General features: G+C 33.1%; 2 protein-coding genes across 3 annotated transcripts; both read left to right on the top strand.

Moving 5' to 3' along the window:
* The first annotated feature begins 5,427 nt into the window (after positions 1-5,427).
* On the top strand, positions 5,428-24,857 carry LOC139513122 (rho-related protein racA-like). Of its 2 annotated transcripts, none has more exons than XM_071301345.1 (11): positions 5,428-5,446; positions 10,929-11,117; positions 12,631-12,799; positions 14,167-14,300; positions 14,736-14,847; positions 18,838-19,031; positions 19,851-20,034; positions 21,277-21,510; positions 22,235-22,341; positions 23,288-23,527; positions 24,394-24,857. In XM_071301345.1, the coding sequence occupies exons 2-11, from the start codon at positions 10,935-10,937 to the stop codon at positions 24,604-24,606; spliced, it is 1,770 nt and encodes a 589-aa protein (XP_071157446.1). In that variant the 5' UTR covers positions 5,428-5,446; positions 10,929-10,934; the 3' UTR covers positions 24,607-24,857. The 2 variants fall into 2 exon arrangements, with proteins under 2 accessions (XP_071157446.1, XP_071157445.1); XM_071301344.1 differs by lacking the exon at positions 5,428-5,446 and adding an exon at positions 8,997-9,112.
* Positions 24,858-30,060: 5,203 nt separating this feature from the next.
* On the top strand, positions 30,061-50,730 carry LOC139513123 (rho-related protein racA-like). The gene is made up of 9 exons (XM_071301346.1): positions 30,061-30,242; positions 32,599-32,732; positions 32,935-33,046; positions 36,151-36,344; positions 37,164-37,347; positions 47,108-47,341; positions 48,066-48,172; positions 49,129-49,368; positions 50,269-50,730. Exons 3-9 carry the CDS (start codon positions 33,034-33,036, stop codon positions 50,479-50,481), a joined length of 1,185 nt encoding a protein of 394 aa, XP_071157447.1. The 5' UTR covers positions 30,061-30,242; positions 32,599-32,732; positions 32,935-33,033; the 3' UTR covers positions 50,482-50,730.
* Positions 50,731-72,089: the final 21,359 nt, after the last annotated feature.

Raw genomic sequence — 72,089 nt, forward strand, 5'->3', positions numbered from 1 at the left:
CCCTATTCCCCCCCCCCCCCCCCCCCAAAAAAAAAAGAAAACCAAACAATCAAACAAACAAATCCGCAATACTATTGTCATTCTTATAGTCATCACTTAATTGTTCAAAAACAAATGTGTTTTAAGCTGCCAAAGACATTTTTATTTTATGGGTTATTGTTGAAGGTCGTACGATGACGTATGGTTGTTAACACATACTTCCTTTGGTTTCTTATGGAAATTTGTCCATTGACAACAAACATACCACATCATATACTTTATATAAGTATTGTATAAATTACAACGTATTTTCATGATCTTGCAAAATGATCGTAATCCCGAAAAACGTTAACATATTTTCTTATCTTAAAATGGGACAAGAAGGGTTCCATTAACAGGCCAATAAATAAGATTACAGTTAATTTAAAAAAAAAATAGGGGTATGTTTTCTCTCATAATAACAGTAAACAGATTCACAAAAATGTCAATTTCAAGAAAGTAGACAACAGTTAATTAGTCAATAACAGTACAGCATCAATGATATAAAATATATGACACTTTTAACTAAAATATAAAGGCACAGAACCAGGACATAGGAGCACAGAACCAGGACCGTTTTTCTTATCACCAGCACAGCGACAGGACAATTCCGTTTAACGAACTTGCACGACTTTTTCAATATAATATTGTTGTAATATACTTTGCATGGTACTTATGACGCATCAGAGAAAAATTAAGCAACAAAACAGTCGTTTTATTGCCGTTCTGATACAATGTAAACAAACCCACCAGCACAGAATCAGGACCCACCAGCACCCGTCAGGACCGAATCACCAGCACAGTACGTTCTCTCGCAGGACAACCATACCCACCGTGCAACTGGAGAGTGGAGTCGCGTCAAGTTATCAGAAAATCGCTTCTTTATGCTGTATCTGCTTCATCGTGTTGTAGGAAATATCACAAACGATGAAATCTCAATATTGTCTGAAACATACGAAACTGACCTAGCATGTAATTTTGACGAATTCAATTGGGAGGTCGCTCGATGCCGAACACGAACGCTGGTTTATAACATCTCGCGAGTGCTATCATGCCATGATGGCCCTGAGATCTATCAGTCACGGTACTACGTATGTAATTGAAAACAAATGTACGATCAACAATGAACAACGAAAGATACATAGCATTACTGCATATTCATCGGGATTTCAGTGTGAATGTTGACAAAGTAATAGAGAAGTTTGTTTTTGCCCAGACCCGAAGAGCAGATTTTGGACAATTTTGAGTAAATTCTGTATTACAAATATGTGTTGTTTATGTATTACTATATTCAGAAGATTTATTAATAGTTTTACATTCATAAATTTTTATCTACATTTAGCTCCTCTTTTAACCGTCCTATGACCGAAAACCGAAAAAAAATCAAAAAAATCTGCATAATAGGGTCCCAAATTTTTTCGCCTCGATTCGCTCGGCAGTAGTTGCTTCCACATCGTTTTTTTCTAGCTACGCCCCTGCAGTTGTCGAGACATTTACATGTTTTATCTGAAAGAAAGCTAATACAGGGCAAAAGTAATACATGTAGTTACAAATCGTAAACCGACCTGTGATTCCTCATTCCTTGAAACTTTTGGGTAATAAACGGTGTACATCAACTTAACTATGCACCGTACAGAAGGATTTATGTGGTCAGCTAAATACCGTACACAACTCTCTTTCGGAATAAATTATCGAAAAATAACACATGTATGAAAGATTTCAATCCTAATTATTGAAACAGCTATACTTATTACACACACACAGTGGCCTTCTAATAGAAAAAGAGTTGCAATGAATATAGAATTATATCCGGATGAGACAGGCGCCAACGTCATTGACAAGTATTTGCACATGTTTTAAGTAATTGTCCTTGTTTTAGGAAAATAATGAGACATCTCTTATCATCAACCTACGACCAAATCATTTCTTAAAACAACAGGTATGTTTAGACTGAAGTACACATTGATATTATGTGAACAAAACACAGATTTTCGATACCGTGTAAGGTCAAAAATCGCTCACGCCCGCTTGGTTAGTACCTTTATCAGGGTCGTAGCGTAATGGAGGCAAATGAGGCAAATGCCTCACTTTTGAATCGACGACCAAACTTTCGAAGTGTCTTTTTTTTTTACTTATGTATTTTACATCAATTTATCAATATGCGAGTTTCGAGTTTCAAATTATCTACCGGCACACTACATACAGTGTGTCCACTCTGCAGCAGCAATTGCAGCTTTTATCATAGTGGTGACGGTAAAATAGTAAGTGTTCCGAATACAAATCAAAATAAAAAAAAATTGAAACAAATCTTAATGTCGTTGCAAAACTGGTTCAAGACATGAGTATTTACACCCCTATACTTGCTACATGTCCCTTCCTAATTATGTTTTTTCTGTGTTTTTTTTTCAATTTTGCCCCTTTAATAATTTTACTGCTTTAACTAATGGAGATTACAATTATACTGACATCTGCAGGAGGAAGGTTCTCCAAGGGCAATCCGTAGGCTGGCACTTATCAGTAAACATATAAATTAGTCAGAGAAAAATAATAAAAAGAGAATTGTAGCAAGTCTAGCTATAACACCCCTATTCTGGCTTATTACTTTCCTTGGTTTATTTGAATCGATAACGCTATAGCTTCCAATGTTTACACTATCAACTCACTGAACAACAAATTATAATTGATAAAATAATTCATTGACCAAAACTAATAATTATTCATAATTAATTTAGACAAAATCATGAAGCGTCTTTTCTATGGAAGTCTTTGATGTATAAGGCAATTCATGATTTTTATTTCAATCTTTAATAAAAGTATGAAATATATTTTTGGTATCGTTTGAAAATATTTCTTTCGTGTTTCTTTTTCTGATTATGGTCAGCGTTGTCTGGTTGTATGCTAGCGTGTGCCGTTGATTCTAGTGCGGTAGGTCGTGGGTTTGAACCCTGGTAGGTCAAACCAAGGACTTGAAAATTGGTAGAATAATGTGTCCAGGTAGGTTGACATGTCTTCCAGCGGATTGTTTACAGAGAATGCTTATAACATGTTCTCGACTTCTAGAAGCTTATAACTTGCTACTGGACATAAATATTTACATGCATGTACATAAGAACGTAGTGTTGAAGCTTTTCGATAGTATAGGTCACAGGAGAATCGGAAAGTTTTGGTTGAGAAACAGAGATTATTTTTTTTTTATATTTACTTATAGGCTAGCTAATAAAAATAACGTATTTCAGTTATATATATTTTTTGTTTTTTATTATAAATAGTAATGCTGAAATGAGCTAACTTCTCCCGTTTCAGGCACCCGAAAACCCCCTAAAAAAAGGCTTAAAAATTTTTCGCCTCGCTCCGCGAAAAGTTACTGGTTTTGACATTTTATCTAAAATCCAATTACCATTATATTTCAAATTAACAAAATGAATAATTTAACACAACTAATAAACAATTTAGAATTTTAGTATGTTGCTACTGGTGAGTTTTTAATAACAGGAATGGTATCCATTCTCGATAACTCGTTGGCCTCCGTCGATTTAGCTACCTAACTCTAACCCACTACCAGCAATTGTTTGACATGGACCCGTTTGGGTCATCGGATCACTTGCCAAGGTTCGGGCGTACACGTAAAAATGACCTAGCTACGCCACTGGAGATGCGTGGACTCTCCGTGTATTTTATGTTAACTATGATACATTGAAGGACAATACATTGCTCTTTTCATTTTAGTTACATTATAATCACCTAAATGGTGTTGTGCATTTTTTGTTTGTAAGTACCAGGGGGAAAACCGAGACTTATGTCTGACTTAAAAATAGTAAACTGAAACAATGCAGATCATTGCACGAGATAATCATATATATAGAAAAGAACCAAATATGTTCCACATTTCTGAATATTTGGTCGGATTGCAAGTTATCGTCATTAGTGTGGACAGTGTGTTGCTTGCCAATTATTTTTTTATACTCTTTCCAAATTTATTTTATGTTTTATGCCTCAAATAGCAAGAAAGGGGTAAAATGACACTTAAAAAAAATTTATTCATGAATTTTAAAGTAAAGTAGTGATTTGGTCCAACTGAAAAAGGTTAAGAATTATCATATCGGAAGCTGTCGAGAGATTTCAAGACCCCCTTAACAAAAAACTGTCCATATTTTGAGTTAGATCCGATGAAGTTTTCTATAATTTTGATATAATTTGTCCCAAAAGTTGTACAACACTATAAAATATTGAGAAAGCGCCGGTTGGATTTTTTAAATTTTCATTTATTGACTTAAAGGAATGCACTACGAAATAAGTTTCCTCGGACCATTTGCTTTTATTAGGGAATCATTGATTATGTTTGTTTAGTCGAAATTAAAGACTCTCAAAGCCTTTCGCATTCAAGATTATATACATCAAGGTCAGGGTCTGACAGGAGATTCTTAGAAGGTTCCACGCAGTCCGCTTCACCTTTTATTTTGAATTTATAATAAGCAGTTTTTTACACCAGGGTTTTCAATACCACAAAACACTTACTTTATATTATCATCGGTACAAGCAAGGACATCGTTCGTAAATATAAATCAACGTGCAGACGTTTTATACGTTCAGGTATTTCACATCCCATCTTTTATGGTAATATTCTCTACAAAGCATGACAATGTCGTAATTCACCCCGAAACCTAACCTAAATTTTAAACGGACTCATTCAGAAGGTATTTAGTTACGATACTGTCAGATAATTATGGTGACTTGAGTAACACCGGTATCACTCGGATTACAATTCTACTTTGACAGGTATAAAGTTTGTATTTAGCCTATACAATACTTATTTAGCCTTGAGAATTGAAAGGTCAATTTATCCCATTCATACAATAGAAGTTTACCTATAAGGGTCAGAATGGGGTTTACAGAATAGAGAATACACATGTAATAGCAACAAATAAATAGAGAATAGAGAATAATTTAATGGGGTGTAAAAGCATAAAGAATATCTGTGCAAAATAAAAAGGTTACTTAGCTAACTGTAATGCAATACTGATAATATAATGATCAAAGTACAGAATTGATAAATAATCATGTAACACAAAGACTAAATAGTAAAATCCTTTTCATGAGAATTTTACAGAATGAGTTATTTTTAAGGCTATTAAAAGAAAAATGTCCGAAAAATTTAAAGAATACAGATATTAAAAAAACCCATGCAGGTCCTCATGTCATTTACATTGTCAAAATATAGAACACATCTAGTCAAACTGGTTTTAAACTAGACCTCTAGTCAAACTGGTTTGGTATAACTGACTGTTTATTGCCTTAGATGTCTATTTCACAGTGACCTTATGTGTTTGTGCTAAGAGTACATTGTACTGTCATATTTATGGATTTCTGTTGGGACATGACCTACATTGTTAACATGCAAAACAGTGGCTTGAGATTTCAACTGATATAAGTATAATAAATTAATATTTGGAATTTTATATCCTGGTTGATGATGTTTTTTGGGGAGCAAGATGTTTTCTTAATTCTTGTTCACATTATGATTATCTTAACATTTAAAGATAGAAAAAATGTCAGCTCTCATTTAAAATATTTTGCAACTAAATAACAGAATAATAATCTCAGATATGGTGTAAACAAAAAACAAGACAGTGTAATGCAAGGATAGTCTATTTCTATAAAGTCAAGCAGATATTTTTTTTTTATATCTAGAAAAAAACTACCATGTAAAGAAATATGCTAGTAAAAGGCCAAAAAATATCCCAAAAAATTCAACATTAACAGATTTTTAGCAATTAAATCAAGATGCACAAAGTTTTAAGCATTGGTCAGAATATAGGGTTCTTTTGTACTTTAACAACATCACAATAACAATAAAGTGACCTTAATTTTGGACAAGGTAAATGGCATGAAGCCAAATTTATCAACTTCTATTGTATGAATGGGATAAACTGACCTTTCAATTCTCAAGGCTAAATAAGTATTTTATAGGCTAAATACAAACTTACCTGTCAAGGTAGAATTGTAATCTGAGTGATACCGGTGTTACTCAAGTCACCATAATGATGTCATATTTTGGAAGTAGACTAAAGTATTGGTTCACTCGTGGGGTCTTTGTATCGGAAATGAAAAGTTATTTAGTCTCAAACTAGTTTGAATGATACGGCTTATGTTCTTGTTGTATATTTTATGGTGGGTATGATAATAAAGCCCTAGCGGAAAGGATTGTGCTTGATTTTAATATCAAGATGAATCTTTCAAGCAGTTTAAAAAGTCTCACTGGGGTAAAGCTGATGACCGTAACTGCATTCACGGTCATCCCAAGATGTCGGATGAAAAATTAGGTCAGTATCTGTATTGTCTGTTAAAGTGTTTTTATATCATTTTCTTTACTAAGCATACATTTGTACGATGTAAATTTATAAAATATTCACACGGAAATCACAAATTACTACACAGAAATGTGTATGAAAGAGAAAATTGGATTTGAAAAAATCACTGAGATGACCATAAATCATAATCGAGATGTCCGTAACAGGATCAGCGATTCATAACAAGGGTGACCGTAATTGGTTAAAGATGACCGTAATTTATAAAGGATGACCGTAACTTTTAAAGGATGACCGTCAATTCTAAGAAAAATCCGTATTGGTATTCATAGCTTTTTGTTGAGTTTGTCTCAATAGGGGCTTGGGGAGCGGATATAAATATGTTTAATCAATTTCTTTTTTTAACTATTTGCCGTATTTTGAGTTAATGACAATGATAGTAACATGAGGACATTAAAATTTTAATACAAATTGACAGCATTACGATGAAAAATTTAAGAAAGAAAAAAAAACCATCGAGCCCATGTGTATGGTTCCAGAGGAAGCAGATTAAAGCCTTAATTTGTCTTGATATGTTATTACATTTCTGTTTATGCAATTTGACAAGGTTCCCCTTGTTATACGCTATTCGTACCATCTGAAATAAAGAACATTTGCAATGGTAGTTGAAACGATATAATATCAATGGATGTACATACATTGGCATTTTAAAAAGGTGAATCTATTATTTAAGAATTGAATGCTTCTTTTTGTAACTTCATTGGGGTGTGAAAGCGTTGACCGAAGTACATTTTGTATGAAGCGCGGAAGCTTCATTGATGAAGGCCGTACGGTGACCTATAGTTGTTAATGTCTGTGTCATTTTGGTCTATTGTGGACAGTTGTCTCATTGGCAATCATACAACATCTTCTTTTTTTTTTATATATATCTAATGTAATTATATTAAAAGGAATCCAAGAAATAAAAAAAAATCTACTGGCTTGTATTTGGAAGCTTCATATGGTGAAGTAATGTATGTATTTGAAGCACATCTTATTTTCTTCTACCTATAGCATAGGATATTACTCTGTAATAAATTCGTTTTATACCAATTGCAACACGATTAATTATTTGATACAAAAAAGGTAATACAAATACGGATATTTTTTTTAAATTGACAGTCATCTTTTATTAATTACGGTCATCCTTTAAAAATGACGGTCATCTTTTTACCAATCACGGTCGTCCTTGTTTATATGTTACGGTCATCTTGAAAATATTTTGATGATGATTTACGGTCATCTTAGCGATTTTTTCAAATCCAATTTCCTCTTTCATACACATTTCTCAGTAGTAATTTGTGATTTCCATGTGAACTTTTTATACATTTACATCGTACCAATGTATGTTTTGTAAAGAAAATGATATAGAAACACTTTAACAGACAATACAGCTACTGACCTAATTTTTTATCCGACATCTTGGGATGACCGTGAATGCAGTTACGGTCATCAGCTTAACCCCAGTGGGTCTGGAGCTGACAGGTCAGTTACTGCTAGTAGACTTGTTGAAGTAGTTTGATTATTGTCAGTGTGCTTATTTTCATCTGTTACCTATTCTAACATCAGCCTCGGGACTTCTTTTGCACTGTATTTTACTGTGCGTATTACTGTGTTTTTTTTATTCCAAATTGGCTAGTGGTAGTGGGGAGGGTTGAGATCTCAAAAATATGTTAACCCACCCAGCATTTTGGGCCTGTTATTAATCGGGAACCGCTAGTCTTTGTAACTCCTGTATGTTTTTTGGTTCATTTAAATTTTTCGGACTTAGTATGTTGTTCATTAGCTCTGAGACTACTATAACACATTATAGTAGTCTCAGATTAGCTGAACCAGTATACATAATTGTTCAGGGGGCAGTTGAAGACCCATAGGTGTGGCATTGGACTGTTTGCTGCTCTTTGGTTACAACATTTCACAAAAATATATGTGTAACAGTTACAGATTTTCAAGATAAGCGCTTCAGACGTTAAAACATAAAAAGAAATCTATATGTTCTTAACAGACTCTAAAATGTTTCTCACATACAAAAATGTGAATTATTCATGCAAAGGGTGTTTCCCTTGACCAGTCAGATGAATACACATGCACATACATGCTTATCAGTGTTTTAATGCTTAGTTTTAAATTTAAACCAAACTCCTGCTTTAAACCCCCTTTTTAAAACTACGATACATGTATAGAGGACTGATTTTAATTACTGATTTATTTATGTGTAACTCTTAATTTTATGAAATTAATAATTATCTGTGAAATTTAAGTTGTTTTTGCATTTTTCATTTTGATATCGTTTTTGAAAAACATGTCTTTTGATGTCTTACATTTTATAAATCTTCAGCATAAATGTCTGTCTTTCGAAATAGTAGTTAACAGTGGTTATAAAGGTTAATATATATTAAGTGATATATAAGACAATCATAGGACTGAACTTCAATGTTGTTTTTTTTTCGTTTAAGAAACAAAACACTATATGTGGCATTGTCCTATAATATGTTCCTGAATTAATGATTTCATTTATTTGACTTTGGGGAATGTTTCTTATTTTATTTCAACTGGTATAGATCTTTTCGCTGACCTTAATACCGTTTATTTTATTGTTTATTTATAGAGAACTTTTCATTGGTTGTCATAAATAGATCTTGTTAGTGACTAACTATTATTAGAATCCTATGGTATATATAATTTGTAAAATCAGTTTTATGCAGAAAATTTGATTCATTCTTTTTAACGACGGATATCAAATACGTCAGGTAAGAATTAATACTGATTTTTAAATTGTATCTATTATTATTTTCAAAAAATCGATTTCGAATGATCGTAAATATATTGATGCGTTGTGTAACCATAATAAATGTTCTTAATCTATGACGTGAACATTGACTTCCCCGATAGAGTGGAGCAAGGAATTACAATTCCATTAGTGGAGTAGGGGGAGGAAAATAGCAGCTCAGTACAATTCGTAATTTGTTACCGCATAGTGGCGGATCCAGAATTTTTCATAAGTGGTGGTCCACTAACGGCCCCGCTCCAGTCATGCTTCAGTGATTCCCTCTGAAAATTATATGTTACACCGGAATTGTAGTTGTTTGCAAATGTATGAGGCTAGGCTCCTATAATATATCAATTGAGCACTTTTTTCTTTGTACACACTAATTGTTTAAAGGTTATGAAGGATCGACACCTCTACTTCATGATTTTGTGCGAAATACCTTATGTAGATCACCTTTACTTCTAAATGAGGAACAACAAGATAATGTGAAAAATTAGTAAGATATAGCAGCTCAATACAATACTACAAAGGAAAATGTTTATGTGAGAAATTCGCAAGAATAGCCCATTTCAGTCATATACAGGCTACTAATAAAGAATATGATTATAATAATGTAAGTAAATAACATCCTGTAAATTGCTTTTTATTACACACAACACCCTGTGCGTGTAATGGTCAGTGGACTTATATATATATTTACATGTATATATAAATATAGTTTGATTTTAAATTATCATTGTATCACTATTTAAATTTTAAATAGTTATTGCAGAACCCTATACACTGATATAGGTCAGATGCATGCTAGAGTGCCACGATGTTTGCATGCCACAACTCGTTATTGGAACAGGACTAGGGAGCCTTTTACATAACAAACATATAAACTTGTTGTAATGTATGTAAAATATTTCTTTCCACAGGAAATTAGACAAACAACAATCAATCCTTTTCAACATGTACAAAACAATCTTTTTAAATTTTGTTTTTCCTCCCTATAAATTTCATGAATAATTCACATTCGACAAAATTGTTAGGCAAATAATCAACAAATCAGTAACAAAATCCCAAAAAGTTGGATTGCATAGCAGGCCATTGCTTGTTACAAGGAAGTGTTTGAACCGTTAAATTGATGTAATATCTGTAAATCTTGGATAGCATTATGACTTGTCATCGATGACAATGTATATAGCAGTCGATTTGTACGGGCAAAAGTAGCATAATTTAAATTGCAGTGTTCAGTATACTATCGTTTGTTTTCCTTATTTTTTGTTAAATCGTGATTTTGTCTAAATTTTGGTTTATATGTTTTGATGTCACCCTTTTGGTATCTTCATACAAAAATCGAAGGGAAGAAAGCATGTCAGCATGGCACATTAATCTTTATATTAGATTATCCTGCTTTATGAAAGCTACATGACTTTGTTCTGAAATTGATCTTACGCCTGACTGCATTTTTTTTATTCCCCTGCAAGTTTCAAAAGGATTGCTCCGACAACGGATGGCCTTTTTGTAGTTTTATTGTGGTCCCGAAGTCTAAGCGAGTCACAAAAAGCAAGCACGACTGGAGGATCAATCCTGATGAAGAAACACTCAAACCGAATATAAACTGGTTGAAGCCTCTGGGTAGTGTTATATAGAACCGTTAGCGACTAGGTGTATAATTAATTCAAAACAAGTTTTAAAATAGCATTGCTCATGCAGCTGCATCAATTACTGTTTCATAACAGAGCGTTGGATATTTTTTACCATATCCGTTTGATGTTGCTATTTTTAAGTCTTATTACATTCTTTTACAGATTGCAATGCAGAATATAAAACTTCTAGTTCTAGGAGATGGTGCTGTTGGTAAAAGTTGTCTTTTGATATCTTATACAACTAATGCTTTCCCGGGTGATTATGTTCCAACGATTTTTGACAACTACAGTACAAATATTATGATCGATGAAAAACCTGTCTGCATCGGATTATGGGATACTGCTGGTCAGGTCTGTATTTTTTCACATTTAATTGTCTTATTTGTACCTGTAATTAACAGTTTTATCTTAATCTAGTTTTAACAAGTTAAAGTCATGTACGGCTCATTACTTCATTATGAATTGCAGGAATATAAAAATAGATGATGCATATATACGTCTATGAGATAGTTCCTTAAGACTAACAAAAATAAGTCACCAAGAAGTTAAACAAAAGTCTCCACTTAAAAAGTAGTGTCTATACGATTTATCAAGCTCTATACCACCAAAGTATAAAATAAGACAGTAAGAACCGACGTATCAAACCAAAAGGCAACAACTGACGAAAATCCGGTATCCGCACAATTTCAGTACTAGATTATTGCAATATCAAGCCACCCTGTTTTAACTTCTATCCGTGGAATAACAATTCGTGCAACAAAACTTCGTTCGGGAATAGCAATTAGCTCGATCATAGCGTTCAATATAAGACCAGGAACAGCAATTAGCTAGAGCGTTCAATACAAGACCAGGAAACAGTAATTAGCTAGAGCGTTCAATACAAGACCAGGAAACAGCAATTAGCTCTATCATAACGCTATGATACATATCAGCTCTATCATAACGATTAAAAATATCTGGAAAAGCAATTTATCTCTATCATAACGTTCAATACAAGACCAGGAACAGCAATTAGCTCTATCATTACGTTCAATACAAGACCAGGAACAGCAATTAGCTCTATCATAACGTTCAATATAAGACCAGGAAACAGCAATTAGCTCTATCACAACGTCCAATACAAGACCAGAAACAGCAATTAGCTCTATCATAACGTCCAATACAAGACCAGAAACAGCAATTAGTTCTATCATGTCGCTATTAAAGAATCAGAAAATAGCAGGGATCAGGAAGGGCACTTACCTGTATCCTATTGGCATAAACGATCAGGAAAGTCATTAGATCTAGGTATATTCTTCATTCAGAAGCGGAATTCTTTTTCACAAAAAAACTCACAGGCGCAATGATGGAACAACAACAGTCTAACAATAAACTACATCAATGACTCCTTTTTAGAGTCAAACTTTCAAATTAAAAACTCATTTTCTGATCTTTTAACTATATATAAAATACTACCATAAGAAGATGAAATGTGAAAAAACCGTCATCTACTTTTTGCCTTTAATTTCTGCAGATGAAATAATGCCCTCGCTTTATTATTGTCTTTAACGTCGTAAAATGTATTAAACGTTTTATTTTGTTTTAAATTTAAGATCTATTCAGTGTCTTTTCGTTTTGAATAATACTCAAAAGTATTACGATGTGACCCTAGGCTCAGTGTTGAAGACCGTACATTGACCTATAATGATTAAACTTTTATATATTGTAGCTTGCCAGTTGGATGGAGAGTTGTCTCATAGGCACTCATTCCACATCTTCCTATATTTATTTACATTTTTAACCGGATGCTCTGTATTTTTAACCGGAAGCTCTGTATTTTGCGTATTCTGTTTCATTTCTAATTGGTTTGTCTTGATTTTTCCAGGAAGATTATGACCGACTTCGTCCTCTTTCATATCCACAAACAGATATAGTTTTGCTTTGTTTCTCCATTTCTGGAACAGATTCACTAGAAAATATAACATCAAGGTGGATTCCCGAAATAGATCATTACATCCCAGACTGTCCTAGAGTTCTGGTTGGTTGCAAGTCAGGTAAGCAAATACTTTTTATTTTTCGTTGTCTTTCTGTTTACATTCTTCGAAATGTATTTTTTTTCTCTCATTTGGTCATATATAAAGAACTGCTACGACCTTGTGTTTAAAATCTCCCATAAATTGAAGATTGTTAACAACACATTAAAACAATTCTAAACAATCGGCAACTTTAATACAAACAAGCTGAAGGTTATATTATAATTGTAGCATTATATTGATTTCCTACATAAGGAAATGCCTCTATCAGGTCAGGAATATGACAGTTGTTTTCCATCGATTGATGTGTTTGAGATTTTAATTTAGCCATTTGAAAAAGGATTTCGTTGGAGTTCGATATTTTTGCTCTTTTACTTTTTAAAACTAGCCAAATCAAACCTGTTTGTTTGACTTTGTACTCAGATATAACGTGATGCACACAATTCAAGAAAATCAAAACAAGAGGAAAGCAAAAATTGATCTTGGTAAAACATGCTGCATATTATAAAAGTAACTGGGATAAGGAAATGAGGTTAGGTGGACAACTTAAGTCTTTTTTGTTAAAACATTAGTTGTGAGCACGGTTTTAAAATTGTTTTCCCAAAGTGGTATTATCTATTATCCTCATGATGCACGACTTATTTCAGCTAGGGGCATTAGCTGTCGAATTCATCTTCACCGATTTGATCCAAATTTTCAAATCAGATTTATAACATAGTAACGTATATTTTTATTACAATTTTTTTTAAAATAAACCATTACTAATACATAAACTCGATACCAATTATCAGCATTTTTTGTGTAATTTGTCTAGACGTAATTTAAGTATCCATCGAAATGACCTCCAAAGACTGTCTACGGTCATTTTCCATGAATATATATATAAAAAGCGGCCGCGTCTATTTGGTTTCATCTTGTAAGCTCAAATGTATATTTATCATCATTCTTACTGTATAAGAATGGTTTTGTTGTGGATAAATTCAGTAAACTAAGTCTTTCATTCTTCTTTCACTTTCAATGTACACATGCATTTACTTTCAATAGCTGAATCAATGGATAACCCATCTCCAGCTGAGGGGTTAAATTGAAGGTCACATGAATACGGATTAAATAAGTTCGAATAAATCACTTGCAAGTGAATAATACATCAGCGATGTTTCTTAGTTTATTTTGAGAAAATTGACCCAAAATGTCTGCTTAAAGCGAATGATTATTAATTTCACTTTCATTTATGATTGAACCCAAAAATACATGAATTTTTCATTTTTTATCATCAAAGATGAATTTGATAGTTTAAGGCCCTGAATATTTGATGCATAATATTATCTTGTAACGGAAATTTTTAAAATTTTTAATTGTATAAGTTTATTTAACATTTTTTTTTACAGATTTGCGTGCTTCAAATCCAGATGAATGTGTTCCTCGTACAGAAATAGAAAAAGTTGCAAAAGAAGCTGGGTTAGAATATTATGAGACCAGTGCACTAACACAAGATGGTTTGAAACATTGTTTTGATAGCGCAGTAAGTTAACATATGTTACAAAATTATGTAATTATTTGAAATCTGCCTGGCAGATTAGATCACATCTAATAAGTTGATAATTTTTCTATTGTAATATCTTATTATATTGTTCTCTGTTGTTTATTGTGTGTCACAATGTAAATATGTTTGTGTTGCTATAGCATGTAACTACTGCTTTGCAAATAAAGAATTCATTCATTCATATGCAATAAGTTTTATATCTTTGTTATTCTTTTCTTATATAGGTGACCTTAAATTGATATGATGATTTTAAATAGATGATTATCATATTAAAAAATCAAATTAAAAAAAGTAGAAAAACAGTTTTTGAAGCATTAACTTAAACTACCGCTTGTTGCGACCGAACAAAATATTGTAACAAAATTTGACAAAAAAACTAATACAACTTAAGTATATTTTTTTTCTCTCGACCAGATTCGATGTGGAATAGCGGGAAGCCGAAAAAAGACAAAATCTAAATCGCCATTTGGAATTTTCAAGAAGAAGAAACCAGATGATCCCATCCCTCCAGTGATGCCTCCAGCTGGTAAGTCAGATAAACTTATATCCCCGTTAATGCTTTCGATAGACAAGCTAAATGATTGTTAACCCCATTTATGCTATCGATAGGCAAGCTAAATGATCGTATATCCCCATTAATGGTATCGATAGGCAAGCTAAATTATCGTATATCCCGATTAATGCTTTCGATAGACAAGCTAAATAATCGTATATTCCCATTCATGCTTTCGATAGACAATCTAAGTTATCGTATATCTCCATTAATGCTATCGGTAGGAAAGCAAAATTATCGTATATCCCCATTGATGATATCGATAGGCAAGCTAATAGATCGTATCTGCCCATTAATGCTATTGATAGGCAATCTAAATGATCGTATATCCCCAATGATGCTATAAATAGGCAAGCCAAATTATCGTATATCCCCATTGATGTTATCGATAGGCAATCTAAATGATCGTATATCCCCATTAATGCTACAAATAGGCAAGCTAAATAATCGTATATCCCCATTAATGCTATCGATAGGCAATCTAAGTTATCGTATATCCCCATTAATGCTATCGGTAGGCAAGCAAAATTATCGTATATACCCATTGATGCTATCAATAGGCAAGCTAAATGATCGTATATCCCCATTAATGCTATCGATAGGCAATCTAAATGATCGTATATCCCCATTGTTTAATGCTATCTATACAAGCTAAATTATCATATTTCTCCATTAATGCTATCGATAGGCAGTCTTAATATCGTATATCTCAATTAATGCTATGTATAGGTAGTCTTAAGGATCGCATATCCCATAGATTCTATAGATAGGCAGGCTAAATGACCGTATATCCCCATTAATACTATGGCCAGGTTAAATGATCTTATATCCCGATAGATGCTATGGATAGACAAGCTTAATGATTGTATATCCCCATTAATCCTATCGATAGGCAAGCTAAATGATAGTATATCCCCAATGATGCTATCGATGGGCAAGCTTAATGATAGTTTATTTCCATTGATGTTATCGATCGGCAAGCTAAATGATTGTATATCCCTATTAATGCTATCGATAACTAATGGCAAGCTGAATGATCGTATATCCCCATTAATGTAATCGATAGGCAAGCTAGATTAAAGCATATCCCCATTGATGCTATCGATAGACAAACTAAATGATTGTATATCCCATAGTTTAATGCTATCTTAACAAGCTAAATGATAGTATATCCCCATTAATGATATCGATAGGCAAGTCAGATGATCCTATATCCACAGGGATGCTATCGGTAGCTATAGTTCAGACGTTAAGGGCATATGATACAGTTTTGATCCCGTATTTACATTTTGATAAAAAAAAATCCATGTAGACTATTTTTTACCTGATTAAATCAAATATGTAATAAAAAAATATACCTTCATGTGCTACTTTTTGAGTAAAATGAGGTCGAAATTTTGTTTATTTGCTCAAAATTCGGATTTGTGGCCGGATTTTCCTTTTCGAAAGAAAGACATAACTTTTTTGTTCAAAATGATAAACACAAATTGTTTTTTTTTTAATAATTTTTAATTTCTGTATTTTATAAGTATCAAATACATTTATACATTTTTTATTCAGAAATAACTCATTTTTATCAAATGTTCATGAATGTAGGAAAAAAACATATTTTTTTGCTGTATATTTATCAGATTTGAAAAAATTGCACTATTGACGTTTTCATGAAAATTGGCACACATAATCTTCTCACGTCATCAAACCAAATGGCATTTTAAAAAAGAGTCCATGAACTCGTTTTCAAGTTAAATGACTTGGAGTGATAAAAATCAGTCGAAAACTGCATCTTTTCCCGATAAGTCATAGTTTGACGTTGCGAAAATAACAATTTACGTTGGCAACGTCATAACCTCCCCTGTAACTGTATCGTATGCCCTTAATTGCATCAATACCGTATAAGCAATCAGTCCACACTAATAAATAGCTTTTCTATAACATAATAACAGTTTAGTTATATAAAATTTATATTCTTTGACTAGACAGGTAAATACTATTCCGATAAAAACTACAAATTGTCTTATCATATTTTACAATAGTCTAAAATAAGGACAGCATATTGACAAAACGTCAAAAATATGCGTGTCAGACGTAACAGACTATACGCATAATAACTTTAGCAGGGGTGTTTGTGATCTTCAAAACAGTGTTTTATCCGCGAAAATTTGAATGAATGATATGCTTTATATATAAAGTATTAAAATATTACTGAATATGCGTTCCTGTATATACCAACGCTATTTTTTTGGCAAAAACAAATAGTGTACATTATTGTCAGATTTAGGAAAATGTTAAGTTATCAAAATTTATAGGTTTTAAAATATAAGATTACATGAAATTTCGTTTCTGTAAATTATGCTCACAAAAGTACATAGATAGACCATATCAAAATCGAATTTTTGCAGCACTCACACCACATATCAAAATGTATGGCTTCTTGCAAGATGTCCAATGTCGGAATTCGCCGCTTTTTATAAATAAACTGTCATTTTGCGACGTTATTTATTGAAATTTTAGAATTGTTGCATCCTAAATCTAGTGCTCTTCCATAATTGTACTTTAACTCTACAAAACAGCTTCATACTTTCTGATACTTTGCGTAGTCAAAACGACTTCGTTTTCAAAGAAATTAAATGTCTTGCAAGTTTGTCCACTATACGTTTTTCATACGTTTCATCAACGTTGTCGATTCGGGACGCTATTTATGGTTGGAAATCCTCTGTTTATATTTCATCAGATAGAATTTTATTGATAGTTAGATACTATATCAACAATACCACAAAGTATAAAAAAAAATCGATGACTGGGGTTGTTCGATTAAATGAAGTTGTAAAAAGGTTGTGTATTACGAGAGGATAAACAATCATCTTTTTCAAATTTTCAAACTTGAGAAGCGTAAAACTGTATTTTTTTTTATCTCTCTGCAATAAGATTCATATGTCTAGAACTTGAAACCGAAAATGAAATTGGGCCTGAAGCGTGAATGTATACCTTTCCATATCAAACAAAGCTTGTAAATATATGAGATGAATAAAAAAAAAACATTTTTTTTATGACTATCGTTTCATTTCTTAATTATAATTGTTACGTTATTAAAGAAAATAACGTGAATATTATGAGCAAGACCCGTTTAACTTGTTATTCACGACAAACTTTTTTTAATTAAAGCAAAATATATATCTTCTTCCTTTTTCGGATCTAAATGGGAAAACATTGCATTTTATTACGTTTTATGTAAATGAGTCTTTGGTAGAGGGTTGTCTCATTGGCACTCATCATACCGTTTACATCTTCTCATTTCATATAGACTTATGCATTACCCAAATACGATATATTTTGTTGTTTGTTGCTTACATTACTTTCAGTGGGAAATATTTCATGCATATTCAATACAACCAAACATTAAGAAGTATCTATTTCGATGTGCAACACAAAAATTTGAAGCGAAATAAAAAAATATCCCCACTAATCATTTATTGCCGTAAAACGTAAAAAAAATGACCTTACCGTTTGAGACGCAATATCGTGCGTATCGTCTGCCAGAGTGTTCCACATTCCCTCACCAGAAATGCCAGATGACCCACTCTTTCCTCCTATGTGATGTCATCTCGGTAGGTGAGACTGATTATCCATCATATCCTTCCCAGTCAGATGAAATCACATCCGAATGGAGCCTCCATCATACTATTATTACGCTTTTGAAAAGGATAAACTTAGATCAAATTCATTCAAAATATATTTTATTAAGGCACAGATAGATCAATTTTTTATCAAAATAACAGCAAAAATAAGAAAATTTAGTAATTAAACAGAATAAATATAGTTGAACATAATTTTGTGCAATTTCCATTTTGTTAATTGACTGTGTAATGTGCTTTTTATTACATACTTTTCTCCTTTGCTGAAATTTGTATTTTATTTCAAATCATTTATAATAAGTTTGGTCTATATTTAATCTCTTCATTGAAGGAAAGGCTCCTTGGATAGAAATAGAAACTTCGACATTTGCAGAAGATTGGCAGAAGATGTTAGAGGATCCTAAATTTTCCGATGTTACTTTTTTATTTGAAGACGGGCAACAAAAACTTCAGGCACATAAATTAGTTTTATGCTCTGCATCCAAATACTTTTGTCAAATCTTGGGATTGCCAAATAGCAAAACAGTAAGTGTATATAAAGATATTGCTAATAAAATAGAGGATGTCCATTGGGAAAGTGTCGAAGAGGCAACAACCCGACCAAAGAGTAAAAAAATAGTCGAAGGCCACCAATGGGTCTTCAACCCAACGAGAAGATCAGTTTCACTCATTTTTTAATGAAATAAATACAGCAATACAGCAATATGTAAAAAGTGATTCCAGCTGAGAAATTATCAGATATATAACGATTCTTGGTTCAGATTCAACTAATAATTTTGGGATCTCTTATGTATACTTTATTCTCTGATATATACATTATATCAACTTTTCTGCATACCTGCAATTTTGATAGAGTGGGGTGCTCATTTTCACCGGGGACACAATTTCGCCGTTTAAGGATTTTGATGTGTAAAAACTTCAAAGGATGGCTGAAATGGAAGAAATGTACCCGTAAATTATATTTTTATAACAAATATAATATTTTTTTAAACTGAGACAAAATTGCGGCTCCTACCGAAAATGACCGAAAAACGGACAACGATTTTCGGACAATTTCCTGAATAAAAAACACGATTTCAAAGAAGTATTTCTAAGTAAATATTTGAGCTTAAGTATATTTTGCATTTGCAGTTATCTTCATATAGAAATATCAGTACACTTCAAAAACATTTAGGCCTGAACATAAACTGTAGAAAACATGGAAAGATGTGGCGAAAATGAGCACCCCACTCTACTGTTCATTACTAAATTTTATGCTATATTAGCATTGGATTGACATATTAAAATATGATTATGGGAACAAATCAAAACAGCATTTGCATGCTTCTGATTTTCGTTTTTTAGAATCAACTTAGCAATATTGACAATAAACAAATATCACTTGAAGAGTTAAACTCTGGTAGAATAGAAGGCATTGCAGCAGTATATCTATCCGAAGAAAAGTACAAGGCAACGATAACAACAGTCGAAATAAGCGCAAATATTACTGCTAAAACATTTGCACGGGTGCTAGAATTCATTTACACAGGTAAATAAAGTACAATTTAACGTATTAAGTTTCCAAATTATAACCATGTTTTGTGCTACCGTATTTTCTTGGGAAATGAGAAACCAGCTAACATTTATGTTTAAACTTCATAAAGACATAAAGAAACACACCAGTTTGATATTCGATAATACCTGAAGAAAGTAATGCAACAATCCAGATTTGGATGGAGAGTCAGTGTCTCATAGGCACCCTTATACCACATCGTCTAATATTTATGTGTGTGTTATTTACAAATTAAATATATCTATCTAAACTGGCTCCCGCCAAATCCAACACATTTAGTAATGCATTTTATTATTGTATGTTCTCGTGGTAAACCTACATTTATACCGGACAGTATAGTACGTGTTTTCCTTTCCTATTGGTTTATTTCATTTCAATATAAATAAATTTGGTGTATTTACTGTCTTCTGATTGGTTAAAAGAATTAGCCTTATTTTCAATGTTATCAATTTTTATGGCGACACGCCCACCCTAACGTTGTGTATTCATACGCAAACATCTATGTACGTTGTTATTCGTATTAATATACATCTTTGAGCCTTATTTTTGATAGAAATTTATTTATAATGAATGGCAATAATTTATTTTGAATTTATTGAACCATAAAATTAATTTTTAACTCTTCACATTTAACATAATCCGCTTCGCAGATTATTCAATGTGAAGAGTCAAAAATTAATTTTATGGTTCAATAAATTCAAAATAAATAACAGCCATTCATTAAAATGATAAATGTTTACGTACAATATAAAGTTAAATAAACTCATCATAGATACCAGGACTAAATTTCGTATATACGTCAGACGCGCGTTTCGTCTACAAAAGACTCATCAGTGACGCTCGAATCCAAAAAAGTTAAAAAGGCCAAATAAAGTACGAAGTTGAAGAGCATTGAGGACCAAAATTCCTAAAAGTTTTGCCAAATTCAGCTATTAATTGTAAACAGTTAATTTATAAATATAATCATATCAATGATAATTCATGTCAGCACAAAAATGACTTTACAACTTTTAGAATATAAAAGGGAAAATAACAAAAATATCGAACTCCGAGGAAAATTCAAAACAGAAAGTTCATAATCAAATGGCAAAATCAAAAGCTCAAAACACATCAAACAAATGTTATAATTGATTAAATCATAAATTTTAAAAGTCATATATTTTTTATCGAATTCTTTTAAGACATATATTTCATTGGATTGTTTTTATTAATATTTAGGTGTTCCAAGGATTCCAGAAATTCATGAAGATTTGTCAGAAGTACAGGAACTATGCCGAGTTGCAAAAATATTCAATCTTTCCATGCTGGAAACCATTTGCAGAAACATTGAGAACGAAGAGGACTTTCTGAATCCGAGTATTGGTACTTATCTCAACGACGAGACTGGAAAAGAAATGAAAACCTTGTTTTTTAATAAACCATCATGCTGTGACGTTATCTTTAGAGTCGAAGGTAAATCTAATGTATATTATGATTTTTTAAACAGGTTTCGAAGTGACAATTAACCTTCTTTACTAACTAATGTCTTATAATAAAGAGACAATTCACACTAGTTTAGAAAAAAATTAGCCATCGAATTAGTGATTTGAACTATGCATTATGTTAATATGCAAGATGTGCATGCATGTATGTTACATTTTAGATTCGAAATAAAGGTTCATTCATTTTAAGTATGAACGGCAATAAATGCTAAATGTGGTGTACTATGTATTATAAATTATCTCTTTAAATATGAAGGGTATCAGAAGTGTGCACATTTTATTATTTAATGAATGGCTATTATCTATTTTGAATTTATTGAACCATAAAACTAATCTTTGACTCTTCACATTGAATAATCCGCGAAGCGGATTAAGTAAAATATGAAGAGTCAAAAATTAGTTTTATGGTTCAATAAAATCAAAATAGATAATAGCCATTAATTATAAATAAATTTCTATCAAAAATAAGGCTCAAGGAACATTTTATATTATTTATATTAACAATAACAACGTACACACATGTTGGCGTATGAATACACAGAGTGGGCGTGTCGCCATCAAAATTGACAACATTGAAAATAAAACTAATAATTTTAACCAATCAGAAGACAGTAAATACACCAAATTTATTTATACCTAAATAAGGTTATATATTAAAGTTGTTGTATTGTCTGAAAACCATGTATATATTGTAGATCAGAGTATCTATGCCAATAAAGTGGTCCTATGTGCCAGATGTCCTGTGATGGCAGCTATGTTTAGTGGGAAATTTGTGGAAAGTGACAATGAAATATTAACAGAGGTAATTCAATTTGAAATTCTTTATTTTTTCATATATATCAGTGAACAAAGTCAGCGAATTGATCATAACATAGAACAAATAGGAAAAACTATTAAATTATTCAATGAAAAACAGTTATTTGCACTAGCGAGTATTTATTAGATAAATTGAGTCAAAAAGTGAGAAAATATTGAATTGTTGATGACTTACGAAGGGAAAAAATTCATTATGCGAAAATGATGACAACACGGCACTCAATTTCGAAGATGAATATCGAAAGTATTCATATATCTGCGACGGAATTAAAAAAAATATCTCCTAAGTGTTCTTGCATTTATTTTTCATGTATTCCTGTCATTATAGCGCAATTTAAACATTGCCATTAAGCGCGATGTTTTGCTAGACACACAAAGAGGTTCAACCTACCCATGTGAGCTTATGCCATCACTTGGTTTCCGTCGTCTTCCGTCGTCGTCGTGGTCGTCGACGTAAACTATTTCAAGAATCTTCTCCTCTGAAACTACTGGGCCAAATACCTTCAAACTTCAACTGAATGTTCAATATGGTATTTAATTTATAAATTGTATCCGAACTTTTGATACATCAACAAACATGGCCACAATGGCTAGCAATATAACATAGGGGTCAAGTGCAGTTTTTGGCTTATATCTCAAACCTGAAGTATTTAGAGCAAATCTGACATAGGGTTAAATGTTCAACAGGTCAAGATCTATCAGCCCTAAGATTTTTGGACGATGAGTGTCTGATTGGCAAACCTACAACATCTCCTAACTTTTAAATGGATGCATTAAATAGTAACCAATTAACAAGAGCGCTTCATGCTAACATTTCGATTTTCGATATTTCTTATATTCAGTGAAAAAAATGTCTTAGAGAACATGTAAAATTATAGATATTGCATTTGGTAGACATGCTTTGAACTGAATTTGATTTGATTTTATTTTAGGTGAAAATACCAAACACTTCCGTGGAATGTTTTCTTGCATTGTTGGAATACATGTATACAGATCATGCTCCAATCGAAGAAACTGATTCTGTTGGCATTGTGGTATTGGCAGATGAATATGGACAGTCTCGATTAGTTGATCTGTGTGAATTGTATACAACAAAAGAAGTTGATAAAAGTGTCACAAAACGGATTGAAAAAGCGGAGATTGATGTTATCGGTCTTCTGCTCACAGCTCAGGTAACTCTTTTATTGCTACTATTGTTATTGCTTGAAGCGACACTATAAATACATAATTTTATCGGCATTTTTTATATTTTCCCATTTGATCTTACTGCCTTATAATTTTTAAAGATTGAGAACAAGACTGGATACCTGAAAATATTGGACAATGACGTCTTGTATAAGTGCTCAAGTCCACCCGCATCAATTAAACATCAAAATGCATGCAACTTCAATTATACAACTGAACAACTTTACAAACGTTCCATACGCTTAAATGTAGTTTTACTTCCCATTTCTTTTTACTCCATATCGAAATACGAACGAAAAGGAAAATTGCATTTCAGATAAATTTCCAATATAAAGAATTACCGATATTAATCACCCTAGCAGGCTCGCTTGAAGTTCTTGCTGATAAAGACATTATAAAAATCAAGATGCCATTATTTTATATGTATTTTCTATCTCACAATGGAAACCTTGACATTCTTTTATTTTCATTGGTCACAATTTCTTATAAGCACTAAAAATAAATCGAAATTCTAGTGATCTCAATTTGTTAAGTGTTTTCTTCAGAGATATTTATTTTAATAAAATATTTATACTGCTTAAACCTATGTAATATATAACAAGTGTTTACATAACACTCATTATGGTCACGTATATGCTTACATGTGATAGTGATATGTCAGTCAACATATGCTTCACACCATCCACGTGACTATCACGTGTCACCTTTTTTTATATTTTTGAATTATCTTGTATATATTCGATCATTTTGTTGTTAAATAAAGCATTAATCTATGTATTTACTGGTATCAGGTGCATTTTTGTCTAGACAGTTCAAGTTGAATATGGTATACTAAGAATTTAATTTATTTCAGGCTTACAACGCTAACCAGTTAGCTGGATGGTGTTTACATTTTATTTCTTCCAACTACATAGCTTTTGAAAAGAGGCAAGACTTTTCCAAGTTAAAAGGAGATAACAAAGATCATGTTGAAGAACATCGTTGGCCTCCGTTGTCGTACCTTAAAGAGGTGGAAGTTTATGAAGCAGAGATGAAGAAAAGAGGCGAAAAGTGTAGAATAATGTGAAGTCGCTGGTTAAAACAATTACCGATTTCATAAAAGCTTCACAGGGTCGTTGGCAATTTTGCAATTATGTGATTTTATCGAAAGGACCATTGTAATTCTCAGACCGAGACTTTCAGCTAGAGATGTTAAAGATATAACTTCGATTTATTTCGGAACACTGTAAAAATGCAATGGAAACAATATATTGTCACACGGTTGAAAATATTGTTTAATTTGAAAGCTTAAATAAATCTTAAGTCTTTTTTTCTATATTGAGTAGTTCTTACATGGTTCTAATATGATTTTGCAAAATATCTAATTGATTTGACTTCCAAATTGGACTATGAATTTAATGCATAAAACAAATGGTAGCTTGCTTATTTTAAAGACAACTTTTGTGAAGAAAATCATTGGCATCCGTTTGTCGTACCTTAAAGAGGGTGGACGTTTATGAAGCAGAGAAGAAGAAAATAGGCGAAGGGTGTTGAATAATGTTAACAAATACAACATAAAACAAATGTTACCTTGCTTATTTTAAAGAAAACAAGAGATATTTAACCAACGATATCGTGTCATAGTTTACCACTCAGCTGATACCTCGCAGAAGACTATAAGTCCCGAAGTGTATCACAAGCGTAGTAGTCATAACTTCGGATTTCGCATTGAAACAAACATTTTTTTCCTTCAAAATTTGATGTTATTTGTTCTGCCTCAATGCATATTATAGCCATAAGACACAAACAGATATAATCATTTATTCCGAAAACCACGAAACAATGAGTTCGACATATTTGTGCTATGATATTTTTAAATGATTATGCGTTGACGTAGTTTATGATACTTTCGCTCATTACACATATGCAAAAGCTATCATATCAATGCTTAAGTATATGTTATCGAAAACAATGTTTTACGTCCTACAAATACAAACGTGAGTTTTGTTTTAAACAAGTACCAAGTCAGGAAAATGGCCATTGTTACATTATACTTCGTTTCTGTGTGTGTTACGTTTCGGTGTTGTGTCGTAGTTCTATTATATTTGGTACGTTTCCCTCAGTTTTAGTTTGTAACCCGGATTTGTTTTTTCTATATCGATTTATGAATTTTGAACAGCGGTATACTACTGTTGCCTTTAATTTATCAAGTATTGTTCTATACAGTATTCAATATTCACAATCAGTCTACCAACAAAACCATCTTACTAACTGGTCTTGTATATGTAACAGCTTTTCCTTCCTTATAGATGCAGATACGAGCGCGTCTTGCGTACTTTTTAATCATCGCTTTTCATAACATTCTTAACATTGCCTAGTGGCCAATCTCCTGGGTAAACAAATTTGTTTTTCATACGAATTACATCTCCGACCTTAATATTGTCAACAAGCAATTTTCGTCTCTGTTGCAAACTTTGTGAATAATTTTACCTCCAATGCTTTCAGAAAATATCTGATAGTACTTGCACACATTTCCACTGAATATTTCTGAATTTTACTGTGCGTATTGCTGTGTTTTTGTTATTTCACACTTGCTAGTGGTAGAGGGGAGGGTTGAGATATCAAACATATGTTTACCCTCTACTGCCCTTACCTGCATGTTTGTGCCTGCCCTTAGTCAGGAAACGCTAGTCTTTGCAAGTCCTGTATGGTTTTTGGTGGAAGAAGACTGCAAGTCTTCTGAAGACCTCTGGTGCCGACTTTACAACCGTTACAACCTCCGTATGCAGCATCCCTTTCTGTGCATAACAATTTCATAAAAACTTCCGATTCTTGACATCGATTTTTACTCATGATTAAGCATCTGAATCTTTTTATTTGTAAATTAGGATTGAAAAACAATCACTATCGTAAATATGTACTCTTTTATTTATGTAAATTATTAGATTTCATCTCATCTACATGAACATTGTTTGTTTACTTGTAACCGGATGTTTTTAATGTAGATCTTGTAGTACGCATGCGTGAATTTAGATCGGGTCGACTCGCCCTGTTTACATGTTCGCTCTTGGTCTGTTCGTCCTTAGTTCTTTCGACCCTATAGTACGTTCGCCCTGTGTTCATTCTCTTCACTCTTATCAAGGACGTTTTATAATACGTTCTTGCATTTATTAAAAAAATATTATCGTTAAAAAAACCTCTCAAACAAGATTTAGTGAAAATCATCTGTTCCTTATTTTGTTCCCAAGGAAAAACAATCGTGTTCAGCCAATCAAATTCTGTGATTCTCATGATCAAATTAATAAGCCAATCAAAAACGTTTTCTCTGAAGATTATTCTAACATGCTAGATTTTGAACTTTGTTGTTTTCATCTTGTAAAATCCTGAATATGGCACAGCCGCAGGTGAATTTTCATCTGCAAAGAGGGTTCTTACACAGCTTAAGGATAAAAGCATGGCTGATTGACAAAAGTCAATGATGCAGTACTACAATAAAGATAATACTGAATAGTAGTTTTTCACTAATTTATTGACATAATACGTTATGTTTGTATTCAATTAAATCATTTAAAGCACAATGTACTATTCTTTTTTTCACAAAGACCAACAAACAGGTTTGATGAAGTTGAAATCCAATCAACTTGAAACCGTAGTAGTACACATGTGTTCCTTATGATATGATCTTTCTAATTTTTCTGCCAAATTAAAGATTTTACCTAATTTTCATGGTCCACTGAACATAGAAAATGATTGTACGGATGGGAAATCTATGTACTTATGACACATTCTTGTTTGAAGAAAAAAATACGTCATAACGATAATGGAACAAAGCAGGCTGGGTTAGTGGGGCTGCTTTTATGGTAATTCAAGTTACCTTTTATTCACCTTCTTCCACCTCAGAGCTATCAGCTCTTTGATTTGTATATTTTGATTGATTTATTTTTTTCCATTAGAAGTAGAAGTTATTGTTAAGGGACCAAATGAAGCTGTGTTAAAGAACCATATTTGTGGCCTTGGACTGTTTTTTGCTCATTTGTCGGGCTGTTGTATCTTTGACGCATTCTTCATTTTCATTCTAAATATTTTGTTGAACCCAAAAGTCAATATTCTCTTATAGGTGAAACAACTATGTACTGACCAAGTTAGAAAGGTAACAATTGTTCTATGATAACATTTTGTTATCCAATAGTTGAACATACCTTCCTATAATGAGCTTGCAACATGCACGATCACGAATTTAAAAATTAATGGTATCATGCAAACGAATCAGTAGAACTAGTTATTTCTGTTATTCTCAATTCTAACATAGCATTGTGAAGAACGGATGAAAGCTCACTCTTTTGAATCCCTTTTAAAGTTTTCTAAAGATTTTTTGTTTCAGAGTTGCATACTTTAACCGTCAAATTTATCATGTAATTTTTCATATCGCACAATAAATCAGCAACCATTTGATTCTAAGGGATGGGGACTTGCAAATTTAAAAATAAAAAGTTCCTGTCCCAATTTAGTTGGGAGTAAGCAATCTTGCATCAAAAGGATCGCTTCGCTCGCAACATTTCACAAAATTATATTTAAAAGTTACAGATTATCAAGGTAAGTGCATCAGAAGCTAAAAATCTATAAAAAACAATTTTGTTTTGTTTTTGAATTATCAATCAAATTTTTCCTTTTTTGGGCAATAACACACCTCTTTCCACTGACCTTTGATTAATCGATAATTTATGCTATGATATTTTTACATTTCAATAGAACCAAACTTCTAGACTTCGTTCTTGCTGATCAATTTGTTTTGGAATTGTATGTATATTCAACAAAATAGGTGCTTGTTTCATGAAAGTAAATTTACTGAAGGGGACAAACAGTTGATTTTGAGGAGTTTTATGCCACTTTTTGGACGAGCAGAAAAAAAATATTTTGGCCCTGGTCCGATCGGAAATAAAACATGGCTGCCTTTCTGTTTTTCAGTTAGGAGTAAGTATAATCTTATCTCATCAATTAAATTTGCCACGCGCCCTCTTCAGAAGTAAATGGTTGTTCCAAATTTACGGTGCTTTAATCTTAAGATTATGGGGATTTCCCCTCATAGATCCCATTTACTATCTATATAATTTTTGCTTTGTTTGAAAAAACTTTGTTTTGTGATTTATTTGAAGAAACTTTATTTTAACTTTGAAAATTTTCTGGTTAGTCATTATAGAGTTACGGGACTATCATATTAATCAAATCTTTCCCAAGTTGTACACTTGAGTATGACTTGGTGCATTTACTTGATACTTTCATTTTTCATTTATCTCTTCATTTATGTAAGTTTCACCTACTTGCCAACCTTTATTTTTCCATATTTTAACAGTTTTCACAGTGACCCATCGATTTCGGCATTTTACCTTTCATTTTTGCATGCCTCAAACCCCCACAATCGGGCCGATACTGGTAGAGGTGGCCTACCGGGAATACCCCAAATTTTTCTCGTTAGTCTTGTGGACTACATATTCTCTCAAGTTAGTGTCTAACAACTGCATATACGCTTTGCCTTTGCCACAAAATACCTAGTATCTGATGCAGGACAGTCGCCATCTTTCTTACAGCTTCACCATTATGCATAAGTATCTGCATATCTGATTGGCTCCCTGAAAGTGACGTATTAGATATCCTTATTTGGCATTTGCAGAATATTTCCCAACTACCTAGTGGATAGAGCTAATTGCTGTTCCTGGTTTCACAGTTTTAGATTAAATATCTAAAATATATTTGGTTGATATTGTCCTTATATTGAATTTGAATATAATAATATGTAATATAACAAAACCAGGATTAATTCGTTACACAGTGTTCAATTGTCCTAATACGTAATTTATCGGGTCAATAAAATTCATATCGGTCTCCTATTAGGACAATTACACACTGTGAAACTAATAATACAAGACCAGGAACAGCAATTAGCTCTATCATAACGTTCAATTCATGAACCAGGAACAGCAATTAGCTCTATAATAACGTTCAATATAAGACAGACACAGCAATAAGCTAGATATCATAACGATATAAAAAGATCAGGAGAAGCAATTTATCTCTACCATAACGCTTTAAAAGAACAGGAAAAGCAATTAGTTCTATCATGTCGCTATTAAAGAATCAGAAAATAGCGGAGATCAGGAGAGGCACTAAGCTGTATCCTATTGGCATAAACGATCAGGAAAGACATTAGATCTAGGTATAGTCTTCATTCAGAAGCGCAATTCTTTTTCACAACAAAACTCACAGGCGCAATGATGGAACAACAACAGTCTAACAATAAACTACACCAATGACTCCTTTTTAGAGTCAAACTTTCAAATTAAAAACACATTTTCTGATCTTTTAACTAGATAGAAAATACTACCAGAAGAAGATGAAATGTGAAAAAAAACTACTTTTTGCCTTTAATTTCTGCAGATGAAATAATGCCCTCGCTTTATTATTTCTCTTTAACGTCGTAAAATGTATTAAACGTTTTATTTTGTTTTAAATTTAAGACCTATTTAGTGTCTTCTCGTTTTGAATTTTGATTTTTCCAGGAAGATTATGACCGACTTCGTCCTCTTTCATATCCACAAACAGATATAGTTTTGTTTTGTTTCTCTATTTCTGGAACAGATTCACTAGAAAATATAACATCAAGGTGGATTCCCGAAATAGATCATTACATCCCAGACTGTCCTAGAGTTCTGGTTGGTTGCAAGTCAGGTAAGCAAATACTTTTTATTTTTCGTTGTCTTTCTTTTTACATTCTGCGAAATGTATTTTTTTCTCTCATTTGGTCACATATAAAGAACTTCTACGACCTTGTTTTTAAAATCTTCCGTAAATTCGAACAAAAAATTCTCTGAAACTGATATTATCAAGATGCTTGATTTCTTGATTGACAACATATTTGTTACGTTCGGAGGACGTACAGTTTTTCAACAGACTGTCGGCATTCCAATTTGAACAAACTGTGCCCCTCTACTTGCCGACTTGTTTCTTTATTATTATGAGGCTGACTTCATGCAGGAACTTCTTAGGAAGAAAGATAAGAAGTTAGCAATATCCTTTAACTCTACTTTTCGCTATATAGATGATGTTCTTTCACTAAATAATTCAAAATTTGGTGACTATGTGGAATGCATCTATCCAATCGAGCTAGAGATAAAGGATACTACAGATACAGTTAAGTCGGCCTCATATCTTGACTTACATCTAGAAATTGACAATGAGGGTCGGTTGAAAACAAAACTTTACGACAAAAGAGATGATTTCAGCTTTCCAATTGTGAACTTTCCATTTCTAAGTAGCAACATTCCAGCAGCACCTGCATACGGGGTATATATCTCCCAATTGATACGATATTCCCGTGCTTGTATTTCCTATCATGATTTTTTTGATAGAGGGTTGCTGCTCACAAGGACCAAGAGTTCCAAATGGTGAAGTTGAAATCATCCCTTCGTAAATTTTACGGACGCAATCACGAGTTGGTTGAACGTTATGGAATAACCGTTTCACAAATGATATCGGATATGTTCCGTACGTCGTAACTACAATCCCCTTCCCTTTCATGAATGTGACCTACCAAATTAGAATATTTACCGGATTTGTTATCACATAAGCAACACGACGGGTGCCGCATGTGGAGCAGGATCTGCTTACCCTTCCGGAGCACCTGAGATCACCCCTAGTTTTTTGGTGGGATTCGTGTTGTTTATTCTTTAGTTTTCTATGTTGTGTCGTGTGTGCTGTTGTTTGTTTGTCTTTTTCATTTTTAGCCATGGCGATGTCAGTTTGTTTTAGATTTATGAGTTTGACTGTCCCTTTGGTATCTTTCGTCCCTCTTTTGAAGATTGTTAACAACACATTAAAACAATTCTAAACAATCGGCAACTTTAATACAAACAAGCTGAAACTTATACTATAATTGTAACATGATATTAATTTTCTACATAAGGAAATGCCTCTACTAAGTCAGGAATATGACAGTTGTTTTCCATCGATTGATGTTTTTGAGATTTTGATTTAGCCATTAGATAAAGGATTTTGCTCTTTTACTTTTTAAAATTAGCCAAATCAATACTGTGTGTTTGCCTTTGTACTCAGATATATCGTCATGCACACAATTCAAGAAACCAAGAGGAAAACAAAATTTGATCTTGGTAAAACATGCTGCATATTATAAAAGTAACTGGGATAAGAAAATGAAGTAAGGTGGACAACTTAAGTCTTTTTTGTTAAAATATTGGTTGTGAGCAAGGTTTTAAAATTGTTTTCCCAAAGTGGTATTACCTATTATCCTCATAATGCACAACTTATTTCAGCTAGCTAACTCAAAGGGGCATAAGCTGTCGAATTCATCTTCACCGATTTGATTCAAATTTTCAGGTCTGATTTATAACATAGTAACGTATATTTTATTACAAAAAAAAAAATAAACCATTACTAATACATAAACTCGATACCAATTATCAGCATTTTTTGTGTAATTTGTCTAGACGTAATTTAAGTATCCATCGAAATGACCTTCAAAGACTGTTGACGGTCATTTTACATGAATATACATATATAAAAAGCGGCCGCGGGCAATGGGATTTTTCTAGGTCTATTTGGTTTCATATTGTAGGTTCAAAGGTATATTTATCATCAATCTTAATGTATAAGAATTTGTTTGTCGTGGATAAAATCAGTAAACTAAGTCTTTCATCCTTCTTTCACTTTCAATGTTCACATGCATTTCCTTTCAAAGGCTGAATCAATGCATAACCCATCTCTAGCTGAGGGGTTAAATTGAAGGTCACATGAATACGGATTCAATAAATTCGAATAAATCACTTGCAAGTGAATAATTCATCAGCGATGTTTCTTAGTTTATTTTGAGAAAATTGACCCAAAATGTCTACAAAAAGCGAATGATTAATAAATCATTTCACGTACTTTTATGATCGAACAAAAAAAAACTTGTTTTATTCATTTTTTTTATGGTCAAAGAAGTATTTGATGTATAATGCTATCTTGTAACAGAATTTTTTTTAAATTCTAAATTGTATAAGTTTATTTAACAATTTTTTCTTTACAGATTTGCGTACTTCTAATCCAAATGTATGTGTTCCTCACACTGAAATAGAAAAAATTGCAAAAGACGCTGGGTTAGAATATTATGAGACCAGTGCACTAATACAAGATGGTTTGAAACATTGTTTTGATAGCGCAGTAAGTTGGCATATGTAATAAGTTTTATATCTTTATTATTTTTTTCTATATATAGGTGACCTTAAATTGATATGTTGATTTTAAAAAGATAATTATCATATTAAAAAATCTTAAACTACCTCTTATGGCGAACGAACAAAATATTGTAACAAAATTTGACAAAAACTAATACAACTTAAGTATATTTTTTTTTCTCCACCAGATTCGATGTGGATTAGCGGGAAGCCGAAAAAAGACAAAATCTAAATCGCCATTTTGAATTTTCAAGAAGAAGAAACCAGATGATCCCATCCCTCCAGTGATGCCTCCAGCTGGTAAGTCAGATAAACTTATATCCCTGTTAATGCTTTCGATAGACAAGCTAAATGATTGTATATTCCAAATGATGCTCGTTAATGCTTTCGATAGACAAGGTAAATGATCGTTAACCCCATTTATGCTATCGATAGGCAAGCTAAATGATCGTATATCCCCATTTAATGCTATCGATAGGCAGTCTTAATATCGTATATCCCCATTAATGCATATGTATAGGTAGTCTAAATGATCGCATATCCCACTGATTCTATAGATAGGCATGCTAAATGACCGTATATCCCAATTAATACTATGGCCAGGCTAAATGATCGTATATCCCGATAGATGCTATGGATAGAAAGCTTAATGATCGTATATCCCCATTAATGCTGTCGATAGGCAAGCTAAATGATAGTATATCCCCAATGATGCTATCGATGGGCAAGCTTAATGATAGTTTTTTTTCCAATGATGTTATCGATCGGCAAGCTAAAGGATTGTATATCCCTATTAATGCTATCGATAGGCAAGTCAGATGATCCTATATCCCCATTGATGCTATCGGTATCTATAGTTGAGACGTTAAGGGCTTACGATACAGTTTTGATCCCGTATTTACATTTTGATAAAAAAAAATCCATATAGACAATTTTTTACCTGATTAAATCAAATATGTAATAAAAAATATACCTTCATGTGCTACTTTTTGAGTAAAATGAGGTCGAAATTTGGATTTGTGGCCGCAAACTACTGTTTGAAAAATAATTTTTTGCTGTATATTTATCAGATTTGAAAAAATTGCACTATTGACGTTTTCATGAAAATTGGCACACATAATCTTCTCACGTAATCAAATCAAACCAAATGACATTTTAAAAAAGAGGGGTCTTTGAACTCGTTTTCAAGTTAAATGAGTTGGAGTGATAAAATTCATTCGAAAACTGCATCTTTTCCCGATAAGTCATAGTTTGACGTTGCGAAAATAACAATTTACGTTGGCAACGTCATAACCTCCCCTGTAACTGTATCGTATGCCCTTAATTGCATCAATACCGTATAAGCAATCAGTCCACACTAATAAATGGCTTTTCTATAACATCATAACAGTTAAGTTATATAAAATTTATATTCTTTGACTAGACAGGTAAATACTATTCCGATAAAAACTACAAATTGTTTTCTCATATTTTACAATAGTCTAAAATAAGGACAGCATATTGACAAAACGTAAAAAAAAATGCGTGTCAGACGTAACAGACTATACGCATAATAACTTTAGCAGGGGTGTTTGTGATCTTCAACACAGTGTTTTATCCGCGAAAATTTGAATGAATGATATGCTTTATATATAAAGTATTGAAATATTACTGAATATGCGTTCCTGTAACTACCAGCGCTATTTTTTTTTGGCAAAAACAAATAGTGTACATTATTGTCAGATTTATAAAAATGTTAAATTATCAAAATTTATAGGTTTTAAAACATAAGATTATATGAAATTTCGTTTCTGTAAATTATGCTCACAAAAGTACATAGATAGACCATATCAAAATCGAATTTTAGCAGCACTCAAACCACATATAAAAATGTATGGCTTCTTGCAAATGTCTTGCAAGATGTCCAATGTCGGAATTCGCCGCTTTTTATAAATAAACTGTCATTTGCGACGTTATTTATTGAAATTTTAGAATTGTTGCATCCTAAATCGAGTGCTCTTCCATAATTGTACTTTAACTCTACAAAACTCTACAAAACAGCTTCATACTTTCTGATACTTTGCGTAGTCAAAACGACTTCGTTTTCAAAGAAATTAAATGTCTTGCAAGTTTGTCCACTGGACGTTTTTCATACGTTTCATCAACGTTGTCGATTCGGGGACGCTTTGGAAATCCTCTGTTTATATTTCATCAGATAGAATTTTATTGATAGTCAGATACTATATCAACAATACCACAAAGTATAAAAAAAATTGATGACTGGGGTTGTTCGATTAAATGAAGTTGTAAAAAGGTTGTGTATTACGAGAGGATAAACAATCATCTTTTTTCAAATTTTCAAACTTGGGAAGCGTAAAACTGTATTTTTTTTTATTTCTCTGCAATAAGATTCATATGTCTAGAACTTGAAACTGAAAATGAAATTGGGCCTGAAGCGTGAATGTATACCTTTCCATATCAAACAAAGCTTGTAAATATATGAGATGAATTTCTTAATTATAATTGTTACGTTATTAAAGAAAATAACGTGAATTTTATGAGCAAGACCCGTTTAACTTGTTATTCACGACAAACTTTTTTTAATTAAAGCAAAATATATATCTTCTTTCGGATCTAAATGGGAAAACATTGCATTTTATTACGCTTTATGTAAATGAGTCTTTGGTAGAGAATTGTCTCATTGGCACTCATCATACCGTATAATTCACATACATCTTCTTATTTCATATAGACGTATGTATTACCCAAATACGATATATTTTGTTGTTTGTTGCTTACGTTACTTTCAGTGGGAAATATTTCATGCATATTCAGTACAGCCAAACATTAAGAAGTATCCATATTGATGTGCAACACAAAAATTTGAAGCGAAATAAAAAAAATATCCCCACTAATCATTTATTGCCGTAAAACGTAAAAAATTGACGTTACCGTTTGAGACGCAATATCGTGCGTAACGTCTGCCAGTGTTTTCCACATTCCCTCACCAGAAATGACAGATGACCCACTCTTTCCTCCTATATGATGTCATCTCGGTAGGTGAGACTGATTATCCATCATACCCTTCCCAGTCAGATGAAATCACATCCGAATGGAGCCTCCATCATACTATTATTACGCTTTTGAAAAGGATAAACTTAAATCAAATTCATTCAAAATATATTTTATTAAGGCACAGATAGATCTTTTTTTTTTTATCAAAATAATAGCAAAAATAAAAAAGATTAGTAATTAAACAGAAGAAATATAGTTGAACATAGTTTTGATCAATTTCCATTTTGTTAATTGACTGTGTAATGTGCTTTTTATTAGATACTTTTCTCCTTTGCTGACTTATGTATTTTGTATTTTTATTTTAAATCATTAATAATAAGTTTGGTCTATATTTAATCTCTTCATTGAAGGAAAGGCTCCTTGGATAGAAATAGAAACTTCGACATTTGCAGAAGATTGGCAGAAGATGTTAGAGGATCCTAAATTTTCCGATGTTACTTTTTTATTGGAAGACGGGCAACAAAAACTTCAGGCACATAAATTAGTTTTATGCTCTGCATCCAAATACTTTTGTCAAATCTTGGGATTGCCAAATAGCAAAACTGTAAGTGTATATAAAGATATTGCTAATAAAATAGAGGATGTCCATTGGGAAAGTGTCGAAGAGGCAACAACCTGACCAAAGAGTAAAAAAATAGTCGAAGGCCACCAATGGGTCTTCAACCCAACGAGAAGATCAGTTTCACTCATTTTTTAATGAAATAAATACAGCAATACAGCAATATGTAAAAAGTGATTCCAGCTGAGAAATTATCAGATATATAACGATTCTTGGTTCAGATTCAACTAATAATTTTGGGATCTCTTATGTATACTTTATTCTCTGATATATACATTATATCAACTTTTCTGCATACCTGCAATTTTGATAGAGTGGGGTGCTCATTTTCACCGGGGACACAATTTCGCCGTTTAAGGATTTTGATGTGTAAAAACTTCAAAGGATGGCTGAAATGGAAGAAATGTACCCGTAGATTATATTTTTATAACAAATATAATATTTTTTTAAACTGAGACAAAATTGCGGCTCCTACCGAAAATGACCGAAAAACGGACAACGATTTTCGGACAATTTCCTGAATAAAAAACACGATTTCAAAGAAGTATTTCTAAGTAAATATTTGAGCTTAAGTATATTTTGCATTTGCAGTTATCTTCATATAGAAATATCAGTACACTTCAAAAACATTTAGGCCTGAACATAAACTGTAGAAAACATGGAAAGATGTGGCGAAAATGAGCACCCCACTCTACTGTTCATTACTAAATTTTATGCTATATTAGCATTGGATTGACATATTAAAATATGATTATGGGAACAAATCAAAACAGCATTTGCATGCTTCTGATTTTCGTTTTTTAGAATCAACTTAGCAATATTGACAATAAACAAATATCACTTGAAGAGTTAAACTCTGGTAGAATAGAAGGCATTGCAGCAGTATATCTATCCGAAGAAAAGTACAAGGCAACGATAACAACAGTCGAAATAAGCGCAAATATTACTGCTAAAACATTTGCACGGGTGCTAGAATTCATTTACACAGGTAAATAAAGTACAATTTAACGTATTAAGTTTCCAAATTATAACCATGTTTTGTGCTACCGTATTTTCTTGGGAAATGAGAAACCAGCTAACATTTATGTTTAAACTTCATAAAGACATAAAGAAACACAACAGTTTGATATTCGATAATACCTGAAGATAGTAATGCAACAATCCAGATTTGGATGGAGAGTCAGTGTCTCATAGGCACCCTTATACCACATCGTCTAATATTTATGTGTGTGTTATTTACAAATTAAATAAATCTATCTAAACTGGCTCCCGCCAAATCCAACACATTTAGTAATGCATTTTATTATTGTATGTTCTCGTGGTAAACCTACATTTATACCGGACAGTATAGTACGTGTTTTCCTTTCCTATTGGTTTATTTCATTTCAATATAAATAAATTAGGTGTATTTAATTTTTAACTCTTCACATTTAACATAATCCGCTTCGCAGATTATTCAATGTGAAGAGTCAAAAATTAATTTTATGGTTCAATAAATTCAAAATAAATAACAGCCATTCATTAAAATGATAAATGTTTACGTACAATATAAAGTTAAATAAACTCATCATAGATACCAGGACTAAATTTTGTATATACGTCAGACGCGCGTTTCGTCTGTTGTAAAGGTGCAATAATTCGATATACCTTTCCTAATATAAGATGTCGTCTAGGTAGAATACACTGTTAGGGCAGGAATCCCAGGGCTGGAGTTCACCACAACTGGGTCGTCTGAGCTCCGGATATATTCTGCGAGGTTGCGCAGTAAATACTAACTGAAGTTCCGGTATCTAATCCGGTTATGGCAATAACTTTCCGGACCTTTACTACATTCCTCCCTGTTTTATTAAACTGTCAGCCATCAATGCTAACACTAACAACGATATACTAAAATCCGCCACCGAACAGAAAACAACTTCATAACTGTCAATCAATCAATAATCAGGTTAAAAGCATATATACAAATCCCCTCCTCCTGCATTTAATCTATATTATACAATTGTCTGGCGTTCCGAGTTGTCACCCTAGCTATTTCCTCGGAGCGTACGTCGAACATGGATGCGAGCTTCCAGATGATTTCCTTAAGTAGTTCAGGAGATGCCTCGTGGTGTCCTTGAGGTTTGAGATAAGGTGAGTCGGTCTCCAAAACTAGATCCTCCAACTTCATCTCACAAACGGTTGCTCTATAACCTGGGTACTTGTTATCCATGAGTAGGAATGGGGAGATACCAAATTTACAGTTTGGAAACATGGTTTTACATTGCCTGTACTCCTCCGTGTCACCGTTAAAACAATGCCAATGTATTGGATGGTCCTCCTCTAGGAAATTGGTTAATGAATCCCTGCACATATTCATTATTTTCTTGTCTCCCCTGCAATGAATCACCACAGGAAGATGTTGCCTTTTAGCTATTCTCAACTGCTCCTCGAATACATGGACCTGTTTCTTAAGTTCTTTGCTATTTGGTTTATCAGAGGAGTCTAACCCACATTCCCCAACTGCAATCATTTTGTTCACACAGATTAGCATCTCTAAATCTGTAATCCACGAATTCAGGACACTCATCTCCTCCCCTTTCACTATCCGTGGATGTATTCCAGCAGTACTTCTTATTCGTCGATCTCTCCTAATCTCTCCCATTTCGTCTATTGTTGGCCAGCGTCTTGGGAATGCATAGTTTGCTACCAGATGTCTTATTTGGTATACTGACTCTCCATCTTTCCATTTATAGATCGGTAAGCCAGAAAATCTGGCTTGTTGTTTCATCTTATCCAAATGGAAATGAGAATCAGTAACCATAATAGCCTTTTGAATACTGCATTGATAAAGGGATATTTCCTTTTCAAATGTAATAAGGTTTTCTGCATCTTCAGTTCCTTTAAATAATAAAGCCAAAATTTTCCAATGTATCAAAGAATATATTGCAGATGGAGGAAATACAGCATGAACGACCTCCACATCAAATCTGTTTTTCTTATTGTAGAAATTTAGTAAGGGTATATCTGTCCAATGGAATACAGCTGATTGACATTGTTTAAAGACAGCTTCTGTTCGTACAAATTCCACCAGATGATCAAGGGTCTTTTTGTCATAGCGCTGGCAAAGTTCCAATAGGAGACCATTCATCAATTCTGTCCATACTGACTGGCATTCTTCTTTGAATATATTATCAGCAATATTGCATTTGTGGAGTTCAAGGCAATGATTTTCTAACATTTTGTTTTGACCAAATTGTTTATGGCAAGTCCAACATGCAGTTAGTGGATTAGTGTACCAGGGCAAATGTTGGTGAAATACATGCCTTCTTACATTAGTGAAACGTCCTGGACATACCGGACAAAGTCTTGCCTTACTCAGATTCCTGCTACTGCCTTTTATCCTTGCCTCTTCCTCCAATCTTTCAGGGATTTCACCATCAAATGGACCATAATCAAGCTCATCATCCATACTTAAAATAAATTAACAAACATGTAAATATATACATAGTTACCCTATTTACACTATTTCAAAATATCTACTGTACATAATCATGTAAGTAGGATGGCATTTGTCTTTTGCGCCTACCTACTTGTCCCTGTTTGGACCCATTATCTAATGTATCTGTATCGCGATTTATATCATCACTGTTCAGAAACAGCGAATTTTGACTCAAGTCATAAGCGAGTGTTGCGTCTAAATCGAAAGGGATGTCAATGAGCGAATGAAGATCTTTAAGAATTATCCGTTCATTATTAGAATTGTTTGTCAGAGAATCTGACACCAAGAAGGGATCATTGTTATCTAAATCGTCAGTCAGAGATTCGGACAAAGGGTTCAAATCATTTTGAGTATTCTGATTCCCACCACTAAATAAAATATCCAGATATAAATCTTCCAGCTCCATATTAGTGTCTCGCTCCAATTTATTCTCAGCTCTTCCAAGAATATCATTTCTAAGTCTCTGTAACCATAGTGGTATTTCTCTGTCAATGCACAATTTGAGTCTATCATGATGCACGACTTCCTCTCTTTTCCTGTCTTTAATCTTAAGCAATGCTGGAGACTTAACTTCAATAACCACATATGGACCTTTCCATGGAGCTTTTAATTTTGGGGATATCCCTACTTTCCTGGCTGTATCTAATTTTAGTACAATATCTCCTACACAATATTTCCTAAAGTTGAGATTTAAATCATAATCTTGTTTTTGACGTTTCTGTGCAGATTTCAAATTATCTCTGGCGATATCATGAGCGTCCTCTAAAGACTTTCTTAAACTTTGAACATACTTACAAATATCTTGATCTGGAAAACGTTCCTTTATTTGTCCTAAAACTAGATCAATAGGCTGATTTACCTCTCGTCCGAAAACCATGAAATTCGGTGAAAAACCAGTCTGTCGATTCTCTGTTGCTCTGATAGCGCCTGCTAATTGTTGTAGGTGTATATCCCATCTGTTTTGAGTCTTCTTTAAGAAACAACGGATTAATTGAGTGATTATTCTGTTATATCTCTCTACCTGACCGTTGGAAGCAGGATGATATGCAGATGTTCTTGTCTTGGAAACTTCAAGAAGATCACACAGTTGTCTAATTACCCTTCCATCTACATTTTTGCCTTGATCTGTATGTAGCTCCATGGGACAACCGAATCTAGATATAGTGCTATCCATTAAAGCTTTTGCTACAACTTCAGCGTTTTGGTTTGGCAAGGGACAACATTCCAACCACTTGGTAAATTGATCTATGATGACCAGAACATACTTATTATTTTGTTTGGTGACTGGCAATGGCCCAAGTATATCCAAATGGATACGTTCAAAAGGAACGCCCGAGTGGTACCTACCCAATTCTGCTTTGGCTCTCTTCAAGGGTTTTTTGTATCTATTGCATATCTGACATGTCGAAACATAAAGTTTACAGTCCATCGTCATTCCATACCAGTAAACTGTGTGTCTTAATTTTGCCAAGGTTTTGTCTTGTCCTAAATGTCCTGCTGATCGTAAATCATGACAAAGATGAAGCATTTCCTGTCTTAATTTCCTTGGTGTTATAAACAAGAGTCTTGGTGCTACTGCATCATCCCAAAAATAGTAGAGTATACCATTTCTAAATTCAAGTTGAGATTTTGTTTGCCACAAATGCCTTACAAATGGGCTACACATCTGTAGATCTTGTTTTGAAGGGGAGAAATCAGTAGATAACCAGGCAATAACAGTACTCAGATCTATGTCATTCTTTTGTGCATCTCTCAATTCAGTTTCAGTATAAGGCTGTAACATCTTCTCTTTTGTGGATGCGACATCTTTAATGCTTACAGCACGTACTGTTAGTGGTTTAACAAAGTCTACTTCTTCTTCAAATGTGGACCACTGATTCCGGGCTCTTGTACAGTATTTACAACCTCCACATGGAAGCTTATTAAGCGAAATACTTGGCAAGTACGAATTGCATTCATTAAGTGTATCTGGGATTCGGGAAAGCGCATCTGCGTTTACATGTTTTTTACCTGGTCTATGTTGAACTAACATGTTGTATTGTGATAGTTCCTCAATCCACCGAGCTAGTTGGCCTTCGATATTCTTGAAATTTAACAGCCAAGTAAGACTATTATGATCTGTACGGACAACAAACTGGTTACCTAGCAAATAATGTCTATACTGCCTTGTAAAAGTGACAATAGCCAATAACTCCTTTCGAGTTGTGCAATACTTTTTCTGAGCTGGTGTTAAAACCTTACTTGAAAAACTTATAGTTCTTTCTTTTCCATCTTGTAGTTGGCTAAGTTCAGCACCAATGGTTTTGTCCGAGGCATCAGTATCGAGTATGAAGGTAGCTTCTGGATCAGGATAGGCTAAAACAGAAGAATTTACTAGTGCTGTTTTTAGTTGTTCAAAAGCATTTTCCTGTTCTTCAGTCCATACAAACTCTGATTTTTCTCCTGTTAATTTATGCAAAGACACAGCAATTTCAGCATAATTCTTTATGTGTTCCCTGTGGTAGTTTGTAAACCCGAGAAAAGATTCAAGCTCTTTCTTTTTCTTTGGTCTTGGCCAACTTTTTACAGTTTGCATATTCTCCGGATTTACCGAAATACCATCTTTGTTTACAATTTTTCCCAAAAACTTGACTTCTTTTTGAAATAAGAAGCATTTGGACGGTTTAAGTTTTAAATTGTAGTACTGAAATCTTTTTAAGATGTGTAGAAGCTTACTCAAATGATCTTCAAAGCTGTGACCTAAAACGATGACATCATCCAAATATGCAAGGCATTCTCTCCATGTCAGACCTTTCAAAACCAACTGAATGACTCGGCTGAAAGTTGCTGGTGAGTTACATAATCCAAACGGCAGTCGGACATGCTCAAAAAGTCCATATTTCGTGACAAAAGCTGTTTTATGTCGATCCTTCTCATCGATCTCTATTTGCCAATACCCTGCAGCCATGTCCAACGTACTCATGTAGGCGCTTCCTCTCAAAGTATCCATACAAGACTCAATCTTTGGCAAAGGAAAAACGTCCTTAGTTGTCACTTTATTAAGGGGACGAAAATCAATGCAGTACCGCAGACTGCCGTCCTTCTTTCTTACTAAAACAGGACAGGAACACCAATCTGAAATAGAAGGTTTAATAACCCCCTTATCCAACATTTGATTAAGATGTTTTTCTTCTTCATTTTCAAATTTCAGTGGAGTTCTACGCATTTGTTGTTTAATAGCAGCTGCTTCCCCTGTGTGAATTCGGTGTTTAATATCCCCATTAAACAATCCTAGATCCATGTCTCCTTTAGCAAAAATATTTTGAAATTCAATGAGTACTTCAGCAATCTTTATGCTACGATCTATGTCAAAATATTCTACTGTTCGAGTATACAAATCTTTCAGGTGTTCTGGAATCTTAGAATTGAGTTCTTTTAATTTGTTAAGTTTATTTACAGAATCTCCATCTTTTATTACAGTACGAATTTTTTTTGACGGGTTGACAGAAAATCTGTCACCTTTGGGCGGTTTGACAGAAAATCTGTCACCTTGGGGCGGGCTGACAGAAAATCTGTCACTTTGAGGCGGACTAACAGAAAATCTGTCACCTTGGGGTGGACCAGCAGAAACCCTGTCACCTACATGTACCTTTTCCAATGTCTCAAAATTACCAAATGGCGAACTGACAGAGAATCTGTCACTTACGTTTTCTGATGTTTCACATGAATATGGATTATCGACATTGACAGAAACTCTGTCACTATGTACCTCGGGGTCTTCAGCCAAATCATCCTGATCAGTTACAACATTGTATATCTCCATACCAATACCAAATTTATGACCCCCTTTCAATGTGATAAAAGTGTCTGTGTCGTTTCGAAATACAGCCTTCACGGTTTCATTCTTAGCAATTAAAGCATTTGGGGACAAAAGACCTTTTAAATTGGATTTCGGCTGAATGATTATATCATCTGCTGGGGTGTGATCAATTTCCATATCAACTATTTTTAAGCTATGAGGTGGCACAACTGTTTTCTTCTTTATACTAATCCTGTATAAATTTATTTCTTCTCCCTCGTTCCCAACCAAACATACTGCTGGTATAGCCTCATTGTTTATGTGGACAGTGTAGTTTGCCATATCAATAACTGCTCCAAATTTCTCCAAGAAATCAATACCCAGAATGATGTTATCATTTATGTTAGCAGTTACAAACCTCCATTTTGATTTTAACTTTCCTATTTCGATAGGTATCTCCTCTGTATATCTAGCATCAATCTTAGAATTCCTTCCAGCTCCTCGCAAAACTAAATGTTCCTTTAGTTTAATTGTTGACTGAAAAAGTGGTAAAATTGAAGTACTCAAAACAGATATTTGAGCAGCACTATCTATTACAGCCTTAAATGTTTTCCCTAAAACTTTCATCTCAATGAACAAGGTTTTTGATTTTTTGTTTTTATCAAATGAAAAAATTTCTTGAATCGAAAACTTTTGTTCTTGCCCAGACATTTCTGTTGGCGGTTGGCCTGTATCATCTGAAAAGGTCAAGGATTGGCCTACATCCTTGGCCCTGAGTCGTTTAAAGCTTTTGGTGATGGAGATCTATTATTACGATAGGGAGAACTGTTTCTTGGCTTCTTGCAATCCCTACTAAAATGACCTTCTTCCCCGCAATTATAGCAGTTACCTCTTGCAGGACTATTGTACCTTCTTTGTGGCGAAAAAGCTCGATCTGTTCTCTGTGGTGACCTTGACCTCATATTCTGACTTACTATGCTCAATACTTTTTTTACCATAATCTTCGTTTCTAATAAATCATCTTCTGTCTTCTGTAATCTTTTCTCGAACACATTTATCTTATTTGCTCCTTCTTCAGACTTCATAATTGCACGTACATTTTGTACTGATGTTTCCTGTGTATCCTCATTTTCATCATTTTGCTCCATAAAAGAAACCCTTTTAATTTCTGCTCTTCGTGTACCCATTATGACTTTTTGATTCGCCACTGCACTTCGTACATATTGTACCGCTTGATCCAGAGCATCTGGATTTTTGTCCATAGCAGTCAAAGCTGCACGCTTGTCTACACAACCTTTAAGAAAAGCATCTGTTGCCAAAGTTTGTACGAAATTATCCGGGGTATCCGGGTAGCCATCGGTAGCCAGCTCCTGTGCTCTTTCTGCAAATTCCTCTAACGATTCCTCTTGCTCTTGTTTAAGATCTTGCAAAAGTCTTCTGACAATGTGTGGTGGTTCCTTTCTACCAAAACGCTCTTCCATTTTTTTACATAAGCTTTCATAATTAGTTTGTACGAACTTTGGTCTCGAGCTATAAAATTTCAAAGCTTTATCTCGCAAACATTCAATCAATTTATACAACCTTTGCTCACTCTGCCACTTGCATCTATCAGCTATAGTGCTAAATTGTAGATAATAAGGACGCCAGTCATTTCTGCCATCATATGTTGACATCTTTGGTGCTGTGGGACCACCATACTCTGCGTGTTTATGATCATTAGCATTATATTTTCCTTTCAATAGTTGAACAGGACTACTCTTTTCCTCTTTTTCGGCTATTACTTTTTCTACTTTAAGCAAAGTTTCTTTCTGCTGTAGTTGAGTCTGAATTTTCTTTGAATATTCATGTATATCTTTAATCTCTTCATTCTGTGATTTAATCATTTCTTTCATTTGTTCAATTTGTTCCTGTTTCTGTTTTGTATAAACGTCTCTTTGTTGTTCAAACATAAGCCTCTGTTCTTCTATATGTGCTTTACTCTGTTCAGAAATTTTCTCTATTTTTGTTTGAAAAGTCTCTGCCATATCATCTCTGGATTTTTCTACCAACAAAATCTTATGACGTAATGACTCAATGGTGTTTTTCAGGACCTCTTGACCTTCATCAGACTCCTCTGGGTCCTCAAAACAAATTATTTTCTCATTCAACAGTGCAGTCCACAATGATTGTGGTGCTTCTGGAATCTCCTTTAAATTATCTAAATTAAGTAATCCATCTTCTTCTCTCTTTGCAATTATTGCTAAGGCTCTAGTTTCACCTATCTTTTTAATCGCTTTTAACTGTGTAAAGTTAGCTTTGTTTATATTAATAGGTTTCGCCATTTTATCTTTACGCAATGTTTATAATTATGCGATTTATTATTTACAAAATAACCGTGTAGCGATTTGTCGCGGTTCTGTCAGTAACACTGACACAATAATATAAATATGCAGTTTATTATTTACTGAATAACAATGTAGCGGCTTGTCAGTAACACTGACACAATAATATAAATATGCAGTTTATTATTTACTGAATAACAATGTAGCGGATTGTCAGTAACACTGACACTGATTTATAACTATGCGATAATTTTTCAGTGATTAGCCGTATTGCGGAGTGTCAGTAAAACTGACACCAGGAATTTTTCACAAATTTTCAAAAATTTTCAAAGTAGATATTTCTATGAAAACAAATGGATGTATGGGCAATCGGTTATCAGAAATTCTGATATTAAATTTCCATGATTATTATACTCATGAAATATGTAATGTTCTTTTCTATAGGTACAATAACTGTTTGTTTTCTTTGTTGTGATTTTTCAGTTTTGCCGCCAAAATGTCAGGAAACAATGAATGTCTCGAGTCGATTTAAAGTCGATTCGAACCGACTTCTGACACCAATGTTGTAATAATTCGATATACCTTTCCTAATATAAGATGTCGTCTAGGTAGAATACACTGTTAGGGCAGGAATCCCAGGGCTGGAGTTCACCACAACTGGGTCGTCTGAGCTCCGGATATATTCTGCGAGGTTGCGCAGTAAATACTAACTGAAGTTCCGGTATCTAATCCGGTTATGGCAATAACTTTCCGGACCTTTACTACACGTCTACAAAAGACTCATCAGTGACGCTCGAATCCAAAAAAGTTAAAAAGGCCAAATAAAGTACGAAGTTGAAGAGCATTGAGGACCAAAATTCCTAAAAGTTTTGCCAAATCCAGCTATTAATTGTAAACAGTTAATTTATAAATATAATCATATCAATGATAATTCATGTCAGCACAAAAATGACTTTACAACTTTTAGAATATAAAAGGGAAAATAACAAAAATATCGAACTCCGAGGAAAATTCAAAACAGAAAGTTCATAATCAAAAGGCAAAATCAAAAGCTCAAAACACATCAAACAAATGTTATAATTGATTAAATCATAAATTTTAAAAGTCATATATTTTTTATCGAATTCTTTTAAGACATATATTTCATTGGATTGTTTTTATTAATATTTAGGTGTTCCAAGGATTCCAGAAATTCATGAAGATTTGTCAGAAGTACAGGAACTATGCCGAGTTGCAAAAATATTCAATCTTTCCATGCTGGAAACCATTTGCAGAAACATTGAGAACGAAGAGGACTTTCTGAATCCGAGTATTGGTACTTATCTCAACGACGAGACTGGAAAAGAAATGAAAACCTTGTTTTTTAATAAACCATCATGCTGTGACGTTATCTTTAGAGTCGAAGGTAAATCTAATGTATATTATGATTTTTTAAACAGGTTTCGAAGTGACAATTAACCTTCTTTACTAACTAATGTCTTATAATAAAGAGACAATTCACACTAGTTTAGAAAAAAAATAGCCATCGAATTAGTGATTTGAACTATGCATTATGTTAATATGCAAGATGTGCATGCATGTATGTTACATTTTAGATTCGAAATAAAGGTTCATTCATTTTAAGTATGAACGGCAATAAATGCTCAATGTGGTGTACTATGTATTATAAATTATCTCTTTAAATATGAAGGGTATCAGAAGTGTGCACATTTTATTATTTAATGAATAGCTATTATCTATTTTGAATTTATTAAACCATAAAACTAATCTTTGACTCTTCACATTGAATAATCCGCGAAGCGGATTATGTAAAATATGAAGAGTCAAAAATTAGTTTTATGATTCAATAAAATCAAAATAGATAATAGCCATTCATTATAAATAAATTTCTATCAAAAATAAGGCTCAAGGAACATTTTATATTATTTATATTAACAATAACAACGTACACACATGTTGGCGTATGAATACACAGAGGGGGCGTGTCACCATCAAAATTGACAACATTGAAAATAAAACTAATAATTTTAACCAATCAGAAGACAGTAAATATACCAAATTTATTTATACCTAAATAAGGTTATATATTAAAGTTGTTGTATTGTCTGAAAACCATGTGTATATTGTAGATCAGAGTATCTATGCCAATAAAGTGGTTCTATGTGCCAGATGTCCTGTGATGGCAGCTATGTTTAGTGGGAAATTTGTGGAAAGTGACAATGAAATATTAACAGAGGTAATTCAATTTGAAATTCTTTATTTTTTCATATATATCAGTGAACAAAGTCAGCGAATTGATCATAACATAGAACAAATAGGAAAAACTATTAAATTATTCAATGAAAAACATTTATTTGCACTACGAGCGAGTATTTATTAGATAAATTGAGTCAAAAAGCGAGAAAATATTGAATTGTTGATGACTTACGAAGGGAAAAAATTTATTATGCGGAAAATGATGACAACACGGCACTCAATTTCGAAGATGAAGATCGAAAGTATTCATATATCTGCGACGGAATTAAAAAAAATATCTCCTAAGTGTTCTTGCATTTATTTTTCATGTATTCCTGTCATTATAGCGCAATTTAAACATTGCCATTAAGCGCGATGTTTTGCTAGACACACAAAGAGGTTCAACCTACCCATGTGAGCTTATGCCATCACTTGGCCTCCGTCGTCGACCGTCGTCGTCGTGGTCGTCGTCGTCGACGTAAACTATTTCAAGAATCTTCTCCTCTGAAACTACTGGGCCAAATACCTTCAAACTTCAACTGAATGTTCAATATAGTATTTAATTTATAAATTGTATCCGAACTTTTGATACATCAACAAACATGGCCACAATGGCTAGCAATATAACATAGGGGTCAAGTGCAGTTTTTGGCTTATATCTCAAACCTGAAGTATTTAATGCAAATCTGACATAGGGTTAAATGTTCAACAGGTCAAGATCTATCAGCCCTTAGATTTTTGCACGATGAGTGTCTGATTGGCAAACCTACAACATCTCCTAACTTTTAAATGGATGCATTAAATAGTAACCAATTAACAAGAGCGCTTCATGCTAACATTTCGATTTTCGATATTTCTTATATTCAGTGAAAAAAATGTCTTAGAGAACATGTAAAATTATAGATATTGCATTTGGTAGACATGCTTTGAACTGAATTTGATTTGATTTTATTTTAGGTGAAAATACCAAACACTTCCGTGGAATGTTTTCTTGCATTGTTGGAATACATGTATACAGATCATGCTCCAATCGAAGAAACTGATTCTGTTGGCATTGTGGTATTGGCAGATGAATATGGACAGTCTCGATTAGTTGATCTGTGTGAATTGTATATAACAAAAGAAGTTGATAAAAGTGTCACAAAACGGATTGAAAAAGCGGAGATTGATGTTATCGGTCTTCTGCTCACAGCTCAGGTAACTCTTTTATTGCTACTATTGTTATTGCTTGAAGCGACACTATAAATTCATAATTTTATCGGCATTTTTTATATTTTCCCATTTGATCTTACTGCCTTATAATTTTTAAAGATTGAGAACAAGACTGGATACCTGAAAATATTGGACAATGACGTCTTGTATAAGTGCTCAAGTCCACCCGCATCAATTAAACATTAAAATGCATGCAACTTCAATTATACAACTGAACAACTTTACAAACGTTCCATACGCTTAAATGTAGTTTTACTTCCCATTTCTTTTTACTCCATATCGAAATACGAACGAAAAGGAAAATTGCATTTCAGATAAATTTCCAATATAAAGAATTATAGCATTTAATTTTTTATGACGAATTTAACAGCTCGATATTAATCACCCTAGCAGGCTCGCTTGAAGTTCTTGCTGATAAAGACATTATAAAAATCAAGATGCCATTATTTTATATGTATTTTCTATCTCACAATGGAAACCTTGACATTGTTTTATTTTCATTGGTCACAATTTCTTATAAGCACTAAAAATAAATCGAAATTCTAGTGATCTCAATTTGTTAAGTGTTTTCTTCAGAGATATTTTTTTTAATAAAATATTTATACTGCTTAAACCTATGTAATATATAACAAGTGTTTACATAACACTCATTATGGTCACGTATATGCTTACATGTGATAGTGATATGTCAGTCAACATATGCTTGACACCATCCACGTGACTATCACGTGTCACCTTTTTTTTATATTTTTGAATTATCTTGTATATATTCGATCATTTTGTTGTTAATTAAAGCATTAATCTATGTATTTACTGGTATCAGGTGCATTTTTGTCTAGACAGTTCAAGTTGAATATGGTATACTAAGAATTTAATTTATTTCAGGCTTACAACGCTAACCAGTTAGCTGGATGGTGTTTACATTTTATTTCTTCCAACTACATAGCTTTTGAAAAGAGGCAAGACTTTTCCAAGTTAAAAGGAGATAACAAAGATCATGTTGAAGAACATCGTTGGCCTCCGTTGTCGTACCTTAAAGAGGTGGAAGTTTATGAAGCAGAGATGAAGAAAAGAGGCGAAAAGTGTAGAATAATGTGAAGTCGCTGGTTAAAACAATTACCGATTTCATAAAAGCTTCACAGGGTCGTTGGCAATTTTGCAATTATGTGATTTTATCGAAAGGACCATTGTAATTCTCAGACCGAGACTTTCAGCTAGAGATGTTAAAGATATAACTTCGATTTATTTCGGAACACTGTAAAAATGCAATGGAAACAATATATTGTCACACGGTTGAAAATATTGTTTAATTTGAAAGCTTAAATAAATCTTAAGTCTTTTTTTCTATATTGAGTAGTTCTTACATGGTTCTAATATGATTTTGCAAAATATCTAATTGATTTGACTTCCAAATTGGACTATGAATTTAATGCATAAAACAAATGGTAACTTGCTTATTTTAAAGACAACTTTTGTGAAGAAAATCATTGGCATCCGTTTGTCGTACCTTAAAGAGGGTGGACGTTTATGAAGCAGAGAAGAAGAAAATAGGCGAAGGGTGTTGAATAATGTTAACAAATACAACATAAAACAAATGTTACCTTGCTTATTTTAAAGAAAACAAGAGATATTTAACCAACGATATCGTGTCATAGTTTACCACTCAGCTGATACCTCGCAGAAGACTATAAGTCCCGAAGTGTATCACAAGCGTAGTAGTCATAACTTCGGATTTCGCATTGAAACAAACATTTTTTTTCCTTCAAAATTTGATGTTATTTGTTCTGCCTCAGTGCATATTATAGCCATAAGACACAAACAGATATAATCATTTATTCCGAAAACCACGAAACAATGAGTTCGACATATTTGTGCTATGATATTTTTAAATGATTATGCGTTGACGTAGTTTATGATACTTTCGCTCATTACACATATGCAAAAGCTATCATATCAATGCTTAAGTATATGTTATCGAAAACAATGTTTTACGTCCTACAAATACAAACGTGAGTTTTGTTTTAAACAAGTACCAAGTCAGGAAAATGGCCATTGTTACATTATACTTCGTTTCTGTGTGTGTTACGTTTCGGTGTTGTGTCGTAGTTCTATTATATTTGGTACGTTTCCCTCAGTTTTAGTTTGTAACCCGGATTTGTTTTTTCTATATCGATTTATGAATTTTGAACAGCGGTATACTACTGTTGCCTTTAATTTATCAAACATTGTTCTATACAGTATTCAATATTCACAATCAGTCTACCAACAAAACCATCTTACTAACTGGTCTTGTATATGTAACAGCTTTTCCTTCCTTACAGATGCAGATACGAGCGCGTCTTGCGTACTTTTTAATCATCGCTTTTCATAACATCCTTAACATTGCCTAGTGGCCAATCTCCTGGGTAAACAAATTTGTTTTTCATACGAATTACATCTCCGACCTTAATATTGTCAACAAGCAATTTTCGTCTCTGTTGCAAACTTTGTGAATAATCTTACCTCAAATGCTTCCAGAAAATATCTGATAGTACTTTCACACATTTCCACTGATATTTCTGAATTTTACTGTGCGCTGTGTTTTTGTTATTTCACACTTGCTAGTGGTAGAGGGGAGGGTTGAGATATCAAACATATGTTTACCCTCTACTGCCCTTACCTGCATGTTTGTGCCTGCCCTTAGTCAAGAAACGCTAGTCTTTGCAAGTCCTGTATGGTTTTTGGTGGAAGAAGACTGCAAGTCTTCTGAAGACCTATGGTGCCGACTTTACAACCGTTACAACCTCCGTATGCCGCATCCGTTTCTGTGCATAACAATTTCATAAAAACTTCCGATTCTTGACATCGATTTTTACTCATGATTAAGCATCTGAATCTTTTTATTTGTAAATTAGGATTGAAAAACAATCACTATCGTAAATATGTACTCTTTCATTTATGTAAATTATTAGATTTCATCTCATCTACATGAACATTGTTTGTTTACTTGTAACCGGATGTTTTTAATGTAGATTTTGTAGTACGCATGTGTGAATTTAGATCGGGTCGACTCGCCCTGTTTACATGTTCGCTCTTGGTCTGTTCGTCCTTAGTTCTTTCGACCCTATAGTACGTTCGCCCTGTGTTCATTCTCTTCACTCTTATCAAGGACGTTTTATAATACGTTCTTGCATTTATTAAAAAAATATTATCGTTAAAAAAACCTCTCAAACAAGATTTAGTGAAAATCATCTGTTCCTTATTTTGTTCCCAAGGATAAACAATCGTGTTCAGCCAATCAAATTCTGTGATTCTCATGATCAAATTAATAAGCCAATCAAAAACGTTTTCTCTGAAGATTATTCTAACATGCTAGATTTTGAACTTTGTTGTTTTCATCTTGTAAAATCCTGAATATGGCACAGCCGCAGGTGAATTTTCATCTGCAAAGAGGGTTCTTACACAGCTTAAGGATAAACGCATGGCTGATTGACAAAATTCAATGATGCAGTACTACAATAAAGATAATACTGAATAGTAGTTTTTCACTAATTTATTGACATAATACGTTATGTTTGTATTCAATTAAATCATTTAAAGCACAATGTACTATTCTTTTTTTCACAAAGACCAACAAACAGGTTTGATGAAGTTGAAATCCAATCAACTTGAAACCGTAGTATTACACATGTGTTCCTTATGATATGATCTTTCTAATTTTTCTGCCAAATTAAAGATTTTACCTAATTTTCATGGTCCACTGAACATAGAAAATGATTGTACGGATGGGAAATCTATGTACTTATGACTCATTCTTGTTTGAAGAAAAAAATACGTCATAACGATAATGGAACAAAGCAGGCTGGGTTAGTGGGGCTGCTTTTATGGTAATTCAAGTTACCTTTTATTCACCTTCTTCCACCTCAGAGCTATCAGCTCTTTGATTTGTATATTTTGATTGATTTATTTTTTTCCATAAGAAGTAGAAGTTATTGTTAAGGGACCAAATGAAGCTGTGTTAAAGAACCATATTTGTGGCCTTGGACTGTTTTTTGCTCATTTGTCGGGCTGTTGTATCTTTGACGCATTCTTCATTTTCATTCTAAATATTTTGTTGAACCCAAAAGTCAATATTCTCTTATAGGTGAAACAACTATGTACTGACCAAGTTAGAAAGGTAACAATTGTTCTATGATAACATTTTGTTATCCAATAGTTGAACATACCTTCCTATAATGAGCTTGCAACATGCACGATCACGAATTTAAAAATTAATGGTATCATGCAAACGAATCAGTAGAACTAGTTATTTCTGTTATTCTCAATTCTAACATAGCATTGTGAAGAACGGATGAAAGCTCACTCTTTTGAATCCCTTTTAAAGTTTTCTAAAGATTTTTTGTTTCAGAGTTGCATACTTTAACCGTCAAATTTATCATGCAATTTTTCATATCGCACAATAAATCAGCAACCATTTGATTCTAAGGGATGGGGACTTGCAATTTTAAAAATAAAAAGTTCCTGTCCCAATTTAGTTGGGAGTAAGCAATCTTGCATCAAAAGGATCGCTTCGCTCGCAACATTTCACAAAATTATATTTAAAAGTTACAGATTATCAAGGTAAGTGCATCAGAAGCTAAAAATCTATAAAAAAACAATTTTGTTTTGTTTTTGAATTATCAATCAAATTTTTCCTTTTTGGGGCAATAACACACCTCTTTCCACTGACCTTTGATTAATCGATAATTTATGCTATGATATTTTTACATTTCAATAGAACCAAACTTCTAGACTTCGTTCTTGCTGATCAATTTGTTTTGGAATTGTATGTATATTCAACAAAATAGGTGCTTGTTTCATGAAAGTAAATTTACTGAAAAGTAAAAACACAAAAATACTGAACTCCGAGGAAAATTCAAAAAGGAAAATCAAAAATCAAAAGGCAAAATCAAAAGTCCAAACACATCAAACGAATGGATAACAACTGTCATATTCCTGACTTGGTACAGGCAAAAAGAAGGGGACAAACAGTTGATTTTGAGGAGTTTTATGCCACTTTTTGGACGAGCAGAAAAAAAATATTTTGGCCCTGGTCCGATCGGAAATAAAACATGGCTGCCTTTCTGTTTTTCAGTTAGGAGTAAGTATAATCTTATCTCATCAATTAAATTTGCCACGCGCCCTCTTCAGAAGTAAATGGTTGTTCCAAATTTACGGTGCTTTAATCTTAAGATTATGGGGATTTCCCCTCATAGATCCCATTTACTATCTATATAATTTTTGCTTTGTTTGAAAAAACTTTGTTTTGTGATTTATTTGAAGAAACTTTATTTTAACTTTGAAAATTTTCTGGTTAGTCATTATAGAGTTACGGGACTATCATATTAATCAAATCTTTCCCAAGTTGTACACTTGAGTATGACTTGGTGCATTTACTTGATACTTTACAAAACTGTACAGTTTGAAGTCATGAAAGTATTTGAAATTTTCAAGTTTTTTATTCAAGAGTTTGTTATTTTCACACACGTCCCGCCAGCTCGTGCATGGGTTTGCTAAGCTGACTTTGGCAAACTTTTGTTACACCTGTCGTTACTGCTCTCCATTGTGATAATGTTTTACTGTGTTTCGTTATTGAGATGCTGTCTCAGTTATTTTCATACCTCCCTCTCCTTTTTCAAAAAATAACCATGCATGCAATTTGACGACCTTCTTTAATTAAAATTATTAGCCAAAAGTTTTAACAAGAAGCCTATATATACACATTACCTAATTAATAGTGATTTTATTAAGGTATATATAGCAAGACCGAACTTGGATGTGTACTGATTGATAATCTAGTCTTAGATGCATGATTTTTTTATTAGTTGTTAGTGGCTTTGAACTAGCTGTCAGTAACTGTGAGTACTCTCAGATCTGTACGTAGTGTCTTTTTGTTGTTGGGATATACAAGTAACCGGCCTCGTCCACTCTGTGTAGTATTTCTATTTGTATCCATCTAATGACTTAAACCTTTTTCAACTGATTTTTATAGTCCGGGATCATAATAGTTAACAAGTTATCAAACAAGAGGGATGGGAATGACCCCAGGGACTTCCCTTTTATTTCATTTCATTTGTTTTATTGTCCCATACAAGACAGACAGACAGAATGAAAGACAGAATATTTTATTATATTATTAATTCCAGGGGCGGATTTAGGCGGGGGCGTGGCGGGCGTGCGCCCCCCCCCCCCTAAAATTTGCAAAGCATGGGTTGTCCTCAGCTCAACAAAGTATCTGAACAGACGACGAATATCAATGTCGTCGCATTGCATCTGTTGAAAGAAGTATATAAAACATTAAGTTTAACAGAATCAACGTGATTACTAATAAACTGACCTACGGTTTATTTATGAGTTCTATAAAATCAAAGAAAGGTGTCAATCGCGGTACTGCGTTTGGTGAAAAAATATCATAGGTTTTTAGCAGTTCAAGTAAAACAATTGTGACATGCCGGGTAGTTGCGGATTTTATAAACAATTTCTTTGATAATTGAAGTTCAAAAACAACCCTACCTCACTTTCCCACGAAGTAGGCCAAATAAACTGGACCCCTGTTGTGGTCACTTATCGCTACACTGACGCGAAGCTATAGATAGAACGGCGGACCAGTTTATAGGCCAAAGTGCCCTACTGGCCGTTCTCACTTTCAACCTGTAAAGTTTGCCAAAGCATGCATAAACGGTCAAGGCCCCAACCCGTACTACCGTATTACATAGGATGCCACGAAAATAAACATATATTTATATCTTCGCAACGGGACCTCATTCTGATTTTACTGGTTTGCGGTAGAAATGTATATAAAAAGTTTGACACGACCTCCGGAAATAGAAAAAAAAAGAAAAATTAAGAAAAGACAATTAAAAATCGCTGGCAAAAGTAGAAATTCTTGTTTTCAAAATCTTATATTGGTCGGTGTGCTATTATTGAGTTAATGAATAGAAGCTCGCAGATTTCTTGTTAATTATGGTGATTGCAGCATGGCAGGGGTGGATTTATGCGGGTTTAGCTTGAAACTTAAATTTCTCGCTAATTTTACCACAAAATATTTATTTCTCGCCACGTTTGGCAAGATATCTACATTGCACCTTCTCTAGAAGAATATTTAAAAAAAGTTCGATAATAATACCTCAAAAAGAAATTTAAGTTTGCGCCTCCCCCTAACCAAAAACCCTGGATCCGCCCCTGAATTCGTATATTTTAACAAATTTGATTCGTTTAGGGATAGTCACATGTTAAGCTATATTTTCGAAGGTAGAGAGAAAACGGCGGATAGCAAAACGCATATTGACCTGCAAAAAGCATATTGCACGGTTATTTTTAGAATATCTAAAAACCAATATACTTTGTGACGTCATGTAATGAATTTTAGGATATTGTTTAACGTTTTGAAACACATGATATCTGTGATCGATTATTTGACGAAAAAAATATTCAAATACATAAGATGTCAAAAAAAAAAAGTAAATGAAATAACATCTAAATATGTTGTTATTGTCAAGGAGAAAATGTCATATCTTTAAAATTCCAACAAACCTAAATGACGATTTTGATACATTTTTGTACAAATATGGTCAGAAATTAATAATATAACAATTATAGCCTTTGTATGAGGTCAATACAGGATATATCGACCCAAAGAAGTATATCGACCTTGGACTTCGTCCTCAGTCAATATTCTTCTTTCAGGTCAATATATCCTTGTATCGACCTCATACAAAGGCTATATTTGTATAATAGTGTCACATACCAATACAGAACAATATCATTCATCATATTAATATTAGTATAAAAATACAAATAAAAATGTAAATCGAAGTTAAAATATCGGTATTCAGCCATGACTGACTTATGGGACACCTTTGCTTTAAAACTTATTCTAACATTCATTACAAATGAAAAAATAAAACTTTTACATTACATTAAAAAAAACAAAAAAAAAACATTTGGATTAATTGCACTTGCTTTCAAAAATAGACCATATCGCAGATCTGAATAAAATTCACAATGCATTAAAAAATGCTTTTCGTCTTCTACACAATCAACTGTACAATATTTACCTTTTCTGTCATTAAGAAGAGTTTTTGGCTTGGTGTAACGACCTGTCTCTATAGCTAAAGGTAGAGACCCACTTCTATAATGAGCTAAAATACGTCTATGTTGTCTATCATTTACATTTTTGAGATATGAACTTGTTTCTAATACATTTTTATAAAGTCTATAAGTACGTAACTTGTTACCATTTGGTTCATTTCTTGATACAAATTCAATTTTTCAACCCATTCTTGTTTTTCAACTTCATACAATTATCATACATTTTTATGTCTGTTGGAATATTGGCTATCAATGATATCATATATCACTGTGTATCATCGCCACCGGAAATTGGGTACTAACGAAGCAGAGAGAAATAGAAAAAAAAGTAAACAAGTTAAGAATTCATTCAATGTAAAGCATTTCCACTCATTTGATGAGGGTGCCGCTTAAGAAATGATTTTCTGATATATAATTCTTTAAATTATTAGGCCAATAAGTACAAAATTAATACAAGATTTTGTGTCATACTCCAAAACTTGCCACTTAGTACCGGAAAATTTTGAGGTCTATCGTCCTCTGTCGCCCCATTCTCAAGATATTGAACTGTTTTTCATTATTTTTCCAGACACGTTTTTAGATTATTATAGTGTGGCATCATATTTACTGAAATTTGTTGTCAAAAAGATGTATTTTAAAGTATATAGACCATAAAAAATAAAGTCTAGGGTACGGCAACTTGCACGTGTTGACAAATTTACTGTATGGCAACTTGTTTTCAACTGTATGGCAACTTGCTAATTTTAGAATAGTTATTTACCGTCCTTTTAAAGAAAATAAAGTATTAAGTTCAAATAACTAAGGTTTTTTTTTTTATTTTAAACTGTTTTTGTCCTTTTCAAGGTTTAAATTTGTTTAAAACTGTTATTTGACTGATAAATTTTAAAATCTGTTAACTGTTTTCGACCCACTGTCTGTAATCTGTTTTGTTAAAATTTGCAATGTTGTTAATTGTTTATTTGAAATTGAGATTCCTGTTATCTGTTACTTAATACTTAAAGTGTTCACTGTTTTTGACATTATTTTCTCTGTTAACTGATCTTAACAGTTATTTACAAGAATCACATTAAAATTTGCTGTCCATCTCTTTCTTTACGTTGCTTCCGCAAAGAAGTAACATAGACAGCATATATGTAACTGTACATGTCTTTAAAAAGTCTTTGAGTATAGTAAATCCTTGATAAAAGTGAGAATGGAAATGAGGAAAATGTCAAAGAAACAGAAGGCCGACCAAATAGAAGAAACAACCCAACGCAGCGAGAAAATTATGCACTAGGGTGGGGTGTCAATTCGCAGATAGGAAAGCACTTAGAATTGACACTCATAATTTTTAAACACTCTCTTTCCCTTTCTGCCTAATAAATAAGGCTTAATATTTGAGTTATGCATGTGTATATTTATGGAAAGAGAATCGTCCATAGATTTGATTTCCAATAGTAATAATGGTGAAATATAATCTCTCTCTCTTTTTTTGTGTGACCATGGCAACAATCAGCATTTATTTGATACCAAATATTGCAAAATAGGGGGTTGAACATGTCACAAAGATCTCAAAAATTTGGTCCAAAGGAAAATTTGAGTGATACTTTTCCTGAAACCATAGACATATATCTATCAAGAGGTAAAAAAAAATCATATGCATTTCTGCTGTTTTTCCATAAAATTGAATTGAAAAAATTGAGCCTTACATCTTTGTTGAAAAACAATACAAAATTTCTAAATCTATGGTGGTACGGATAGGAACGTATGGACGGTCAAACTGAAAAATGGCTTATAAAACATGCTAAAAACAATCTAAATGTTCATATAAACCCACTAGGAAGGCTATATTATTATTCAACTATCTAAAAATCAATTCAATTGTACAAAAACTTTCATATTTAGAAAATTCACCATGGCTATAATGCGAAACTAAACTTATAACTGTGTATTGGTATACCTGAAGCTGTCTCCTAAGTGAGCAATCATTTAACTACAAAAAGGGGGTAGCAGTTCAATGTTTGTTTCAGTTATTTTTGGCTTCTATTTGTAATGTATCCAAAACGTGAAAAGGAAAGGCCACTTCTTATCCAGCTAAAAGCCTGGTCAGTCCTATGATGAAAATAATTCAGATGTATATGGAATGTTTATTGACCAAAAGTACCTAGACGGAATTTTCAAAAATAAAGTACCTTTTCAATTTGCAATGCGTAAAATAAATGAACAGTGTGGCCTGGTAGAAGAGGCCGAAAAATGAGGACTTGGTTCTCAAACTGATGTCAAATTTTCTAGTCTAAGACTTCAGAAATGTAAAAATGGACCAAGGCTTTTTGTTTTATATCAGCTCAGAGTTCTTAATTGGGACTTGGAGATGAAAGAGTGCTTCAACTTGTGACACCTTACATGTTACTTTCTGATTTATACACTGGTTTGATGATTAAAACAAAATGGTAAACCTTCGTAATTCTTTTTAATATAATCATGTAAGCAATGAGTCGTATGAATACCCTGACTGAGTGTAACCATAATTTATAAGAGCCCCCGCCATAAAAAAAAAATATAATGTTCGTGCCCTATAGTATTCACTCATTCTATCTGTTTGTTACCCTTTCCTACATCATGACGATAACCCCAGTTTGCTACGACTGATTGACATAAAACATTTACTTAACAATATACATAACCAGAAGAAGCCTCCCTTTTGTTGCTTGAAGCATTTTCGATTATTCATGACATATAGTCCTTTTTCTTGGAGTCAATCACTCCGTCTGATTTTCCATCCGTTCAATTGTCTGTCCATGTGTCAATAAAAAAATATGATACTTTCGTGTGTATTCTGAAAATAAGTCAGCTTTATAAAAGATTCCTTATGGAGCTTGGCATTTCTGCGACTTTGTACAGTGGTTTTCAAATTTTTGAATACATTTAAGATAATTGTGCACTTCCCCTTTTCATTGCTTTTGGGTTCGTTTGGAAAAAGGGTAAATCAAAGTTGCTGTTAACTCTTATCAGACGTTACGCGCGATGTTCGTACCTCAATGAAAAAATTGACGTGTTCGGCAAGATACGGGTCTCAAAATTGCAATTTTGTTATTTAAAATAAATTTCTGTTGTACGCATTTTAAAATATAAGATTTTTTAAAAAAAAAACGAAAAAAATAATTGTATAAACTATGTTTTATGTTATATGCGACAAGCTTTAATTTAAAAAAACGGGATTTTTTAGGGTGTCCCGCGTAACATGTTTCGTTTATTGTAACAACTGAACCATGATTTTTATCTTAACCATTAAATATTTAAAAAAACGGATTTTTCCATTGTCTAACAGAAATGTTTCTTCAGTCATTTACGCAATATTTTATGATGTTATTAAATAATTCCATAGAAAAAATGCGTTCAATACAACTAAGACATTTCTGTCCCACTGGGAATTTTTAGGGGGTTTACAGTTTTGAGAGTTACAAAAAATTAATCTAAAATTGAAAAAAAGTTAGAATTCTTATTTCTACGTCAATGTTATTTTGCTTAATTTTCTAAATTTCTAGACAAATATCCTGTAAAAAATAAAATGATGATTTAAGGGCGATTTTTCAAAGGCTTACAATGTTGTCGCACTTCCATTTTTTGGCATAAAAACGAACTTAACTCAAATTTACGGCATTTTTTTTTGCTTATCCGTGCTCTGATAAAATCGAATTTCATGATTTTTCGAAATGTTATTTTTCTCAATTTTTCCAAAAATCTAAAATACATCAATTTCCTATAAATAGTTTAAAAGCACCGTCAATTTTTCGGAGTCTTACTAGAATGTCGCACTCGCGTAAAAACGACGTTTCAGACTCAATTTTGACGTGAACGTTACAAACCATTTTTCCGATTATTCAAAAGATTTTGAAAACGGTTAAAATATATGACTTTTTTTATATTCTACCACATGTGGTTGAATTTTGTATTGAAATATATAGTTTTGACCGAAACCCTGGCATATTTTAACCTAAACGATACGAAGTCTCATTATTGAAGGAAGCGAATATTAAGGTTTGTAGACAAAACAAATCTTGATTCGGTTCAAAATTTTAAACCTACTCGTGGATACAAACTTCACATTAAGTTTTTACTCACAACCGGACAAGGTAATATATATTTATGTTATTCATGCGACGAATGTATAATTAAGAATTATGACATGTGTACAGTTTTACTGGTTAACCTAAAAACACAATTGCGTGGTAGCTATGAGGTCGTGCCTTTATATATTGATATTTGACCTGATGGAAAACATACCAATGAAGACGACAAAACTGACACTGAATATGCAATGACTGACAATTGCAGACATGAAAAACAGATGAAGAAAATACAAAGTACTATTTAATTTGCGCATTTGCTTGCCCTGAAACTTTAAGAAATATTGAAGATGACGATTTTGCGGGGCGTTTCTTTTACAGAAAAAAAATCATTCATGGACCGTACTTCGAAGCATATTTGAATAGATTCAAATAAAATTTTCGTTTTAATTGATTATACAAAAACCTAACAGCACGATACTACACGAAATAGTCGTTATCATGCTTTCACAGCAGTTAGTCCAGTTAAGAGTTAATTCCCGATTTTAACCTACTCGTCCCGAAGCCGTCCGTTTGGACTCTCGTACTAGAAAAAATGGAACTTCTAGGTAGATTATGCAATAAATGTTGCTATGACAAAATATGATTTTATGATCATTACAGACATTAAAAAACATAAAGATTAGCAACAACTTATAGTTTCTAGTACATATCCTCAGGAATGTCATTGTCTCAAAGGTAAAATAGAGATTGAAAATATATATGCGATATAAAGCAATACGTTCATTTATCAACCAAGCTCCAGATTCTTGATATCGTTTTGTTATACTGTAACGCAAATAAACAGTGAAGGAATTAAAATAATTATTTAGTTATTGCTCAATGTACACACCAATAAAAATGAATGTATTGATCACAAACAAATAAACAAACACGCATTAATCATTTGTCAATAACATAAACGTTAGTAAAGTTTAACTTTTTTAAAAGATGAGCTTGTTTACTGAAAAAGTCGCGACGTCGTGTTACACTTGTATGTACGAACATCGCGCGCAACGTCTCAGCATTTAAAATTTGTTGTTAACTGTTTTTGCCAAAATCGAGGTGTTGTTAACATGTTAACGGACCCCTACCCCCTTCTAATTATGTATTATATTGAAATACCATTTCCTTGACAGCATTTAAGATGTATACAAATTATATATTTTCAAAAAGAAACTGACAAGAAAATTAATTCGAATGCAATTCACGATTTGTTTCTCCTTATTTTCGGTGAAAACAAAGTATTTTCTTAATTTTTCTTTTTACAAATGAATCATTATGTGTCTGTCTGAATTCTCGATCCTGTGGTTGTCGTTGCTTCATCTCTATCTTATTTGTTGTTTTCATAAATCGTTTTGTTATGAGTTAAGCCGTTAGTTTTCTTGTTGAGTCCTTCCACATTTTTCGGTCGGTGCTTTTTATAGCCGACTATAATTAAGGTACGAGTCTTCGTTGTTGAAGGCCGTACGATAGCATATAGTTGCTTACATACACTTTATTTGATCCTGATGGATAGTTATCTTATTTGCTATCATACCACATCTCCACTGTTTTTATCTAAAAACAGCTAGCACCAACAAAAGATGAATGGACGGTTTATTTTATTGAACTTACAAAATTTCACCCTAACAACAAATAAGACAACAGTCGTTAGTAGTATAACGATCTATGGATGTATTTAGGATAATATGGTTGAAAAAAAAACTTTTTGTACAAAATCGAAAAGCGGTACTCAAAGAGGCCTTCTGAACTGAATTAACGGCATATATTTAATAATATTTGATAAGAAAGACATTTTGTATATTTGTAAACCTGTAAAGCTTTGATATCAACAAAATATCGTTAACTTGATATTATCTAAACAGTGATTAACTTCCTCTTAAAATTATAATATATTGCAAGACGCCGTACAGACAAACGTTGTTATTTTGCAATTCGCCGTACAACAAACAAACAATGTTTTTGTCCATATTCTTTAAAAAAACATGTTTTTGACAACAAATGTCAGTAAGTATGATGCCACACTATAATAATCTAAAAACATGTCTGGAAAAATAATGAAAAACAGTTCAATATCTTGAGAATGGGGCGACAGAGGACGATAGACCTCAAAATTTTCCGGTACTAAGTGGCAAGTTTTGGAGTATGACACAAAATCTTGTATTAATTTTGTACTTATCGGCCTAATAATTTAAAGAATTATATATCAGAAAATCATTTCTTAAGCGGCACCCTCATCAAATGAGTGGAAATGCTTTAAATTGAATGAATTCTTAACTTGTTTACTTTTTTTTCTATTTCTCTCCGCTTCGTTAGTACCCAATTTAGTGGGAGATATTATGGACATAATTGTGCAAATCATGATACAAGCATGAAATTTGGTATATAGTATGACTAAATGGTGATTAAAAAAAATCAGCTGCTGGCCATTAAAAATTTTCATTTTTTCAAAATGGCCACCGCTCATTTGGAAATGGCGTCATATCCAATTGGCTACATTTCGTAAATCCTTTTAAAATTGTTTTATAGGTATAATCCGATGTAAGTTTGACAAAACTTCAATTAAAGTTCCTAAAGTACGAAAAAACAATACATAAATAAAGAAAAAAAGTTACTTCCGGTTCCAAAATAGCGGCAACAACGTGGAAAATGTCAATTTCATCATTTCTATCAACGGTCTTTGTTCTGTTCAGATGCATATATACCGGTTGCCTATCTTATAATTATCTGAAAGTTACCAATACACACACCTGTACAAGGAAGACCAGAACGGTAGCATTTACAGTTACCCACACAGCTTGATTGCTGGCATTCGGATTTCAACAATCCTGACACGTGAATGCAACGGCAGCCAAAGAAATCTTTGGTTTCCAACTGTCATTGTTTTATTTTCTTTTATCCAACTCGAGTGTACATGGACCTGACGAATGCATAAATCTGGATGAGCCCAAACATGTCCACCTTGATATGCTTCTTTTTTAATGGTAGGCAGAATAGCATCATAAAGCCGAAGCTTCCTTGTAAACGGTTAAAATCGTGCCTCCTTGACAGCAAATGTTAATGTTGCCATACATGATGCGAACAATTGCTTCTATGTTATCAATGTCGGTGTCTGTGTTTTGATACAAAAGCGGGATAAAAAGTCCGTTACATCTGGGAATACTTTCCATGTGTGCCAAGCTGCCCTCTTCACTTTACCATAAAATGCCGACACAGCGTCACATCCATTAAATGCATGGCAGAAAAGAGAAACAACTACACGAGGACCAAATGAATTTGCTATGACATGTATAGGAAGCCATAGCAAGCCTTCATTCCTTCAAAAACCTATTCACAATTTGTCCATACCCTATCTTGCGAGTGCTGAAATTTCTGATACTACTACATCTGTGTCAGTACTACTAAAACTTACTTTTCACAATCATTTTCAGCAGCATGCTTATCATGGATAATCATTCGTGTTTGTGGTTCTTCAGGGTTACATGGGTATAGCTGGGAAGTATACGTGTTGAAATTGAAAAGAATATTTTCACCTTGAGTAACATAAGCAATTTTATAAATCACTAAACAAGCAATTATGTCGGCAAGAAACTTGAACAAATCCGTTTTGTTGTCATCGCCACAGACACAACAACTCCGATCCCTTGGCTTTTTACCAGAACCAACAACTTTCCGTCTAACTTGCCCTTTTTTTCTCGTTCCAGTCTCTAAATCATTCACCTAAGAAGCATCAAATACAATGTCTACTCTTGGATACTTATCGTTGCAAGATTTTAGGCTAAAAGGCATAATCATCAAATATTTTGCCCCACGTGGCGGCCTGGAATAAACATTGCTGCTCCACAAACGATAAATGCGTTAGCATTTTGATCAGTTGATGGGAAATCGCAAAATGTCTCAAGTATACCCACTTGCTGCGATTTAATACCACTGGTTAAAGTGACATTCTGAGACAAAGACGTTTTGGTTTTCATGGCTAAAGAAATCTGCAAAGTCAAACTGTCTACTTTGAGAAGAAATTAAAGTAAAGAGAAGAGATCGCAATCACTTTTCAGGTTCTCCAGCTTTGTTTTTGACAAAGAAGTTTCCAGTTTCATTTTACGCCTTTTATAGGGAATTGTTCTTTTTTATCTGGTTATAAAAAGCAGATTCTCTTTCGTTTTGCATTTGCTTCAAAAGATCTTCGTATTGTTTGGACCCAATATCTTTGAGTTTATATACATATCTTACCTGCTTCCGAATCAATAACTTCCTTAAAGGGAAACTTCGCAAAAAAATCAAAAATTGATATTATGTCCATTCTGTATAAAAATGCTCAAATTTATAGATATTAAAGTTTTATTCCGCTAAATAAGAGATCACCATCGATTTTAAATTTTGAGTATCAGTTCTCTACTCTCCGCCATCTTGTCACCTTCTCCGATGAAAAATCCCGATATGTCAATAAACCACAAAGGAACAAAACTACAGTAAACGATGTAGTCGTAATTGCGTGTCGATATCTTGTCAATCGTACGGTTGTTTTATCTGACTGACTAACTTGATACGGAAAATGGTCTTATATTTTTAAATGACCATATAGTCTGTTATTTTTAAACTGAAAATATTGTAATTAGTTAAAAAGTCAAAGTTCAAATCATAAAATGATAAATAAGTGTTCCGTGGAAATTGTTTTCGAAAATCTAATTCGTTCATAATTCTTTCAAGTAATAAACTTTATTTAAATAAATTCGGATCTTCCCTTATCTGATCACCAGCATGGCTAAAGGTATTACTCCCAAAGGTATTGGAAGGGGTGTAAGGTGACACGTCCAGGTATTCAATCGATTTCCTGTCCGGCGGGCTTGCAAGTTCATGCATCGTTTCACTTCTGTAGGTATTGATCAGTGTACACGACCGTTACTTATAACTTTCCATTTTGAACTATCAGGTGCATGTATAATATACATTTTTGTCTTGCGTGTCCGAAAGTGATATAATATACTAGTCATTACTGAACTCATACGCTTGTTTATAAATAACATTTCTGGTGTAAAGAATATTATTTATAAAAAAAAAAATAATACAAAAAAAAATAATTGAAGAAATACAAATCTATTTACATATTTTTCCAAGGGTTAATTTGGGAAAATGTAATATATACTCGTTGTCAATAGTTTAGGACAGATTGGAACATAATGTAATATATACTCGTTGTCAATAGTTTAGGACAGATTGGAACATACCAGAATTATTGATCTAAAAAAATGTGCGCACTTGTCGACGATTCGTGTATACATACGCCTGGTAGAAAGTTACGGAACTATAGTCAGTAGCGCAATTTAAAATATGTATACATGTATACATTGAACATAAGAAAGAAACATACATTTTGTGTAAATTGTGGTAAAAGTTTTGTAAATAGACTAGTCCATGTATGCCAACAGTATGTAATCAACGAATTCGATAGACTATTGTATACCAAAAGAAGAAGAAGAAAAAAAAGAAACAATTTGATTTAAATACAGGTCAATTTATAACTTGCTTTGGTTCATCGAAGTTAAGAACATAGTAAACTCACAGATTTATATATCAATTAAATTGTTCTCGAATAAAGGACGAAATTCGTCATCATCACAATTGTTCCAACATTCATGTAAAATATATGCAACTGGACGTACACTAATAATCCCCAAGGAATGTGAATATTTTCTAGGAAAACTATTGAGTGTCAATTTCGGGATTTATTTTCTTTCTTGATATTCAATGACAGCAATTTAAAGAATAAACTGCTTGTCGGATATTTGTCCGCTTTAGGGGTATTCTTGCAAGTTGAACAGACTTATAATAACATTCAAAAATAGTAAAAAGATAACATTAAATTCGTTGTCTTTTAATTTTAAACATCGTTGATCAAATAGTTATTTAAGTATATATACGTTGGGAGACGACGATTATTATAGTTGTCTCAGATTTTAATAAGGACGTTCCCCATTATGAATAAATTTGGTTGACGTTTATCACACTTGAAAAGAATATCTATTCGTAATTTTTCGATTCCATTACAAAAATATTTTTTTCTTTATTCGTACATATTATATTCCGCTTCGGTAGAGTTATCTTCAGATAGTTTCATATATTAATTAATACATGGCTTTCAAAAGTCTAAATGTAAGTGTTCTCGTACATTTTTTCGCCTAATAAAGACAAATAAAAATGATTTAGTAAAGCTATTTCTAATTTCTAAGTCCCCCTTTTTTATGAGACATAAATCAAGGACAAGACTTGTATATCATTTCATTCTGACATATGAATTAAGTTTCCCGTCTTTAACCGAAAATTGTGTATTTCTTAGTAAATTAACTTATTTGAATTCAAATAAATAATAGCACCAAATATAATTAAATAATTCCACGGCGACCAATTTTTATTTGTCACCAACTTGAATATGTATTTTTAATGTGTGTATTAAATGCTACCACTGATCCGAATAGACAGTCACACCTGGCAAGGTGTGCCCTAGAGGCGTGGTTAAATACCGAAGTGCAAATAACAATTTACCTTTCAACAAGCCATCTACGAGTATTGCCACAGAACCGTGAATACACACATCGTATAAACCTAGCCATAGCAGAGATAGTAAAAGGTCAATAATAGTACACCAACATATTGTCTTTACAGATTATTGTACTTTAATTTGTTCACCTTATCAGTCCGAAAATGCATTTATTAAAAATAAATTTATAACTTTTTGTGTTGTCTACAAAAATTTTCGAATATATACGTTTAACATAGATAATTTATCTCCCGAATGAGTACAATTGAACGTCTGTGCGTTTATCTTCTTATTATCGGATGGTTATTAGATAAAGCACAAGTCATCGGCGCGCTTACGATTACGTTAAAATATGATTAAAAACCAAGACTTTTAATGATTGTATTTTAAATCCCGGCATGCAAAAATCAGGAGAAAACGTCACGACCTACAGGAAGTAGTTGATATTTTTTCATTAATTATTGAATTTCTCCTTTATTACTGCACATATAGCGATAAAACTTTGTGAATATATATATTATGTCATAATGAACATATTTAAACCATAAGTAAAAAATCGTGAATTTTCCCTTTAAAGGAGTCAAGTGTGTACAAATCTGACGACTCTTCTAGAATGACTCAAACTCGTTCAACACTCTGGAAAACCTTTGAAGTTTCTCAAAGAAAAACTTTTGTGTATCGTAGAGTCTTCATAATGTCGTTCATCTATTGTAGAATGACTCGAACCACTAGATCTATAAAATGAGTCTACCAGTCTCCTGAATTTTGGTCCAGCTACCATGATACATCGTCTAGAAGGGATCTTCGGGTAAACGTATGACACCAACATCATCCTTCACAATTGTTTTATTCTGTTTTTGTGCCTGATCAATTGTGATTTAACATGTTTAAAAAAACAACTATCTCGTCTTACGCATAGTAAAATTACCACTTGTAAATTTCATTGCTACCTGTCGGTGATGTTCGTGAAAAGATGCCATATCTCGGAAATGGATCGGTAACCATCGAGAATAATTAACATGATCAAGACAAACATAATACGGTATCATGCTTGGTATGGACTATTTGTAAAGTATGATATCTGACTTGTGAAATTGGCATACTCCCGAAAGCACAAGAAGTTCTTAATTCATAAATGAACCCGAGAAATTAAACTGTGGTCGATGTGATTCTGTTTCCTTACATCAGTTGACCAAATACATAAACGTCACGGAATCATGAGTTATATTTTCTGTGTTTACTCTTTCGTAAGCTGACATTATCAGTTCAAGCAAAACACATGCTGTCATCGATGTGCGTGTTTAGTCCTAATTACATTTGAACATACATGAAAATGATCTGCCATTCTAGGTGTTGCAATATCGGCTTCAGTGAGGGCACATGTCCATCCACTATCACGCAATATTTCAATCACTTTTAAAACAAGCATTGTTATGTACATGTACAATCCACCAAACATGACAATAAACTTATCTTCTCCGTACAAATCTAGCCATTCCCACTGAAATTGCTTAGCCAATACCAAAGTTGTAGATCTGAAGCTATACTTTATGGTTGCCCGGGATTTAGAAAGATCACCACCTTTTTCACCTTATCCATCGAATGCTTGATCATTGCACCTGAAAGGACGTGTTTTCAAACAATGGCGTCATAGAAGTTACAAGAACTTGAACAGAAGAGCTAAGATGTTTAGAGGAAAGAAATGATTACAAAGATATGTTAACAAAATACAAATCCTCATCTGTAAGATGAACTACGATTAACATCATTGTGCCCTTCTAGTGCGTGCAAATGGCTCTTTATGTCTATGAATAGTCTGCGCATGCGCGAAATTGTAAAACACATGTGTATCATAACCTTAAAAATGGTATTTAACAAATTCATTACGTCATTAAAAATCCAAAAGCGCTAAGTATATAATGAATAGCTCAAATGTTTTGTGCTAGTTTTGTACCATTTTTGCGCATGCGCAAACCCTGAACATGTCAAATATTCATTTCCAGTATATCTGTCACATTAAAAGACGGTAGCCATCAAATCTGATAATATCTTATTTATAAAATAAGGCCAAAGAAATCGTTTTCCAGAAAAATATGTATTTTAAACCTGGAAAAACAGCCATTTTAGAAAAGGTGGTGGCCATCTTGAAAAAATTATTTTATTTTATGGCCAGCAGTTTTTTCTTAAAAAGTATATAAAAATGATGCTTCGTGCTGATTTGCATGCTTGTATCATCATTTGCACAATTCTCTCGATTTTGCTTGTTAATATCTTCCACTAATTTCCGGTGGCGATGATACATGTGTATATACCAAGTTTATGAGCTATTTCAAAACATTTCTTGTCCCACGATCGAGAAATATTCATACCCCTATACTGAGTCATATATGATATATATATGTCACGAATCGTGACATATATATATATCATATAAAACTCAGTATAGAATTACACACAAGGTACATATGTGGGGTATCGATATGTGTATTTGTTTGGATCGTTTAAAACAACCGTATGTGACGGTGTGTTTGATGGCTTATATCAAATTGACCTGTATATATGTTTATTTCAATTCTGTTTTGTTATTGTACCACTTCTGTCAAGCTGTATATTATGTAAATCTGCCTCTTGTAACAGTGTAAACTGTCAGAGTGTACAATAAAATCTTGAAATCTTGAATAGTCGTTTATTTTTTTACATAAATAAGGCCGTTAGTTTTCTCGTTTGAATTGTTTTACATTGTCTTATCGGGGCCTATTATAGCTGACTATGCGGTATGGGTTTTGCTCATTGTTGAAGGCCGTACGGTGACCTATAGTTGTTAATGTCTGTGTCATTTTGGTCTTTTGTGGATAGTTGTCTCATTGGCAATCATACCACATCTTCTTTTTTATATAGTCATACGTATATCGCACTCTCAAAAATAGACGGTACGTTTCCAACAGTTCGGCTGATTTTGTTGTTTTAAAACCCATTTCACTTAAAACCGCTATATTCGAAGCATTTGATGAACTCCCCATAAAGAGTCTACATGCCTTGTTCTGAATTGTTTGAACTTCTCTCCAGTTGTTTTGTCCCCATAATCCGGCTCCGTGTAATAGCACGGGTTCAATAAGATGTATAAACATCAAATGACATTCGTTCACATGATACAAATTTAGTGTATACTGCAGAAAGCGCCCGGCTTGCAGATTTTGTTATCTCTCGGATCGTATATTTGTGTTCCCTAAATTCGTTTATATGTAATCCTAAATATTTGTACGCATTGTCAAAGCTAATAGGCATATCACCACATTTAAAATTGAAGTCTGATCTCGGAGCCTTTTTGTTACGAAAATGTATAATTTTGGTCTTGGTCTCATTTAAAGTCATTCTCCATTTCATACACCAAGAATAAATACAGTTTAACATATTTTGAAGACTCTTTTCGTCTGGCGCGATAAGTGCAATATCATCAGCATGTAGCAAAATTGAAAGATACAATAAAATTGAGAAAGGAAATGGTGAATATGTCAAAGCGACAACCACCCGACCATAGAGCAAACAACAGCCGAAGGCAACCAATGGGTCTTCAATGTAGCGAGAATTCCCGCACCCGTAGAATATATATGCCGTTCTTATATTGTAATGTGACACCACTGTCCCAGGTTAGATGAAGGGTTGGGATCCCGCTAACATGTTTAACCTCGCCACATTCTGTATGTATTATGCCTGTCCCAAGTCAGAAGCCTGTATTTCAGTGGTTGTCGTTTGTTGATGATTTGTACTGCTTTTCGTTAATTTTTTTACATAAATTAGGCCGTATGTTTTACATTTGTCATTTAGGGGCCTTTTATAGCTGACTGCTGCTACTAATTCTTTAAAAAGAAATAAACTAAGGAATAAGAAAATAAAAACAAAAAATGGTTTGACATCAAATATAAGAGGAGAACAACGACACAACAGAATCATAAAACAGGTATAAAATACAAAAC

The sequence above is a fragment of the Mytilus edulis genome, chromosome 2 (genome assembly GCF_963676685.1).
Source record: "Mytilus edulis chromosome 2, xbMytEdul2.2, whole genome shotgun sequence".
NCBI classification, from domain to species: domain Eukaryota; kingdom Metazoa; phylum Mollusca; class Bivalvia; order Mytilida; family Mytilidae; genus Mytilus; species Mytilus edulis.

Bases quoted from the DNA above. Each gene is read 5' to 3' on its own strand.
- LOC139513123 (XM_071301346.1), top strand. The intron at 37,348-47,107 runs GTAAATAAAGTA...ATTAATATTTAG, and splicing joins GCTAGAATTCATTTACACAG to GTGTTCCAAGGATTCCAGAA. The intron at 49,369-50,268 runs GTAACTCTTTTA...AATTTATTTCAG, and splicing joins GTCTTCTGCTCACAGCTCAG to GCTTACAACGCTAACCAGTT.
- LOC139513122 (XM_071301345.1), top strand. From the start codon at position 10,935: ATGCAGAATATAAAACTTCTAGTTCTAGGAGATGGTGCTGTTGGTAAA. The intron at 14,301-14,735 runs GTAAGTTAACAT...TCTCTCGACCAG, and splicing joins AACATTGTTTTGATAGCGCA to ATTCGATGTGGAATAGCGGG. The intron at 20,035-21,276 runs GTAAATAAAGTA...ATTAATATTTAG, and splicing joins GCTAGAATTCATTTACACAG to GTGTTCCAAGGATTCCAGAA.